At 37.1% G+C, this 72,089-nt stretch overlaps 2 protein-coding genes across 2 annotated transcripts; one reads left to right on the forward strand and one right to left on the reverse strand.

The window, feature by feature from the left end:
* Positions 1-15,799: 15,799 nt before the first annotated feature.
* On the reverse strand, positions 15,800-47,381 carry LOC145669111 (gustatory and odorant receptor 24-like). The gene is made up of 3 exons (XM_081737452.1): positions 47,313-47,381; positions 45,777-45,866; positions 15,800-16,233 (listed from the first exon to the last, which is right to left on the reverse strand). Exons 1-3 carry the CDS (start codon positions 47,334-47,336, stop codon positions 16,105-16,107), a joined length of 243 nt encoding a protein of 80 aa, XP_081593578.1. The 5' UTR covers positions 47,337-47,381; the 3' UTR covers positions 15,800-16,104.
* Positions 47,382-65,020: 17,639 nt separating this feature from the next.
* On the forward strand, positions 65,021-65,551 carry LOC145667486 (52 kDa repressor of the inhibitor of the protein kinase-like). Its single transcript, XM_081734963.1, has one exon. The coding sequence runs from the start codon at positions 65,021-65,023 to the stop codon at positions 65,549-65,551; it is 531 nt and encodes a 176-aa protein (XP_081591089.1).
* The last annotated feature ends 6,538 nt before the right edge of the window (positions 65,552-72,089 follow it).

Genomic DNA, 72,089 nt, shown 5'->3' on the forward strand with positions numbered 1-72,089 from the left:
TCGGTATCATGATCGTCTTCAGGAAGTCTTTTGGTCACTCATCTGTCTCATGTATTTCATTGCATAGTCGGAAAAATTCTTTATTTCCCTTGTCTCCTATATTTTTGATGAATTTGAATGGTATATTATCTATCCCGGTTGCCTTTCCATTCCTAATCTCGGATATAGCCTTTCATCCCGAAGAATAGTAAATCCAGCGCAGTAACTTAGATTTCATTCTGGGGATGCAAACATTAATACGCGTATTTGGGCCCTCTAGAAAAAGTTGTTTTTCTAATTCTTGAGCCCCCTCTTTATCTTTCTCTTACTCTTTATGGGCCCCCGTAGCCTGTAAACCCTCCCGCATGGCAAGATCTGAAGGGCCATTAGTTACGTCCCTAGATCCGTTCCATACATGACAAATTAATTAAGGGGACAATATTGACAAATCTCAAAGCCATACGAATAAATATTATTTCTAGGGCTCCTAATAGTAGACATTTTTTTTTACTGAAATGGCCCCATGACCCATTTTTGTTTTATTAACCTTTTGTGTGTTGTTTTGTTTATGTAATGTTGTGAACCTGTTTGATGCTTCATTTATAATTTCATGTTCGTATCGTATATGAAGTAAGAAAATTTTGTCTTAAAGTGGGCCCCCTCGAACGGCGGGAAACTTCCCTGGGGGTGAAGTTGTCCCTCACAAGTTACTAAATCCTTTATTATCTTTGCATACTTCATTTTCTACTTCAACATTTAGGCTACACGGTTTATCCCTACTCTCATATAAGTCTTCAACGTATTCTTTCCATCTTCCTATAACCTCATTTCTCTCGCTGACTACCTTCCCATTCTTATTTTCTACTGCCATCGTAATACACCCTTGTTTCCTCCGAAATTCCATAGATTTCACCTCCTTATACATTTCCTCATATTTCCCAACTCTTTCTAATTCTTCTATGTCCTCGCATTTTCTTTTGTAAAACTCTTCCCTCGCTCTGTCTGTTTCTCTCCGTAACTCATTATTTAATTTCCTGTACATCTTTCTGCCCTCTTCTGTATCAACCTATCTCTACGTCTTCTTCGCTCTCATTTTCTGCAACATCTGCACTGTAACCCATGGTTTCTTAATCGTTTTGTGTACGCGGTAACCTACTGCTTCTTCTGCAGCCTGCTGTAAGCGAAGTTTAATGTGTTACCACCGTGCTTTACTATCTGCGTCTATTCTTTCCTCGTTTGAATATTTTTCTTCGAATTTTTCAAAAAAAAAAAAAGATTTCTTATTTCCTCGTTTTTAAACTTTTCAGTATTCGATATTTCTTACTTACTTTTCTTCTGTCTACATTTTTTTTTTAATATCTACTTCAGCCAGCACAAGATTATGATCAAAGAAAATATTAGCCCCGGGAAGGGTCTTCGTTCTTTAAGCTATTCCGGTACCTGTCCTGAATGATAACATAGTCTATTTGATATATCCCACCGTCTATTGGTGATTTCCATGTATATCTTCTTCTCTTGTGCTGGTTGAACCAAATGTTTACAATTATTAGTGAATTCTGTTTACAGAAATTTACTAGTCCCTCTCCTCTTTCTTTTCTTTCGCCTAAACCACATTTTCCTACGATACAACCTTCCTGTTTTTCTCCCACAACTGCATTGAAATCTCCCATTACAATTACGCATGCACACCTCTTCTCCCTATCTATAATTTCTTCTATTTTCTCACAATTTTCCTCTACTTCTTCTGTTAAATGCGAAGTCGTTGGTGTATATGTCTGTATCACCACTAGATCCTTCGTTTTCCCTTTAAGAGTGGACTGGAGCTTTGCGAGGATGCCGTGAAAAATGGGATAAATTTAACATAGGATTTTTTCAATTTTGCATGATATCACGACCTACACTGCTCATTTGGAGAAAATCGTAAAGCAGGTTTACACATTTAACAATATTATTCAAATTCACGAAGTATTCATAAACTATGTGTGTGTAATTTGCTCAAAATTATTAATATCATTTTTTAATTCCCCATAAGGAAATCAAGATTTACCACTAAACCCGATACCGCTTTTTAGAGAAAGTAATTAGAATTAGCAATTGAGGTGCATACCTTCATAATCTTTGATTCGTCTTTATTGAACCTATAATTTTCTTATTTCTTATTAATTATTATCTACAGAGAAAATGCTAATTAAATTAAAGAGTGCACATTCTCGTAGTAATTAATGTTTAAAAAGTTCAGCATTTTCCCGTTAGATGACTCTGTTCAAAAATGCAGCCGGAGAAAGCAGGCTTGTTTCGTCTTCCGTGACCGGGTTTCTGTCCCATGCCGACACACCGCGGGTGGTGTAGGATGTCACCAAACCCAGTATGAGCGCTTATTTATTGCTAGTCGAAGGAAAATGGGTGAGAGTGACAGATCTGTAGTTGCCACATTTTTCTTTTTGTGTTATTTCTAAAGTTCTTTTTTTTAAAAAAAAAAAAAAGCACTGTATTAAAACATAATACCTAAGAATTTTGTATACGAGGAAACGATTGCAAAATTCCTAATATATAAAAAAGTGATCAGTAAGGGATAATAATTATCATTATTTACGTATTACGTTTGTCCTACAGACTTCCTAAGTAGGTTTTAAATGAACACATTTGATTTTTTAAAAAATTAACTACTGAATCCGTAATGACTGAAAGAAACAACCAATTGGAATTGTGCAGCCCAAAAAATCATGATTATGACAAAAACACAATAACAAATTCACGCAGATGTTCATTTCTAATTTATACTTGAGCAAATTAAGCGTAATTTATTGTTAGTATATATAGTATTATATTAGTGTTGCCTCCGAGATGGTAAGTATTTTGTAAATTTAAGATGAGATTAGAAAAATGACAATTCTCGTCTCATTTTCGAGACTAGAATCGAGACAAGACGATAAATTTCACGAGTCTGGCGAGCAACTCTAGTTTATCCCAGTCTTAGTTCTCAAACTTTGTTTTATTGATACATGAATCATAGCATAAAAATCATAAATTGATAAATTAATTGTACGAACACAGTGAAGAACATTTATCAGTTTTTTTTTTTTTTTTTTTTTTTTAAGAATACGCATGTCGTTATTCCATATGGTTTGAATGTTATATCATTCCCTTCGTGAACCTCTCGTTACGCTGAAGGATTCTGATAACTTGTAGATGAAATTAAGACAAGTGAATTTTAAAACTACGGAAGACTCCCAAACCATCTGAATACAATGCTCAAACTTCGAAGTAGTCGGTTACATCTAAAACTGGTTGTAGTAGAGGAATATTATCAATGAAAGAACCTGTTCCTGAGTTCATATTAGATCTATATATATATTTATCTATCTATCTATCTATCTATCTATCTATCTATATATATATATATATATAGCTGTTTCTTACTGGTTTTGTTCAGTGGCGATAAGTGTTAAAACCAAAAGCGTTAATTTGAACCATTTCAGCTTGAATAGAGGGTTAAGGGAGGGTATAGAACCTATTCTTGGGACGCTGAATCGATTGCAAAAAAGGTATATCCTTTTCCTAAAAAGGTATGCCCTTCTCAATATTTTTTACAGTTCTTGCTCGGAAAATGAATATTAAAACCAGAAGTACTGTACATTGAACTACTTCCGGTTTCGATAGTGTGTTGAAGGTAATAATATATACACTTTTGAGACCATGAATCGATTGCAGAAAAATGTTTTTCGCTATCTATTACCATTCCGAAATGATTAATTTTAATTACCTCTCGTTTGAATAGAGGGTTAATAGAGAAGACAAAACCTGTTTGTGGGATGTTGAATCAATTGCAAGATCCGCATCTCGATATCTCCTATTGATTTGGCTGTGATACCCTACAACAGGCAGACAAACTCGTTCTGTAAGACTTCCGACACTTATTCATAGCATAGTTTGGAAATCTAAAAAATCGGTTCATATTAATTTTGTATGTGAATTTACAAAATGAAACGAGACGAGGACATCTTTTTCGATAATCGAAGTTAGAGAAACAAAATTTTCGAAAGCCAAACAAGATGTGACTTACAAAATTTACGAGGTGAGACAAGGAAACCTTATTTCTCGTCTCTTCTCGTGAACAGCACTCGATCAGACACATTTATTATTATATTGATAATAGTATTCGATCTGTGTTACAGAATAGACTTCAATGTTTATCAAAATTGGAGAGTGCGTCTATTACAGTACATTTCTTTGGTTTTGCTGTAGTCAATAGGTACTATTTACATAGCGCTTCGCTTATTATTCTATAGCTGTTTATGCTTGCTGTGTTACATTGCTCTAGTTTCGCAGCAAAATGTTTACTTTATCTGAGTTCCGGGAAAATAAAAGTGTGTTGCGAAAATGATTTTTAAAAATTGAAAAAAAAAAAGAGGAAAAATAGTCTGACCATTTCTTGACAATTTGGAAAGACATAAGGCAACGTCGTACCAGCATTGATGGGTCGGTTTTGAAAGCGGGAGGGTTGTCCGCTGGCGTTATTTGAGTACTGTTTTTTTTTCTTTGGAGGGGGGGGGGGGGGAGGATCTTTCCTTTGAGTTTTCAACCCTTTGTTGTTATATATAGTCTGGAGGAAATTCATCTAAACAAAAAAATTCAGTATGTCAGATCGCTGGCGCAAATCCCGGGGGCATGTCCCCTCCAATCTTGGAACTGGGGGGGGACTGTCCCCTCAATAATCCGATTTGAAATGTGGTTTTTGGGGAGAAATGTTATGATTTGTGTCCGATCGTCACAAAGGAAAGTGATATGAAACAGATGTCCCCCCACAATAAGCCTCAAAATCGCTTAAAAAAAACAAACAAACAAGAAAGGTTATGGGAACGGTCTTACCCCCGCCCCCTTTGAATGTTGAAGACCGATTTGCGCTGCTGTGTCAGATGTTTCTTGAGTGTTTCTACCTAAATTGTGGGTCTTGAATCGGAATTTACCTGGTATACAAATGTACATTTTGAGCATTTTCAGTAATTCAAGATGGCGCCTGTAAAAGTGATAAGAATTTTTCTGGAACATTTTATCAATATGGCGACCGAAATATATTTTTTTTGGGGGGAGGAGATTCCAACAAGAATGTAAAAACGTATGTGAAATTGATGAAAAACAAGATGTCCAAAATGGAAAATTCAGATTCAGGACCCTCAAGCTAGGTACACTCATGTCTAAAATGATTGTCGCATATCTATAACTGTCTTCTTGTAAGAATAAAATTTGATAATTTTGGAGGCTACTTTTAATGCTGATACTATGTGTATAAGGGAAATGTATATTTGTGGTAAATTTCATAGGAAAATAATTACAAATACGATAATTAGAATGAGTAAAACAAAACGTTGCTAAATGGACAAGAAAGTTTTATTTTCGTTTTATTGTTCTTATTTACTTCTTTTTTGACATGAAATTTGCCACATACATGTCTTTACCGGTTATATACATACTAACATTATAAGAAATACCGGGCGAATTCGTTATCAAATTCTATTCCTTCAACAATCAACAACAAATTTATAGATATGCGCCAATAATTTTGAACATGAGTGTACATACTTAGATATAGTGTAATTTTGGGTTAGGTCTTCATGGTTTTTCCTGACACAACAGCTTAGTAGAACAGGCTTTCCGTGACGATTTGCAAGTATCAGAATCCCGGCTGTTTGTGCTTATAGGTCTCCTGATCCGAGGCTATACAGAGACGAGACCTACAGTTTGAAGTGGAACCCGAACCACTACTTGGGTATTCATCCGAAGCGTTGGACTTCCAGCAGGGTTTAAACCTGCAACCACACACGTCGAAAGCAGGCGAGAGTTTCCGGACTCAATCCGTGGATATAACGTCGAGGTAATGATCAAACATAGTGCTGAGACGCTGTTTATTTTCTCGTGTGGCTTGTGTTTGGAAGTCCTTGGTTTGATCTTACAGAGTAGCTCGTTGCGAGAATCATACAGCCTGGTTTTAGTTACATTTCGTTAGTACAAGTGAAGAAAAAATATTAAAATACTAAGTATTTATTTTTCACTGAGTATAGCGAAATAGTCGACTCGATAACTGCCAAACATGAAAACCGATTCGAATTAAACTTTCACACATTGCTTATTATGGTTCAAAGTACAAGTCAAGTTTTTTGGGGAAGAGAATCGTACAAGGGTAGGAGGTGAAAACGCCTCTAGAAGTGCAAAGATGTAGAAAAATGAAGGTAACTCATATTAAAACCGAATTTAATGACTATTTTCTGTTATAAGAGCTTCATAAATGTGCAAACATACTATATATGGTTTCGGAAAATGGATTCCAGAACTATATATGGTTTCGGAAAAGAAACAATCATGTCTTTCAATTGCTGTTCAATCTCAAACGAGAAGCAACATTTGTTGAAAGAAAAATAGTTGCACCAACATGAACGAGGAAAAAAAATATTTTTCTGGCGACGAGAATGTATTCAATCTTAAAATATGTAGAAATAATACGGATCGCCATTCTTTTGAGTTGATTTTGAACTTAACGTCCCGTTTAGCAGCGAGGCTATATGAGATGTGGACCTACTGATTAACGTGGAATCCGAACCACATGAGCTCCCATCGGGAATCGAACCCGAGTCTCACACGCCAAATGCGCGTATGCTAACCTCTTAGCCACGAAGGAGCTCTCGCTACTCTTTTGTACATGAGTGAAAAAAAAAGGAGAAATGCACGTAGTTTATTCTTTGGTTTGGATATGACTTACTGAACATAACAAATATGAATTACTGACGCAGAACTATTTGAAATTGATGATTTATCACTTTTGTTTTCCACGACCTATCAACTAATTGGCCAGTGAGGCATATAATTGACATGCGACATTTCTTTCCAATCAGTGGCGTATGGAAGGGAGGAGGCAGAGGGGCCGTTCCCCCCAAAAGAGGTCTGACAATGTACTTTGGTACTTTGACGTTTGTAATTTTTTTTATATATTTTTATGTTTATATATTTTTTGTTTATGATGTTTCTATATGTACCTATAACAAAACTTGCCCCTCCCCCCCCAAACACACATCCTCTCTATGCTACTGTTCCAAATGTAATGTAATGTGTTTTAACATGCTTGGAAATAACGAGATAAATTGATTGCGAAATCCATTCTACTAACGAGATATTGGATTTCAAAATTATTATTATTTTCATTTTCTAACATGAAATTGGCAAAACGAAACAAATACGTATTCTCTTCTGTATTCAAATCGTAAACAGGAAAGAAAAAAAAAACATGCCATCTTTCCAAAGCGAGCTCAAGTAAGTTTTTTTTTTTTTCCGCCTCATCACAGTGTAAGAAGCTTCCTTCTCACCCACGGCCTTCTCTCTCTTTCGAGGGTCAGGGCTCACTCCCGAAACAAAGGTTAGCAGATATCCTAGTAAATACTCCTCCTCCTGCAAGGGCACCCCTGCTGCGTTCAAGAAGGGGCGGGGAGAGGCAGCCAAGCGATATTCCATATACCTGGAGCTTCTGCCTTCCGCCACAGGGCGCTGTTTGACAGTTCCAAAAGAACAAGAAAGCTAGAATGTAGAAACTGAATCATGCTCCAGTCCACTCTTCACTATCTTCTCCTTTAAGCGCTTTCGAAGAATTATTCCTACGCCATTATGACCGCCCTTTTCATTGCCTTAGTAAAACATTCTATATCCATCGCTGTTCAATACCCCATTATCTTCCCATCTAAGACTGGTTTTAGACGGAAGCACACTCTTAAACCAAATAGGGTTATGAGAACCATAAAAATATAGTTAAACATTGAATGGCCTTTGGAAACATATTTCTTGTTGTATAAACAATATTAACATGTTACTAGAATCATAATCATGTGAGGAAATTCTTGTATGGTACATAAAACATACTATATTGTTGTTGCTTTTATAGTTGCACGCATAATATACATAGTTGCGTGAACAATATACATGGTTGTGAACAGGTCTTCTCGGGCTAGCAGCCAGGTAAATACTGTTATATCTTGCGACAAAATGCTCAAGAGTTTGGGACAGGAGGATAAAAGAAGCCGTTGCAATCACACAAGAAAAAACGAACCTTAACAGACACACAGGATTCCAACTGAGCAAAACATGAACACCAATCATATCCCGCCATTTCAAGCTCCAATCAGAAGCCGCCATTTCAACCACCAATCAGAAGAGTCCAATCATACATACATAAGTATATATATATTCCATACACTCCATTGCACCATCATATTCGCCTGAAGATGAGGACGATGTCAGCCCTCGAAACGTCGCAAGATATAACAGTATTCACCTGCCTGCTAGCACGAGAAGACCTGTTCACAATACGTCGCCAGGAAAGCTTCAATAGATAATATACATGGTTGTATGTGCCATTCCGTGTCGCGCATGGGCTGACAACTTAAAGCACGAACAAAGACTCCATTTGCAATTTCAAGAACGAAGAGTCTTACCAATTGTGTATATATCCAAAGGAATAGCAAGCATTTATTAAGAACACGAACTCTACATGAACTAATAGAGAAATGTGAAGGAAAGTTTTTATTTACGGAAATTTATGCATTTTCTGGCACGTAAATGACTATAACATAACGAGCCATGTTTCTAGTACCAATAAGCGCATTAGATGGCAGCACTGTTACTCTTGTAAATGCTGCCCAAAAGTTCACTTCATAACATTTCTTTTAAAATGATTACAAGAAATATAACACGTTTTATCTTCTGTTATATATATATATATATATATATATATATATATATATATATATATATATATATATATATATATATATATATATATATATATATATCATAAAGCTTTGCTTATAACAAAAAGGTACGACCAACTACTTAGATTATCACTGTTACTTATGAGATATTTCTGGTATGAATACAATGAGTATTGCAAATTTATAAATAATTGTATCCCGAAGAAAGGGCGTAACCCTTTGATCGGCTTAACCTTTAAAAAAAAATAATAATAATTGTAACCTTAGAAGTGTTGTCGAACTATCTTTTTTGCTTGCTCTTGCAGGATTATGGTGTGTTTTAAAGAGACAATATCACCCTCAAGATACTTTTTGAGTTCGAAGCTTATGATAAGCGCAACACCAAATAGATTGTTACAATAGCAAGTGCATACGTTACACCAGCCATTTTGACATTTTAAGTATGGTTAAAGCAACATATCTTATATTGTTGGGACAGCCATAATAAATCTTGTGAAGGTCTCGACAACCATTCTATATGGTATTTCCAACTATATAGCAGCTGTATAGTAGCAAGTACAATAACTGGCATAGTTGTTAATATCATAAATATGTCTAGGACAACCATAATTTTTGTTGACCCAGCTAGAGATTTTTAACAATATAATATTGTACTCCGAGTCATAATTCTTGCTGGCGCTTTGTTAACAATAGTGTATAGTTACATTCAACCATAATTATGATTGAGCCAACGCTACATAGCGTCACGAATCCAATTGGCACATCCCATTGTCCATGAGCTGTTAGACCAAGTTCCTGCTGTACCACGCTATGCCTACCCACCACTGGATCATCTGTTAGCAATATACGAATACACCGAAGCCATAGATCAGTATAATCCTGACCGCCGTATCTACCACCGAAATCCACATATATATTGCTCATAACCTCCGCACATGTACCCAAGAAACATTTTAACACAATAGCCACCTCTTTCACATCCTCGTCAACTTGATTTGCTATTAGTTCCTTACTTCAATCCACATTACTCTATAGCCTGAAATCATTCTCCATGTCATCAAATTCAAAAAAGTTGAAAATATCTCTGGCCACAGAGAAGGTGTTGCCTTCTACGGCCCGCCCATCCATTGGATGGGAATGAAACTCTTGTTAAAAAAAAAAATTATGATTGAGCTCAAAAACCAATTCAAGCTGGTGTACCTCAAGGCGCGGTTCTTTCACCTCTGCTTTACACCTTATACACCACAGACTTGCCCATTGTGCCACACTGTTTTCCTCCAGCATACGCCGATGAAACTGCTTTCTTCACGAACAGCAGCAATCTTCGTCTTTCGTACCACTACATGTAGCGCCAACTCAATGTGCTTCAACGTTTGACTACCATCTGGCGCCTAAAAATCAACGCGGATAAGAACGTTGCAGTCTGTTATAGCAAAAGACGCAGCAGAGCCATCTATCGTTTATACTATGACAACATTGAACTTCCACACCGTCTGCATGCAAAATACTTGGGAGTTATCTTAGATCGAGGCCTTAATTTTGGTCTTCATATCAGGGACATTAAACGCCGAGCCCTCCGAAAATTGTCTGCCCTCTATACTATTCTGCGTTGCAATGCCTTAAGTCATGAAACAAGACTCCACGTCTTTAAAATTATATTTTTGTCCACAATCACGTACGCATGTCCAGCATGGCAACATGCGGCACTCAGTCACTTGCGCACGGTTGAGAGTGTGCAAACCAGGGCAGCTCGTATCATAACAGGCCATGACCGATATACGCGTAAAGCCTGTCTCAGACGGGACTGAAGTAAGGCTGCAATTCACGATCTAAAACTCACGACCTTACTTAACGATCGTGTGAGAGGTAACTTGCCCTTAGGTTAGGTTGAAATTTTCTGCTGTCTTTATTTGGATCGTGACTTGGAAGAAATAGAAGCAGTTTCTCTTTTCTTCTGGACTTCCATACAACACCATCAGAAAAGAGTAGCGCCTGACGACATTCAACTTTATTTCTCGCTGTAATTCCAAAACAATGCTGCCTGGACAAGAGAAACAATAATAATATTAATAGAATCATATGAAAAATATGAATTTTTAGATAATGTGAAGCACGATTTATATTTTAAAAAACTGCAAAAATAAAGACATTAGAAAAGGTATGCAGTGAAGTAAGTAGTATCCGCCCGAACACAACAGGTGTGAACAAATGTAATTACATCCTTTAAAAGAATTAAAATAGGTTATTTAAGTATGTTGTGCAACTTGTATACCGATAAATGTAAGATGTTTTAAAAAAGCGTGCAGGTTTATTTTTGCGCACCACTCGAAATAACTGTTCAAAAGTTAGAATTCCTTTACTAATTTCCTTCTTATTGTTTTCTAAATGATTTGTGATGGGCGACATGAAAATATCCACAATGAATAGTTAAAATTCAAAGGGTATCATAAGCAATTGTTGAAAAATTATAATTCTTTTACTATTTGCCTATAAATACAGCGTCCGGTTGCATGTATAAAAACTACAGCCCAAAAAACACAACCTGAGCTAGGTCGCCACTAAAAAGCACGAATGCTATCTAACCGAAGGTGGAGAGCCCGAGTGTTAGCTAGGGTGTGCGTCAGTGAAGGTGGGTATCCGCATAAGCGAGGGTAGTGGCAATGATACGAGTTTCAATAGCATTTGTCATGGTTTCATACTAGTAGCGTTTCACTTGTAAACAAAATACAACTTCTGTACACTTGTGCAGAAATTCACCGCCGGTGGAAAATAGTTTCTATACAGGCATCTTTCATATGAACCCACTTATTTTATCCGTCGTAAAGCATCTTATCCGTTTGTAATAACTTTACACTATTAATTCTACACATATAAACATAAAATTCACGTGTGGTACGCGAAAAGTAAACTAGCACTAGAAACAGAAACAATGAGAGTTAATTGTCATCAATGTTGTGTGGCCTTTTTGCAATTTTTGGGAATAGTTCTACAATGCTGGCACAATACAGAAAGTCCGGGTGTAGTGCATGAGAGGAGCTCCCGGCGCGGTATAAGTTTACTTTATGGGTTATGTGGGCATTTTTGTGGGTAGTGAGCTGAGCGGATACACTCAGTACCTATACTAGAAAATTGCTCTTTCTTTATTTTAGCTTTCTGCGCCTGATAACTGTCCTCATTTACATATGTGGACAAGTCATTTGATTTTCAGTTCTACAATCTGGTGGATACAAGGATCTACAGACCTTTTTTCAGCTGATACAGACTCCCTCTTGTTCGTATCTCGCTGCCGAATTTTCGGAGTTACTAATTTCAATAGCGTATGGAATTCTGAATAGTCCACTCTGTAGATTTTTTTTTTTTTTTTTTGGTAGGAACGAGGATCTTCTGTATGTAGTTCATTATTCACCATTGAAAATACTATGCTTTACTGTGCATTATTGGGGCGAAGAATTCACTCCCTGACCAGCAGCTCCTCTTTACTCTTTCTCTCTCGTTTTTTGGGGGAGGGGAGGGCCGATTTTGTGTCAATAATGGAGCAGATATCACTGCTACGGCTATTTCATCTTCGGATGAACTCATATTCTGAAATAGATAAACAATAATATTTACAATTACGACAGCTGATTGCCCTGTGCGTAACATATTCTTCAAGTGTTTCTGTCTGTTTAATACACCGACCACGAGAGGCTCTGCTGGTAAAACCTACCTAGTTTTAAGGATCGTCTGAGACCCCTACATCACCTTAGGATAAAAGAAATTGTATGGAAGTTTGAGTTAAGCAACACTGTTAAGTTGTAGCCTGGATTGAGGAATTAGTTCAGATCCGTGTGAGACGGGCTTAATCGTCAACTTTTAGAGGATTTAAACATATATCCTATCCGGGACGTGTTCTGCCGTGTCGTGACAAAACGCTGTAACTTTGGCGGAGCAGTTTTGCGAAAATGAGCCGTAAAGTTTTCTTCCAAAAATGTGATCTGTATCGTGTAGAACCAGTGTAACTAGGCAATAATGGTCAACCAATCAATTTTCACCAAATTTAATCACACAACATGCATTTACGTAACATTACATGTAACCACGTGTTTCCAAAGTCAAGATACACTGGTTCTACACGATACAGATCACATTTTCGGATGAAAACTTTACGGCTCATTTTCGCAAAACTGCTCCGCCAAAGTTACAGCGTTTTGTCACGACACGGCAGTGTTACATCAACACCATACTCTTTTTTGGTCCAACCTCCCCATTGGCACAGCGCACCACGTCAACCCCGCTATTGCAGCCATTGGCACAGCGCATACACAGCGACGAACTTACAGGACGCCAAGGTTGTAGCATAACTCTTTACCCACACTCTACCCCCTCACTGTGACAGTTGCAGCTGAAGGCCACATGACGTCGTCGTATCTCATATTCTAACTCCCCCCTCCCCCCAAAGGTCTAACCATCTTCTTTTCTATAGCTGTCATCGAGTCAGGGACTTTTGTCCGATACTCGACACAAAACCTCACTTTCAAGCTGAGCTGAGCTGAGCTATGGTTGAAGCCATCTAATAGACGTTCCAAAGTCTACCATAACCCGAAACTGTTACGAATAACTGTTGATGGATACCAAATACACACTACCACCACTGCTACGTACTTGGGCGTTATTTTGATTCCAAACTAACTTGGAGTGCACACCTGCAAAAACTCAAAACTAAGGCGACTCCTCGTTTAAATCTTTTACATCGTCTCACAGGCACTATGTGGAGCCTCCAACCCGATGTTTTACTCCATACTTACAAGATGTTTCTCCGTCTTATCCTCACCTTTGGACATACTGTCTGGTGCAATGCCTCTGCTTCCTTCTAAGAAAAACTTTGTATATTGGAGCGTCACGCTATTCGACTAGGTCATCGCCTTAAACTTCCGTATCCTACGTGGCTCACGTATGAATACATCAACTTTCCGAAGATCACAGACCATATTGCGCAACTTCGTAATCGGTACATTACATCTCGCATTGAAACGGGTCATCCACTTTTCTTCGAACTGATGCTGTCACTGATGCCGCATATCGTTACAAGCATACCCCTTTGAATATACTCATTCCCTTACATGTCCACCATGCAAACTTAACAGTAGCAGAACGCGACATCTATGCCATTTATATCATTCATGCTCATATTCCTCATGTTTTTTCCATCTTAGCACAGATATCGTCACAACTAACAAGGGCCCCTTGTGATCATTAGTCCCGAGTCGCCCCGGGACAGAAGATTTAACCTACATCTGTCTGACTAACTTCTTTGTGTTTGTGATGTGATGGCACTTCATCTCATATTACATCATCATTATCTATTGTTTTTGCTCACCGCCACACTTATCTCACAGTTTTTGTCTTATAGCACATTTGCACATATTCTTCAATTTATATTTCACTCTTCACATGATAAGTTATCATATAATACAGTATTTATCCTTTTCTTACCTTATATTTATAATTCATTATATTTCACTTTTCGCACCTCCATTGCACTGACTGTTCTTGTGTACCTTATAATAAAGAGATGTTTAATTAACATAAATTAAGGAAAACAAAATGATGATATAACCTCCTTTCTCAACTGATGACAATACCCAAACTTCCCTTAGCCCAACAAATTATTTTCCAAATTGTATTTTTGTTTAGAGAACCGCATGCCAAAGAGAGGGCGTAACCCTCTGAGAGGCTGGAGAAGTAATAATTTTTTAGAGAAACATCATCCATATAAGAAGCCATTTCTCTCTTCTCCTTTCACAAAAAAAATCATGGATGAAGCTTATAAACTTCGACAATGGGTGAAAACTTGCAACTATTTCTCATCCGACACCATACTGGAAGCGATTTAATGCACTCTGTGGTAAGCACACCCAGACATCTTATCCATTAATCCTCAACAATGCACCTTTGCACTCCGACGTGGACAAAGCAAATGCATTTGCTGATTATCTTCAGACTATCTTTACATCTCAAGCACCAGAGCCCCCAGGTTTCAATCATCCTGTCAACAGAGTCAATCTAGAATCTCGGACGCTTCAACCGAATACTAATCACACGCTTCCGGAACACGTTTTTACCAGTCCAATTACAATCTCTGAAATCATTGCTGTCCTTCAGCGGAAAAGGAATACAACACCTGGTTTTGATAACATTAGCTACAGGCATGTTAAAGAACGGCCCATAGTACTTCATCTTCTTCTGGCATTACTATATACATTCATATTGCGTACTGGCTTTTTCCCTGTCGAATGGAAGGTATCGAAAACTGTAATGTTTTTAAGGGAGGCACAGTGGCTCAGTGGTAGAGCGTTCAGCTCCGACCGGGGTCCGGGGTTCGATCCCAGATCGCGCCGTGTGGACTTCGTGTTGGACAAACACCGTGCTCGTGGGTTTTCTCGGGGTTCTCCCGTTTCCTCCCACTTTCTTCATTCCACCATTTCATTCATTTCTCATTATCACTGTCTCCTTTAGCCTAACCGGCATAACCGTGGAACATAAAACTTAAAGATTTCATTTCATTTTTTCTAATGTTTTAAAACCCAATAAACCACCATCGGCTGTATCCTCTTACCGACCCATCCAATTAACCAGCACATTGAGCAAAATTTTCAAGAGAATTCTAGTGGAACGTCTACATCCATATTTGCAGGACCGACAGTCACTTCCCACTCACCAAGCAGGCTTTCGTTCAGCTTTCTCCATCAACGATCAATTGTTGCGACTCACCACTCTTATCACCAACCATTATAATACAATTCCTGTAGTGACTGCGACCTAAATTTTGACCGCGGGGCACCTTCGGCATGTCTTCACCCTTAAGATTATTTCAAGCTAAAGAAACGCATATTTGTGTGTAACACGATGAGCCTGTATCTCTCGTTAAACGTCAAATGCTAAACAACAATAACGATTATGAAACAGGTTTAATTTCGCATAAGTTCATTTTATTTCCACTAAATATAAGTTCTCTTAGGAAATTGAAATAATATACTGCAAGGCTTGCGCAAAAGGATATATTCATATACCTAAATAGACATGAAATTACATAAGAGCAACCATACTAGCAGCGGCGTGCCCAGCAAGTTTGTCTTAATGGGCCGGGCTTTTACATATTACAATATTATCCTGTATTACTATATCTTCCTCTACTTCATATCATTCAATACTATATTTTACATAGCATGAATATTTATATCTGTAAACATTATACTGTATAGTGATCTTTATGTGTGTGTGTGTGTGTGTATCATTATACATTATATCCTTCTTCCAATTCTTTATTCTCATATATGAAGGAAAAAGTACATTGAAATTATTTTCACATTTCATTGAAAGCAAAATAAAAACACATTTAGTAACATGTACAGTTTTCATACGGAGGAGCCAAAGTTGAAAGTTTCGAACAATTAGTATCATTTTGAGGCATTGAAATTTTAAATTGAACTAACACCACTAAATAGGTGACCACAGTGCTGAAAATCTGAAAATAAAAAAAGAAAAAAAGAACTGAAATTAAAATTTATTTAAAAAAAATACAGTACGAGTATAAGATATTCATTTTCTGCAGCGGCTAATTACATACTGAAAAGACATAAAATTTGAGAAACAGATGGTAGAGTAAAGTATTTCTTAGAATGCCTTTCTCTTTCAGAGGGCATAAAGTAAGATAATATAGATTAGTTTTCTTCTAGCTACTACATGTCAACTGAATGAAAAGCCATTTCAATATCGTGCTGCGAAATACGAGTAGAATGTTTAACTTGGTTTGTTCTGTATTGACCTTATAGCGTCATCTACTGTTATGCTAAGGATAAGGAAATGACACTAACTTAGGAAACTAATTGTGTACGATATGTCCAATGGTTTTATTCAGCCGGTTCGCACCGATTCGCTAGAGCCGGTTGTTAAAATATTTCGAGTTCGCACAACCGTTTGTTATACCGAGTCATAAACTCAGACATACACACAGGCAGCTGGAACGGAGAGGTCCTTGGGTACAAATTGTTCACAGGCAAAAACAAATTACCTATTTAAAGAACCTTCTTTTGCCTCATACGTATCAGAAGATTACTGGCGAGGTGGGGGAATTGAAAATTTTATTTTATCTTTGTTGTTACAAGTTCTTATAGCTATAGGGTTAAACATATGATGTCTCAGAACAAGCTATAAATGTTTATTTCTAATATATCAAGAATGAGAGCTGGGGTTATATGAGTGATGTAAAAGGGCAGATGTAAAAGTGGATCTGAAAAACCAGGGGAACGGTAGGTAGCGTGCCTATCTTTGCCCATCGTATTTTTTTTAGAAACTGGGGGAAGCTGTACATATTTTGAGGAGACAGTTGAGGATGCAAAATGTTATCAAAATGCTTCCTTGGTGAAACATGTATGAATTACTAAAAATGTATTTTTACAGTACTTTTCAATTTGTTTCTAGAGAAAGTGTCCGTAATACGGAGGTAAATAATACCCTTTAACGACAGAAAAGATTGTCCGTGTCCATACTAGAGAGTGTCCACTTTAGAGAGGATTGCCAATATCTTTTTTTTTTTTTTTTTTCCTATTATAGAGTTTGGGGATTATAAAATATGTTCGTTAAGGGAGGTGCCCGCTTTATAGAGGTGTCCGTTAGTAGAGGCTTCACTGTATTTTGGGGGGCGGGAGGGACATTTTCTTACAAGGAATGCTTTCTATCATCTTCATTTACTAATCACTCAACTTTAGCCAAAGACGAAAAAAAGTAACAAACGCGAAAAATTGTGTATTGCAATATACGCGCAAGATTTAGTGTGCATGGGTGTATGTCATTGAAAAAGATTCTTATCTTTCAGTGGGTGTATAAAGATTCTCCAATGAACATAGTACGAGCCAATCACTTGAGGGAGCCCCTGAAAATGTTCTCCTCTCTATCCTCGCGCCACGTTAGGTCTGTGGATCAATTATCGCCGCCACTGCCCTACCTTCTATTAGATTTATGTGTATGGCAAGAAAACTGCATTATTTTAGTGTGCAGTCTTCCAGGCTACTTCCGTAATAAGCTTTCTCGGATTGAGCGCCTCGTTTCTACAGCTAACCCAACTAACGCTTAAGTTGTTTGAAAATTTCTTATAAAAATTTCGCCTCATAACCAGAGATGGAGTGGATCAGTGGATCGTAGGTCAAGATTTGTGAGTGGGTCATGGGTCAACAGAACGTGACCCACTGCGATCCACCATGACTCACTGACCAACTCTAACCTACTACGACACACGGACCCACTCTGCTCAGTGCATTGTTGACAGCATTTTCTGAAACTGGTCAATTTGTTTACGTTTTACTTTGAAGGCCCTCATTTCTCTTCCCTTTTCATTTGTTTCTATTTACTTACCTGAGAAGATATATATCTAAGTGAAGAGGCACTTTTGGATATTGATATTTTTAATTGTAATAATAGTAATAGGAATTACTACTTGGCTTTCCAGAAGCAGCCTATGCGTTTTTAGAGGAGCTGACTACTGGAAACAATATACAGTATTTTTGAATGACCTGTAATATATGAATTATTATACAGAGTGTGCGTGATCATCACGGCCAAAGCCAAATGAAATGACTTTTGGTATGTAGCTACACCCTAATCCCAACTGGAATCCCTTATCATATCGCTTTCATTATAATACATATCCTAAGAGAGTGGGAGTCCGAATTTTTCCGAAAAATTGAGCATCTCAAGAGCCGTTCAACTTAAGGAGTTGCAGGTTCAGTATATTTCGCAGCTTTGTTTTATTGCAAGTGTGAACTCCTTCATCAGTGGACAGAAGGGTGTGGATCATGGGCCAAAGTTGGTGATTATGAGTTTTGGTGGGTGGTCAGAGAGAGTGGGTCATGCTGCGTCGTGGGTTACGGTGGGTGGTGGGTCAGTAGGACAAGTTTTATTTAACCCACGCCATCTCTGATCACAATATACGCGAATGATGAGCCAGTTAAAAAATTGTTGCATGAATAATACAAGACTTTACTTTTTTAATTAATAATATAAAGCTTATTAATACCTTAGTTCTACCAAGTAATTATATTTTGCCCTAGAATTAGGAGTGGTTTAAGCAGTTGCTAAATGTCTAAAAATGCCTAGAGTGAAGAATATTTAAGTTTCTTCATTTCATATGCAAACTCTTGTTGGTTGTCATCAATACTTTCGTGACTTATATTGTTTTTATACTGACTTGAGCGTTTGGCTTCTTGCTACAAGACTCCGTCTGTTGCAGGAATAGGAATTAATATGCTCAAATGAACGGCCAGTTACATGGTCTTGTAATCCAGCTGCCTTAGAGGAAATATAGTGCAATGGAGAATGGTCTTTATACAAAGCGTTGATCTTAGATAACGGACCGGATTCAATCCCAAGTCGTTGTTCTGAATTCATGGCAATAGTGGGTTCTGTCCTTCATAATCCCGGTGTTGCATAACGATGCATACACAGAAACTCGAATGGAGTTAAATGAGCATTCCAGTTTCGTATCCCACGTTTATGACCTTTAGGCTAAAGGAGATTGGTGATTAAGGGAAGTGAATTAAGGTATAACTGATGGAATTCCAATGTCGGGGAAACGGGAGAACCCGGAAATCTCGTTTCACCAAGAATCGAACCAGGGACCCCTTGCACTAGATATTCCCCTTCTATCACTGTACCAACATGGTTCCCTCTCCTCCTCACACATATTTTTTTTTTTATTTATAAAACGGTAAAATACTCATTTCTCAGTTTCCATATACGTGGAATCCCTGATCCTAATTTCTAAGCTATCGCTTGACTTCGAAGTCACTAACTTGTACTTTCTCGTAGAATCAAATTACTGAGGAACAAACTGACAACGTTAGCTATTTTGTATTTCTCTAATACTCCGCCTGACCCCTCTCGGCAGTAGTTATAAAATTTTCCCTCGAGCAGAACACTCATACACAAATGTTGTATTGATCTGGCTTCAATATGTAAATATTGTTAGTTTATTCTTTATGTTATGTCTAATATAGGATATTGTAAAGCATTGTTGATAGAATTAGAGTTTCAATTCTTGTGCTCAGTGTTATCGTTACCATCGGCGCAAATCTGTCTTCAACATTGGGGGGGACGGGTAAGACCGCTCCCATATTATATAATATATATATATATATATATATATATATATATATATATATATATATATATATGTGTGTGTGTGTGTGTGTGTGTGTAAGCGATGTTCAAAATATATATGAAGTTGAAAAACAATGCTGTGAAGAATCAGGGGACAGAATTGTCTTCAATTTCGTATTTAGGAGGCTATCGGGCTCAAGCTCCCCCTGAAATAAATTTGTTAGTTTTTCGCACTCCACGTACAACAATAATCCTTCTAACCATTTCTAAGAATGTCATTGACTTTCCATTTTCTTATGCTATTTGTTCAGAAGTAATACTGTATTTGCCAAATTTCATTCCATGTAAGAACTGCGTCCTTTTGTTCTTTCTTTCGTCCTTTCTACTTTTCTGTTTCTTTTTCTTGACGTTACTTTCTTTCATTTCGCCTATCATACTTTATCGACCATTGTCAGTTCTGATTCAAGTCGGCCGTCATCAGTAACACCAAAACTAAGAGGAGTTGATAAGCGAAACTGGTGTTCCACACCAAGGAAAATTATATCGTTTAGTTATTTTTAAAAGAAGGAAATGTTTGAATTAAAAAAAAATCAAAACGGGAAATAATTAGCCCGGGAATTTGGAAGGCCAAGAGGATGCTTCCTTTTTCTTGTATGAATAGAATAAAGGGTTAGATTCACTCCTAAATTTTTGTATCATACCACATAGGATTTATCGGTCTGCAATTCTTGCCATTATAAGTTCAATTTATGCATAAATTAAAATATATTTAATTCTCAAACTCAGGTGGGCAATTGCCCACTTCCTTCCTTGTGTTGGGCATAGCACCTCGAAACAAAATCCTAAATACGCCATTGGTTGTCTTCAACATTGGGAGGTGGGCACATTTGAGGCTTATTCTAGAGAAGGGAGATGAAACTCATATTACGGTAGATGAATCTGATAAACTGTTGTAAAGTATATTATATATTAGGCGATGTAGATGAAGTAGTAGTACATATCAGTATTACAAATCACTGCCGTGAACACATTCTGAAATATGAATACATGCATATTTATAATTTGTATGTTTCTAATTAGGCATCCACAACGATCCACGTTAAAATTGTTTTATAATAATATAAATAATGGTTTCCCCAAAACTATGAAGAAAGAATATCAATTATGTATGACGCAACAATACTCTTTGAGCAAAATGATAATCTCTATCAAGGACGCCGATTTCTCTGTAACTTTGGGAAGGGGGGGGGGCATTCATAAAAATGCATAAAACAATACATATAACAAGAGAAAATACATATAAAAATGCATATTCATAAAAATACAGGGAATCCACGTGAGCTTTTGGGAGGGCCTCCGACTTCCCAGGATCGGCCCCCTTGATCTCAATAACATTAAAGGAATCGTTACAGAAATCTAACGCATGTCATATACTCTTTAGTTAACAGATATAACCTTAAGATTCTGGAGAAAAATATTCCAGTAATTGAATTCTTTTCTTTGCTTGCGAAGCATCCTCTCTCAAAAGAAAAATTGGGACACGCGGAAATACGTAGCAACAAACCATGGTTCGAACGAGCAGAAAAGAGAAAACAAGCAAAATTACGTTGGCCACAAAATCCGAATGAAATAACCACACAAAATTTCGTAGACATCAGGCGGGAAACTTCCAAAACTTTTAGAACAAAGAAACGCAATTTTTTGAAAGCTAAAATTTAGGAACTTGAAGATAATAGTAAAAATAAAAACATTCTGGACATGTATAAAGGGATCAACGAATTTAAGAAAGGCTATCAACCTCGTGCTTATATATTAAAGAAATCTGACGGTACAGTTCTCACTGACACGGATAGCATCTTAAATAGATGGAAAGATTTCTTTAACGATTTGCTTAACACGCAGCAAAAACTAATGTGCGTGGAGAAAGGGAGATACACATCACAGAACCGTATATTCCAGAATCCAACCGAATAGAAGTAGAAATCGCTATAAAGAAATTAAAGAAACACAAATATCCGGGTGTAAACGAAATTCCGGCTGAGTTAATTTTAGCTGGAGGCGAAAAATTGTGGTACAAGATACACAAACTCATTCTCCTTATCTACAACAAGGAAGAATTGCCACAAGAGTGGAAAGAATCAATCATTGTTCCAATCCACAAGAAAGGCGACAAAACTGACTTATCGAGGTATCTCTCTTCTGTCAACATCCTATAAAATCCTTTCAAACATTCTATTAGCAAGATTGACCCCATACGCAGATGAAATGATTGGAGATTATCAGTGTGGATTTAGACGAAATCGATCAACTATCGACCAAATATTTACCATTCGCCAAATACTTGAAAAGAAGTGGGAATATAATACCCCGGTTCATCAACTATTTATTGATTTTAGAAAGGCTTACGACTCGGTTAGGAGAGAAACCCTGTACAACGTTCTTACAGAATTTGGAATACCGAAAAAGCTAATTAGATCTATTAAGGCATGTTTAAATGAATCCCAAAGTAAAGTCCGGATAGGAAAAGTTTTGGCCACGAGCTTTCCCGTCGAGAATGGCCTTAAACAAGGAGATGCGTTGTCACAATTATTATTTAATTTTGTGCTAGAATACTCTATAAGGAAAATCAAAGATAGCAACCAGGGCCTAGAATTGAACGGTATTCACCAGGTTATGGCATATGCTGATGTAAATTTAATAGAGGATGACAGGAGAATAATAGAAAGAAATGCACAGATCTTATTACACGCTTGCAGGGGCATGGGTTTAGAAGCAAATGCAGAGAAAACTAAATACATGGAAGTGCGTCGGGACCGTAATACGATAAATTATGGATGCGTTAAAATATTAAATAATTCTTTTGATAAAGTGGATACTTTCAAATATATAGGATCAATATTAACAGACGAAAATCATATTCACGAAGAAATTAAATATCGACTAAAAACAGGGAATTCGTGTTACTATTCGGTTCAAATCTCATGTCGTCGCAAATTCTGTCGAGGAATTTGAAGCTTAAAATATATAAAACGATAATCATACCTGTTGTTCTGTATGGTTCCGAAACATGGTCGCTTACTCTAAAGGAAGAACATAGACTGAAAGTATTTGAGAACAAGATCATGAGACGAATATTCGGACCCAAGAGGAACGGGAATGGAGAATGGCGGAACTTTATAACGAGGAACTACAAAATTTATACGGTTTACCGAACATTGTTAGGGTCATCAAGTCTAGGAGGCTTAGGTGGGCAGGTCATGTAGCCAGTATGGAAGAAAGTAGGATCGCTTTCAAAGTGTTAGCGGTAAGACCAATCGGAAAACGACCATTAGGCAGACCTAGGCGCAGATGGAAAGACAATATTAAGATGGATCTCGCAAAAATAGGAATACAAAGTAAAAACTGGATCCAGTTGGCTAAGGATAGAAGTCAGTGAAGAGCTTTTGTGAACGCGGCATTGAACGTCCGGGTTCCATAGGCTATAGAGTTAGTTAGCTTACGAAGCATGAGTAGATGCCTAGGCTGATACTACAAATAGATTAAATTCCCATTTACTGAAAAGATGGGTAGTCTTACATTGGATAGTCTATATATTCTTCGTGTGCTAGGGCCTAGGGGAGAAAAGGAGAGAAGATTTCATATCAGGTTACGTCACGCACAATCGCACGCCTTAATTTTTATTAAAAATGAAAAAGCCAAGAGAAACAAATTTCATCTCACTTTCCTTTGTGGTACTCGGACACAAATCATTCTGCAAAAAGCACTTTTCAAATCGGATTATTGGGAGAGCCTTCAATTCCAATGTTGGGTGGGGGGACATATATATATCCCCATTTCCCTGGAATTTGTGCCCGTACCTACAGCTGAGACAACTTTTCAGCATGAGGAGAGGGGTATATCCTCCTCTGGCATTACAGGCGTGCGCAACGTGCCTTGGCACCCCCATTAGACAAACTTTTTTTAAATGTAGAATTATTACAAACTGAGAAGAGATTACGTGTTAATTATTTCCCGTCTGCACGTGTGCTGTGCGTCGCCGACGCAGCGTCGGATGCAATGATGCTATCTTTTCTTAGGGGAAAGGGGGGGGAGGACGATATTCCATATGGTGGTACTTTAGATCTGGCACCCATATTCCCAATGTCCTGCGCACGCTAGTGTCTGGCATTTATTGCAATTTGTGCCCAAGTAGTGGAAGTGGAATTAATACATATTGATGAGACTACTAAACGCACTACAGCACGAAGTTCAGTTTGAAATACTACAGATTACGATTCTTTTTTAAAAAATGGAAAAGCCAAGAGAAATCAATTTCATCTTATATTCCTTTGTGGCAGTCGGACACAAACCATCAAGCTATCCCAAAAAGCACTTTTTAAGTCAGATTATTGGGGGGGACTGTCCCCCCCATGTCCAACATTGGGAGGGACATGTCCCCCTCGTCTCCCCCGGGATTTGCGCCAGTGATCGTTACTAAGAACCTGAAAATTCAGTGCAGTGATATTGATCTTTGTAGCAGACGTACGTTGACACTTGTCTCTAAAAAGAAAGCGATGACTAATTGGAAGAAAACTTCTTTTCTTGCAAAATTCGAGCAATCATTTCCTTATATTGATGACGCACCCTTAACAATCAGCTGCGAGCGAAGATGTAGAGAATACCAAAGTTACGACAGCAACGGCAACTTAATATATACCTATCGCTTTGATGAAGAAGTTGTAAGACCATCGTTCATATATACTGTGACTGGTTTTGCTGTTTTCTGGTTCTCGCTTCAAGAGATGAAGTTTAAAGGAATCCTTCCGTACGTTAGTGTGAGAACCGATTTTCGTACATTTCGTGAGCTACATAAAGATCCCTCAATGCAGAGAATAGATTCCGATCTGTCTTCCTCTTCATTGAGCGACACACAGAGTGACTCCTCTTGGTATTTAAAGATAAAAAATAATGAAGGAGAAGAACAGAAATTTGACATTTTTCAGTTTTCGAAGCTTGTGTTTGCAGGGATTCATACACACAATTCCCTTACTACCATTGGATCAGATGATCACATTAACGAACTATCGGAAGATGATTTGAGCGACATCCCGGAATCTGAATTTGACGAAATAATCTTCAACTCCAGTACAGACAGCTTAAGTTCACACCAGAAGGGACCATGGTGGAAAAGACTGTTGTGTTGCTGTATTGGTGGTTGTCGTTAAGGAAACGCTTGTTATACGATGAGAGCCGTCCAGAAGAACTAGGGACGCCTCCAATAGGGGAGAATCTTTGGCAATTGTTAACTACGCCGACAGCAGTAATAATAGAATCCCCTATATCAAAGATCAGATTGCACTATTAATCATTTTGGAAGATGAAAAAAGAAGAAAATTATGAACATAGCTGCTGTGCCTTTTCTCACATAATGGACTTTAGGAGAAATGGAAAATATTTACAAAACTTTTCGGCTACTTGTACAACAATAATACAGCTCAGCATGTATAAGAATTTGACTGGGAAGTTAACTTGATGAGAATGGATTCAACAGTTCTCTTAGAAATTATGGAACCAACCGAATATCCGGTGCTTAATATGAAATACTATTTTCTTTACTAGTGAGGCTACCACAAGTGGACCATAATATGTGTTGTGTTAAGTTTTAATTGTATAGCACCTTTCTTGTATAATATTGTTGTGTAAAGAAGTGTTACAACTTCTGTCATTGTTTGATGTTTTTTAAGGATTTTCAAATGAATTGTAAACACATGTGGATGCCCAGAAAATGAAGAAAGTTCTTTAGTTTTGGAAAAGAAAGCGTCATTTCGAAGAAGAATCTGAAAGAGGGTCAAGAATAGGATGAGAACTGGTTGAAAATACGAGAATCGTAAAAGCGTTGAAAAGAATGAAGCTGGAAAAGCATGCTGAGAAACAGTTTAAAACATTTATTGAAGTACCATATATTTTTTTTCGTATGTTTAGATAAATACTCAAACGAAAAACGAAGACAACAAATCAATAATTGTTATCCGTAATTGCAACCATATTAGATGGAATAATCTGCGATAAATTTGTCATTTTTTTGGATTTTAAAAAGTATTAAAAAACCATACGTTGCATTAACCTGACTTATTATTCATAATGCTTTTGAAATTATGAAATACTTTACCAATTCATTGTATAACAGTAGTTCCCAACCGAGGGTTCTCAATCTTTCTTTAGGGGCCGCGGTGGCTCAGTGGTATAGCGTTCACCTCTGGTGCATGGGGTTCTTGATTCGATCCCAGTTCACTCCAAGTGGACTTTGAGGTGCACAAACACCGTGTGCATGGGTTTCCTCCGGATTCTCCCGTTTCCTCCCACTTCCTTTATTCCACCATTTCATTCATTTCTCATCATCACCGTCTCCTTTAGCCTAGCCGGCATGCCCGTGGAACGTAATATTCAAAGATTTCATTTCAATCTGTGTTTACAATGTTAACAAGATGTCAGTAAAATTTGATAAAAATTTTAATGACGAATGGCGGACAAAGGCTTTGATATTCAGCCAGCCCTCACTTAAATAGATCGTTCAAGGGCTTTGCGCAATTCGAAATTTACGTAAATCTAATTTCATTTACCATAACCATTTTCGTAAACAAGTATGAAAAATCGACAAATTACGCCAAGTTATCAGTTGCTCCTGTCTCACTCACTAGATTGCTCACAAGATAGAATTTAGAAATTTAATTCTATTTCTCATTTCAGATGTAAACTGAATTTGCATATATCGAATTGACAACTCGTGGACTGACTGTACATGTCGGTGAGTGGTATACACAAGAATAGGTATCTTCTTTACAAAGATTTATTGGCTACAGTATGGTGCACAATCGACAGATACAGTGCGTCGCAAGTGCTCACAGTGTGAGCTTCACACAGACTCCTAAACACGTACTCCAGCTATTAATGGCAGCAGTTACGCTTCTAAAGGAAACGCTGCTCCTGTTTGCACAAGGGAGCGTTTCAGGGACGGAATATCATGTGTTACCTCGAGCACATCTTGGCCTCCAATTTTGATCACGGATCATAGTCCAAGAGACTGAGACATGGATCGACTTAGGAAACGGAGATGAATCCTGTTGTAAGACTCAGTGGATTTGGCAAAGGAGGTGTGACTGAGGGGTTAAACAACAGGTATCAGAACATGAGACTGATGGTTCACAGCATGCATTTTCACTCCAGTTTTGCAGAAGTTGAGGTTCATGATTCCATGATATGGTATCTTCAAGAACACCATGCCGGGATGCACTTTGGGAACTACCATAGCGGCTTCTTTAAATGATATCGTATGTACACTGGGTCATTTTGGACGTTCAAGAATTCCTCAATGATAAATATATTTCCGTCCGTGGTATGAATCACCTGTGAATTAAAATATGCTTTCATAACCCTGTTCCGGCGTAGCTACAGAGTTGGGAAGTGCCCTTCATGCGTTTGCACTTGGAGATCACGCAGTGTCTGACAATGCACCATGAATGCAATCTCGTTTCTTTCGCCATGATACTTTTGATTCCGTACCGGATATTATTGCAGTCCAATGTGCATATATATTGGCCAGTGGAGTCCTTTCAGCACGTGTACGTAATTTGGATGATTTATGACTGTGGATGTCGTCAGTTTCAACTCTATAGTAAAGGTGACAAACACATTGATAAACTTGATTCGTTGCAGGAGGTTGAATATCTCAATTGTAGTCTTAAGCGCCATATGCAAAACTACAACAGTTAATCTATTTTCATTTGTACCCCACCACATCTAAAATAAACAAACAAAAGGATCTGAAATATTCTGATTAGAAACCATCATATGCTATATTACCTCCACCTAGCATGCGTCCTAACAGCTTTTACTTGGCTATTTATGATCCCGTTAAGTTTGTATCAATACCAGCGCATGCTGAAAAGTAATGTGAAAACAGTTACAAGTATCCGTATAAAACAATGCATATACACTAGTAGCACATCTACTTTAATGTACAGAGCTCAATCATTATTTTTCTACATCACCACCCTGGCAATCAACATACATCTGCTAACTTCCGACCAGTTTCATTAACTCATTGTAAAATTATTAATTTTGATTATAAAAGCATAGCCTGACTTCTTGCTTCACTGTATCGTCAACATCAAAATGAAGTCTTCTTAGGTGTCCTTAAGCTTCAGACAAAGATGAAAATCTGATGGATCCACTTCTGAACTCTATGCAGGATGAGGTATGACAATACAACCTAAGTGCTGTAAGTTTTTATTGTCATTGTACTAGTGTGAGGGAGGGCATTCTTGTGGTGAATTAAAGGCACCATTTGTGGACGAACTCATGATCCGTTCTTTCAGTTTGTAATGCTCCACTTATAGTGTAGCATCAATTTTCAGTACTATGTAGGAACAAGTGAAATAATTTTTCATGAATTGAAAAATTGTCTGTCCTGTACAGTGATGAAAATTTTCCGGAAAATTTTGAAACGGATAATTTTCCGATTCATAAAAACATACTCCACTTATTCTTACATCGTTGTTTAGCAGTAATGTGAGGTGGAAAATGTTCTATATTTTTCCGGAAAATTTTCCGTTCTTAACAAATATCAGCAATCAAATAACAGTTCCTCAGTATTCATAAAATTGATTTAAATAATGTATAGAAATGTTAAGATGTGAAAGATCGCTTAAAGAATCTGAAAATTTTCATGGCTCACAATTTTCAGTACTATGTAGGAACAAGTGAAATAATTTTTCTTGAATCGAAATATTTTCTGTCTTGTATTGAAAAATTGAAGAACTTTTTATGAGTCGGAAAATTTTCATCATTTTGAAACAAAAAGTAAAACAACATTTTGTGAATCGTGTAGTGGAAAATTCGCGACCCCTATCGTGTAGAAGAAAGAGGAAATTCGTGTAGAGGAAAGTTAGACAGCAAAAAATTATCATTTTCCAATTAGCTTTTGGAAACCAGAAAATTTTCTATATATTTCAAGTTGGGAAGTTAAAATATACAGTGTTTCTCTCTCTCTCTCTCTCTTTCTCTCTCTGTGTGTGTGTGTGTAAGTTGCAGGGAATATACATCGAATTCGTACAGAAATATATTTTTTATTTTGTAAATTAAGATGAAATTACTTGTTGCTTTTAGAACGCAGCGCTAATAGTGCAGCTTTTTATGTTTCTTTTATTATTTTATTGGAAGAACAACTACACAAATCAGCTTCCTTATTAGTTATATTTCACTCTCTTATGAATGACTATATGAATAAATAAATGTTTATTTCCAGAAAATGATCAGTATTTGCTTTCATGAGTTACTTAAACTCGAATTTTGGGTAGTCAAAATTTACAGTAGGCACTTTATATTATATCTACTTATTTATAAATGTTGCAGTATGTAAACCTACAAATGTAGTAAAGCTATGAGAAAACTTCGTCTTATGTGTATTAAACTGACAAAATATAATTTTGTGATATCAAACGTGGATTCTGAAGAAAGAACGCATTGAAGTTTTTGAAACATTTTTGAAATGAAGAATCGTTAGATTTTCACTTCATGACATTTTGAAGACAATATTTATTACTAATAAATTTTAGGCTAAACAAGGATGTAGGAATAAGTAGAATATGTTTTTATGAATCGAAAAATATTCATGACTTTTAATAAATTGAAATTTTAAACAATAGAATCCGGTTCCCGAAAACTAATTGGAAAATTATGATTTGTTGTTGACTAACTTTCCTCTACAGAAATTCAATTTTGTTGCTCTATGTGCAGTTAAAGATAGTGCAAAATTTTCCACCAAACATCACTATACATAATATCCAAAATTGTCCGGATTACGAAAAGATTTTTCCACTTGTTTCTACATCGTGATGAAAATTTTCCGATCTATGAAAATTCATTTCACTTGTTTCTACAGAGCAATAAAACTTTCCGATTCACAAAAAGTTGTTTTACTTTTTGCTTCAAAATGATGAAAATTTTCCGACTCATAAAAAGCTCTTCAATTTTTCCATATAAGACAGAAAATATTTCGATTCATGAAAAATTTTTTAACTTGTTCCTACACAGTACTGAAAATTGTGAGAGCCATGAAGATTTTCACATTCTTTAAACGATCTTTCACTTTTTAACATTTCTATACATGAATTCAACCAATTTTATGATTGCTGAGGAATTGTTACTTGATTACTGATATTTTTTAGAACGGAAAATTTTCCGGAAAAATATAGCGGAAAATTTTCCAAAACGAAAAATTTTCCTCTTCACATCACTACATAGTGGATTTGTATGCATTATTGAGAAGCAAAGAGGTAGCTAAAAAAAAGTCGAGTTTTTAAAGGGGAATTTATCACAGCTATTTGAGGTTAAAAGAGAACATTCTATCATCAAGGAAGGGGTCCACGGACAACAGAATTCTATTCTTCAAGTCAAAATAAAACGAAAATGCTTTATGATGGTATACCCTCCGGAACCTCCTTCAGCCCCTATCGGGAATCAAAATTTCACTATGTACACTCATGTTCAAAATTATTGTCGCATGTCTATAAATATGTCATTCTAGGAATATAATTTGATAATGAATTCGCCCTGTATTTCTTATGTTAGTGTGTGTATTATCGGGAAAGACATGTATGTGGCAAATTTCATGTCAGAAGAGCAGTAAATAAGAACAATTAAAAACGAAAATAAACCTTTCTTGTCCATTTAGCAACATTTTGTTTTACTTATTCTAATTTTCGTATTTATAATTCTTTTCCTATGAAATTTACCACACATATACATTTCCCTATTATACACATAGTATCAGTATTAAAAGTACCCTGCAAAATCATTATCAAATTATATTCTTACAAGAAGACAGTTATAGATATACGATAATCGTTTTGGACATGAATGTATCTACGTTGGAGATTAACTTGTAACCATTACATTACCCTACGAATCCGTCAAGGAATTATATCGATTGTAATGCTAATAAGTGGTGCTAGTGTCAACGTATATCGACTTTAACTTCTGTCTGAAAATAATCGATGCAACTATTTGGTAGACTGGTAGATTTTCTCTGTAGTTCTTTACCTGCGACGTTGCCACATAGTGTAATTCGCATCTCCAGACGAGGACCTAAAAGGTATGTAATTTACAGGGTGGACAAATTATCTGGAACATCCGTGATAACAGAGACACCAAAAGAGGAAGAAAAGCGAAACTTGGCACGAAGCAACTAGGAGGAGGGAGACATCGTTTCACGTATTAAATAATACCACCTAGTGAACAGTGTTGCCATCCCAGTATAAAGTTATTTTTTTTTCAAATGGCACTACGCCAAATTATTACGTATTTCAAATCAGCATGGGAAACGGAAACTTAAAATACCATTTTTGTTAATGAGTATTGCAAACTAAGGATGTTGTAGTATCACAAACATCCAAAGTTTGCAAGCTTCTATCACGCATACAGCACAACGGAGATAGACAAGATAATGCACATCGGAAGTATCTTAGCGTTGGATGCTATGGTCATGGACAGTGATGTAAGTTTTCCGACTGGTAAAAACATACTCCACTTATTCCAACATCGTTCTTTAATCTTAAAATTTATTTGTAATAAATAGTGTCTGAGAAAAGTTTGATGAAGTGAAAATTTAGCGATTCTTTATTTCTGCAAAAATATTTCAAAACTTCAATGTATTCTTCAGTCAGAATTCACATTTGATCTCACAAAATCATATTTCGTCAGTTTAATACACGAAGTCGAAGTTTTCTCATAGCTTTAAACACAATAAAAATAAATAATTTCTTCTTATTTTCTGTTACAAAAATAATCTTCATAAGGAACTGGAAGTTTTACTCAAAAGTTATTTTATTACATAGGCAGGCGTGTATGTAAAGAAATTGTGGGATTTTCTGTTTTTGAAACAACTGATAAATTCATAAAGGTTTATTTTCGCTTTCTCGTTACATTTTAAACAATGGAATGGGATATTTGTACTCTATGAACTCGATTTATGTTTCCTGTACTTTACACACACACACACACACACACACACACGCGCGCGCGCGCACACACACACATACACACACACACACAGAGAGAGAGAGAGAATATGTAAGTTTTAACTCGCCAACTTCAAATATTAGAAAATTTTAAGGTTCTCGAAAGCTAATTGGAAAATTCTAATTTGTTGCTGTCTAAATTTCACTATAGGAATTCAATTTTATACCTCAATTTGCAGTTAAATATAGTGGAAAATTTTCCACCTAATATCATTACATTATATTCAAAATTGCCCGACTTATGAAAAGTTTTTCCACTTGTTTCTACATCATAATGAAAATTTTCCGATCCATGAAAACTCCTTTCACTTGTTTCTACAGAGAAATAAAACATTCCGATTAATTTTGCTTCAAAATGATGAAACTGTTCCTACTTATAAAAAGTTTTTTCAAGTTTTCCATAAACGACAGAATTTTTTTTTTTCGATTCTTGAAAAATTGTTCCACTTGTTCCTACATAGTACTGGACATTTTCTGAGCCTTGACAATTGTCAGATTCTTTAAACAATCTTCCATTTTTAACATTTCTATTCATGAAGTTAATCAATTTTATGGTTAGTGAGGAATTGTTACCTGATCACTGATATTTGTTTAGAAAGAAAAATTTTCCGAAAAAATATAGAGGGAAAATTTTCCACCTCACATCACTAGTCATGGTGTGACTTGTCTTGAATGAATAGCAACGAAGTTACAAGGCTTTGAAAATTTAATTTTTTTCGAAAGGTTTTATTTCGAAAGCATGCTTAGGTAAGTATATTACCTAATTATTTGTGTGATTAGCAATTCTCAAACAAATCATTTTACCGTTTATAGCACTTCGATATCTGAAACCGTTCCGGAGATATGATAAACATTGATAAAGTTCGCAACACTGCTGAAAATGACGTATTTCTGGAAAATATTTAAAATGATTGTTGTTTTCCTGTTGTTTTATAGCATTGCAGGAATAACCTTTAGTAGCTGTGATTACAGTTAGTTCTCGCAATTATATGGTTTAAGCAGTGTTGGGAACTTCAGCAATGTCTATCATATCTCCGAAACGGTTTCAGATATCGAAGTGCTGTAAACGGCAAATTAATTTACATATCCGTTGCAAACCACACAAGTAACTAGATATCATACTTATTGAATCATTTTTTCGAAATGAAGCCTTCCAAAAAAAAAAAAAAAAAAAAAAAGAAATCAAATTATCAAGCTCTTGTAACTCCATTGCTATTCATTCAAAACAAGTTATACCATGACTATAGTATCCAACACTAAGATACTTCCGATGTGCATTGTCTTGTCCATCTTCATGGTGCTGTATGTGTGATAGAGGCTTCCAAACTTAGGATGTTTGTGATGGTATAACATTCTTAGTTTGCAACACTGAATAACAAATGTGTTTTTAAGATTTTGCTTCACATGATTTTGAAGCACACACACACACACACACACACACACACACACACATATATATATATATATATATATATATATATATATATATATATATATATATATATACTAGCATCAATCATCAATTATTATACTAGCGTCACTTTTTACTATTACTAAAGCGCTCCTTGATATTGGTCATTTTCGATGATTTTTATATATCCTCTCTCCTCCCCATGTTGCGGGCCACGGCATCGGAATTGTTATTGTTCATCCCACCGATCCCGAAAAGTATGAATTCGACACTTTATATATATCCCTCCCCTCCCACAACTTTTAGATTCGACAGTAATATCGTTCATTTTTGACCATTTGTAAATGCCTTTCTCATCTTCATCTCATGATCGAACTTCCAGTTATTAAGTTTTATTTATTTTTACATATCAGGCACCATTCCGGCATTTGCCTGATAGGACTGACTTGTGAGGAAAGCCCCAGTCAGGATGATCGGCAGCGGGAATCGAACCCGTAATCTCCCGAATTCGAAGCCAACGATCTACCACTTGGGCCACTTCGCTCGGTAAATATATATGCCGCTTTATTTTTGACTTGTAAAATAGTGCACTATAGTTCACGTGTGCCAGTTTTAGAACACTCGCTATATATATAGAACACCCTTTAGGCCTTTATTTGTTAAATGAAAGCTTTCGAATTGCTGTTGCCTTACGTTTGGGTTTAAATGTTTGTGAGCCTCATCGCTGTCCAGCTTGTGGAGATGAAGTTAACCAACGTGACCTGCATGGCCTTTCATGCACTCCTCCGTTAATGATGTAATACTACGAGCCCTTAACACGGCTGGAATTCCTTCAATATGGGAACCTTCTGGTTGTTGTCGTTCGAATGAGATGACACTGGTTCCATGGATGAGAGGTAAATGTGTGTGGTGGGACTTCACATGCGCTGATACATACGCTCATTCAAGTCTCCCTCTGTCAGTAATGAACTCTGTAGCTGTTGCTAATCGCAGGGAAGCTGAAAAACAAAGAAAATACAACAACCTTCTCGAAAGTTTTGTTTTCACTCCAATCGCTATTGAAACCAGTGGTGCTTGGGATGCAAGAAATCTTGAATTCATTAAGGAGGTAGGAAGACACATTTCTTGTGTTTCCGGCGAAGTTCGCTTCACATCTTATCTAATACAGCGCATATCTGTTTCTATCCAACGTGGTAACGTCTCATCGGTCCTTGGCACTTTACCTCCTGGAAAGGAACTGGATGAGGTGTTTATACTCTGATAAAAATAGTTTTATATATATTAGTCCCTGGACAATAGTTTTTCTTTGATCTTATAATTACACTGATCTGCATCAAAAATGATGTTTTCGAATGAATGGGTGTTTCTAAACGAATTTTTTGCGCTGAGTACAACAGTGCAATCCGTTTAGTTCTAGCACGTCAGCTTTCTAAGTAATTGAGAGACTTGTGTATAATAAAAGCCCCGTTTGTATGCTATAGAACGTCAAGGAATGTTTCCGATCATCTTTATTTCTATTCATAAATCTAAAGTGAAATTGTGAATACCGCAGAGTATGTGGTCTGGCAACACTATTTACGCTGCTCTTTACTTCACAGATAGTCTGCTAACACGGACTGGAGTGAGCTGGACGGTGTCGTAAAACGTGGATTTGTGTATTAAGAAAACAATGTCTTCACGTGGCTGCAGAAACGACTCGGACACTTTCTGTTATATATGTGGAAAGTACATGTTGTGTAAACAAAGACTAACCATAACACCATTTGTGAAAGAAGCCTATTTTGCCTATTTCGGACTTGTACTTGGTGACGAAAATAAACCATTGGTATCCCAGAAGGTATGTAAGATGTGTGTGGAAGGATTGCGGTTGTGGATGAAAGAACAAAGAGAGAAATTTTATTTTGCTCTTCCAATGGTTTTATGCAAATAATGACTAAACTATAGAGAAAAAACCTTGTTTAGGTTCATTTCCAAGAGAAAAAGGAAATTATATATATATATTGTTATATTGTTATGATAACTGGGGGTTGTTGCGGTAAAGCTGCACCGTTTGTATCCGGCGTAACGCCACCAATTGTTACGGTATATGGGGGCTTTCACGAAACAATCCAACCATTGGCTCATGTACCTGCATTTTGGCTTTTGGGTTATAGCGTTTGCACAATTAGGAGTTTTAGGCAATTATTCTCAGGCAGCCGACGGACGTACACCCCTCATATAGACAAGGGGGGCCCTGCTGAACCAGGAGGATAATATACCTGTGACTCCTAAGCTTGAATGGGAAAGGGATTTTAAACACTTATCGCCGGACAAACGTGTCGAACTTTCATCCCGTGTAACGGGCGGTTCTGTTGTCCAGAGATAAACTCCCTATGATCCTCCCTCAAGAGTGAACGATAGGGATTTTAGCCACTTATCCCCGGACAGAACGTGACGAACTTTCATCCCTTGTAGCGGGAGGTTCTGCTGTCCAGAGATAAACTGACTGTGATCCCTCCGAGGCTAGCAAAGCATAAGCAGGTTTAGGGATTGCAAGTACATGGGACAAAAGCTGAATTATATCTTAACAGCTCGCGTCCCGATTTTACATTTTTATCGTTACAGGGTGAGTGGTTGGCGCGGGCCTCCGATTGGGAACCGGTGGCCAAATACTAACATTTCGGGGGCTCCACCATAACTAAGACGTGTGATAGAAACCACACAGTGTGTGTTCGTGACGAGCGTGAGCACACACTATTCCGCTTAAGACAAGAATTATTAGGAACCCTGCCTTATACGGAGTTAAGAATAGCTTCTCTCTCTCTCTCTTCGCCCAGCCAGACGGGGCTGTGAATAAGTAACATCCCGTATTTAATCTCAGATAATCCTATCCTCATAGATTCGCTGGTATGAAGTAAGGCTGAAAGAGGAAACGCATCGAAGTCGTAGCTCAGTTAATTCATTGTCGGTACCTGAATCTACCCAGGTTCTATTCTACTCTAGGAGAAGTTCAGTGAAGAGAGAAATTTCAGAAAAGTAGAGTTTATTACAATGATAGGATAGTATACAGAACGAGTACAAGTGAGAAAACCGAATGAAACAAATATTAAGTTCTCAGTTTATATTAAATTCTCAATAAACACTAAGTTCACAATCGCTTAGTTGAACCATATTTAAGTTAACGTTGTTTATTGGCTATCCCAAACGACTAAGTTCTCATGTACGTCTATGATTCCATAATTCTCTTAACTTTTGTTTAAAGTCGCGAAATAGAATAAAAATCATAAAAGGAAAAGAAAACGAAGAAACGAGTAAAGTCACGCTAAAGTAATTCAAGTTATTCCGAAGAGACATAGAAGTCTGCTTGATTCATGCTATGTGCAAGGCGAGGCCGGTCGCCAAATTTTAAGTCCGAAAATTACATCTTATAGAAAAACTCAGCGCAGCGGCTAAGTCCACACATACCTGATTGGTATTGGAGACTAACCGGAGCACGTGTGATCGTCTTGGAAGCTGGAGCAGAAATAAAGACCGGAACTGATCAAGGCCGTTTTCGCCTCCTTATATAATACCTGCCCAAGGTCGACCTTGGACAGAAAACGGTGGGAGGAGATGGAGTGGGGAGCTACAGAAGAGAGGGGAAGGAGGGAGGGGGTATGCTTCGAGAGAGAGCTACACTAGCGCCATGGTATAACCTGGTGGAGAAATAGCTAATCCAACCGGCTGCATTTGCAACAGAAATGCTTCGCTAAGGATTCTTTAGATATTACACATTTATTTTATTTTATTTTATTTTCTTAATTATTTTTTTACTCCCTTGTTTGTAACCGCTGTGTTACACAAGGTATAGTACGATTTATATTAATTATTTATGCATAATTTCCTCAGCCCTGAAGCCCCTTCTGTCGGCTTCAGCCGGCTGGAGGCCTATGCAACCAGGTTAACAGAAGTGAATAACGCGTTTCCCGATACAGCCATCCCGAACCTCCTCGTCCGTTCAATGCCTCTACGTTCCCCACAAGGAGCGCAGAGTTCACAATCCAGGAGTCGAAAGCCGGCCTTCAGGCTTACGCGCCTTATGTAACAATATATATATATATATATATATATATATATATATATATATATATATATATATATATATATATATATATACATATATATATATATTTGTGTATACTATGTATAATGTTTTTGTAAGAAATGTACTGTTGTGTATTTTTACAGTTCTGCGGGTACAGAATCATGTGGATCCACTATGTTTGTGTATTCGTCGGAGAAACCTGATTATCCTGAGTCGTCTACAAGGTCGCGGAAAGGCAATATTGGCAACACTGAAACGAATTAAGTTCTCCGCTCCTATCATTTTATTGGTTCTTCGAGTCATACTGTTGTGGATAAGGAAGAAGATATCATCTTGTTTTGATCATCTGGTTGTGGAACTTGAAATAGGACATCCGGAAAATGGTAATCATAGTAATATCTCGAAGTTTTGGACTATGCTTGGTGAGTCGATCTATCCTTATTTCTGCATGCAGTGATTTGACTTCTTCAGTGATTTTTTTTTTTTTCATTTCGTATAACCATTGTTAAGAAGTAAAACTTCCCAGAGGGGAGGAACTTAATATGAAGCATAATAATAAAAAAAGGTAGAACGAAATTGTGAATCCGATTAGAGATGGAAACATTGATGAGCATTGTGGCTAAAGGTTATAGTGCTGCCACCTACGAACTGACGTGTGATATTTTGACCTATTGAATCTTGTAGTGATACAAGGTAATTTGCCTAGTTAACATCTCATATGGTTAGGCAGTGAAATTGTTTCGAAATTGTGTCGTGAAGATGATTGATATCAAGTGTATTAGTGGTTTGTATAAGGAACCGGGAGCATTGTCAGTGAGTGATTAGTATTCACTAATTTCTAAATTAGAACCTTTTATTATTTTGTGTATTTTTTGGATAAGTGTTCCGTTAGTATTGGTCGCTCACTTGGGAATGGTCCTGATTCCTATTAGATTTAAAGTGCATGTAATTTATAGTATTAGATTTGGTAATATAATTCGGAGTAATGTTTTGAAAATAAACGTAATCTCTAAATTTAATCAAGATTATTGAATTTGTTATGATTTGTTATATAAATGCTAATTTTCGCCTTCCGACATTCAACTGTGATTGCGGTGCAATTTCACAAAGGAATCGGTTTGTTAGTTGTTATATAATTATAAGTTTTTCGTTAAATTATTTGTTAAAATAAATTGTCTGTCAGTTGAAACTGATTCCTTCTAATTTGAAACAATCTAATAACCCTTTCACCAAGTCGAGCAACCGTAACCACTCGGAAATGCAGTGTACTTGTCGTTTCTTTGACATGATTGCTGCACATCAGATGACTAGTCAAAAACAAACACAACTCAAGGTTATGTTGCACGACCAGTGCATACGTGACCTAGTTTGCAACAAACAAGATATTGTCTCGTTAAGAATCAAATGATGCCACAATCCAGGAAATTTCAGTACGACGATGTCAGAAATATTCAGCTATGAGCGATGTGATGCTTCCTGACCAAATCCAAATTCTCCTTCTCCTTCCTTAGACAATCTTTTTTTTTTTTTTAAATTGATGAAGTATACAATTTCCGGTTAAGCAATTGCGTATGACTCTGGTACTATCTTTCTTCCTTATTCACATTGACACGTAAAGAAGACACCCATACTGAATTCTGGAAAAATTCAGATCACACCACCACATACGTCAGCAATGACGGAGTCGGGTGTGATAAAATGACCGAATCCGTCAGACGTTGTAATAGTCGAGTGCGATCGACAGTGTAATGTACACCTGTCAACACCTGCAGCAAGCCCAACATCAATTTTTCAGGTAAATGTGTTTCTGTTTTAACTAATTTCTTGTTGGCAGGCAGCCTCGGAAAAAAAATCAATATTTCAACATCTTAATGGAGAGCTTTCAATAACAAATCCACTATCTTTCATATTCTTCTAAAATTACTTAAATGTAAAGCCTAATGTAAACGTTATATCAGCAACTTGATTGGAAATATTATCGTAACTATTAATTGTCATTGTAATTTGTAATTCGGATTTTTACATCGAACTGAAATTACTTTAATTTGTAATTTGAAACAGTTACGATAACTAACTAACTCTATGGCCTATGGAACCCGGAGATTCAATGCCGCGTGAACAAAAGCTCTACACTGATTTCTATCCTTAGCTAACTGCATCCAGTTTCTACCTTGTATTCCAATCTCTGCGAGATCCATTTTCATATTGTACTCCCATCTGCGCCTAGGTCTTCCTAATGGTCGTTTTCCGATTGGTCTTTCAGTCAAGACTTTGAAAGCGTTGCTACTTTCTTCCATTCTAGCTACATGACACGCCCACCTAAGCCTCCTAGACTTGACGACCCCAACAATGTTGGGTAAACCATATAAATTGTGTAGTTCCTCGTTATGAAGTTTCCGCCATTCCCCATTCCCGTTCCTCTTGGATTCGAATATTCGTCTCAGGATCTTGTTCTCAAATACTCTCAGCCTATGTTCTTCCCTCAGAGTAAGCGACCATGTTTCGCAACCATACAGAACAACATGCATGTTATAGTTTTGTATATTTTAAGCTTCAAATTCCTCTACAGAATTCGCGACGACAAGAGATTTTGAACCGAATAGTAACACGAATTCCCTGCTTTTAGTCGAAATTTAATTTCTTCCTGAATATGATTTTCCTCTGTTAATATTGATCCTAGATATTTGAAACTATCCACTTTATCAAAAGTATTATTTAATATCTTAACGCATCCATAATTTGCCGTATTACGGTCCCGACGCACTTCCATGTATTTAGTTTTCTCTGCATTTACTTCTAATCCCATGTCCCTGCAAGCGTTTAATAAGATCTCTGCATTTCTTTCTATTGTTCTCCTGTCATCCCCTATTAAATTTACATCATCAGCATATGAAATAACCTGGTGAATACCGTTCAACTCTAGAGCCTGGTTGCTATCTTTGATTTTCCTTATAACGTATTCCAGAACAAAGTTAAATAATAATGGCGACAATGCATCTCCCTGTTTCAGGCCATTTTCGACGTGAAAGCTCGTGGACAAAAATTTTTCTACCCGGACTTTACTTTGGGATTTATTTAAACATATCTTAATTAATCTAATTAGCTTTCTCGGTATTCCAAGTTCTGTAAGAACGTTGTATAATGTTTTTCTCCTAACCGAGTCGTATGCCTTTCTAAAATCAATAAATAGTTGATGTACCGGAGTATTGTATTCCCACTTTTTTCGAGTATTTGGCGAATGATAAATATTTGGTCGATAGTTGATCGATTTCGTCTTAATCCGCACTGATAATCGCCAATAATTTCATCTGCGTATGGGGTCAATCTTGCTAATAGAATATTTGAAAGGATTTTATAGGATGTTGACAGAAGAGAAATGCCTCGACAATTATTACAATCAGTTTTGTCGCCTTTCTTGTGAATTGGAACAATGATTGATTCTTTCCATTCTTGTGGCAATTCTTCCTCGTTTCAGATAAGGAGAATGAGTTTGTGTATCTTGTACCACAATTTTTTGCCTCCAGCTAAACTTAGCCGGAATTTCATCTACACCCGGAGTTACTTTACGATAAGATGTTATAATTAGCCAAAGCCTATTAATGTCTTGTGTCAGCATTCCACTGTTACACATATATTCAAACTTTTGTAAGTTGATTAGTTTTCTTTCCTTGTTGTTTTATTTTAATAAATTGTATATTGTTAAATGAAAAAGGAGAGTTCTTTGTTTATACTAGTCCTGAACTCATCCTTTCAATGACAGAAAGGTAAGGTATAACTAGATGAGCGTATCTTGAACCCCTTATCCCTAGACAATATTTAACTTATGAAATCTCATATTTCTTTGCCTTCTGGCTGGGGAAACAGAGGCGTACAAATGGTTATACTTAAAAGCTGCCCTCTCACTACTAGGAAGGAAGTATTAGGTCACGAAGAGAAAATACCAAGGGAAGAATGTATCACTAAGGATATTCAGGAATTAATGGATAAGAGAAAGATCATTCGTTGGGTTTCAGGAAGTATATTGTAAGACGGGAAGCGGCACTTACATTAAGAGGATTGACATAAGAAATAATTTGAGACACAGAAACGACTTACGTAGTATTTGTGAACTTTGTTGAAACATTCGATAATCCAGAATGAAACAAAATATTTAGGATTCTGAAGGAATGAAGAATAAACTATAAGGAGAAAAGAAAATATATAACCTGTTCAAAGAAACATAAAGCATTAACTGAAGTAGAAAGAAGAGAGAAACAAATATCCAGAAAGAAATTAGGTGAGAATGCTTATTGTCACAAATTTTGTTTAATATCTACGTTGAAGATGCAATAAGGAATCATAAATATGCATAGTGTAGAGATAAAATAAACACGCTTGTATGTGTATGATATCACGCTCTTCACAGAGAATGAGAAAAAATGTAACAGGTCTAAGCGGAATGCAGCAGATGTTCAGTGGCAAATTCAATATAAGGTGAGCAATAGCAAAACAAAATATGAGATGCGCAAGAACAAGAGAAAGTAAAATTATCGAAGTAAGAGACAATTTGGTGTAAGAGGTGAAGAAATTCCTACCTAGTGATTAAAATGGCAAACGGTAATAGATGTAAACAAGATGTAAAATTGAAGAAAGCTCATCGAAGAATGAATTAGAACAAAAAAAAAACAAACAAAAGAAAAGCGAGTGCTTCTAGCAGAAAGCATCGACAGAAAACTGAAGGAAACGCTTGTGAAAGCATATGTATAGAGTGTGCATATGTATAGGGTGTGAGGCATAAACCAAAGAGTATGCCAAGAAGAGCAAAGAAACCGCAGCGAGGTGCGCAAACGGCCCGCATCATGCGAACTACAAGGGATGCGGCTACCTAAAGCAGGAAAGGGCCAAAAGAACTCAGAAGAAGATCTTCCCACCCTCTGACACGGAAGAAAAGAAGATAACGACCCAGGAGCACACCCAGCCGCCCAAACCCCGCCAAGATCCACCCCCTCCAACAACAGAGGGAGAAGCTAACACCAGCACCACTGCCACCCCAACAGCAAACCCCATCTCAGAGCCCAAGTCTACCACTTCACAACGCAGCAACCAATCAACCAGAGGCAAACTCACCCCAGGCCTCAAAAACAAATCCGCCCGGAAAACCAGTGAAACCAAGGACAAAGAAGAGCCAGCAGAAGCGTCCCTAGCCACAACCCTCAAGGACCTCCTAAACCTCCTAAAAGGTCTCAACGTCCGTACCTTCTTCGCCAAGCTGAAGACGGAACTCCAGAATCATGACAGCCAAAGATCCACTATCCAAGTTCACGACAGCAATGCAAGTCGCCGCCAAAATTCTCGATGATTGTACGGACTAATCATGCAGTGGTCCGCTACATCAGAGTGGCGAGCTGGAACGCCAATGGAAAACTAGCCCAGAAAATCGAACTCGCGGATTTTCTCACCTTGAGAACATTGATGTGGCCTTGATCAATGAAACACATCTAAAACCGAAATGCCATCGCAGCATAAGGAATTACACACTCCATCGCACCGACCGCAACTCAGTAAGGATGGGAGGAACGGCGATACTGATTAAAAACAAATATTCCCCGCTCTCACCTCCCTAGAAGCAACGGGAGTGATCATCCACCCTCCAGACGGACCTCTGCATGTGATTGCGGCCTACCGTCCCCATGCCAACAACCTCCACCCTCCGACCTGGACACACTGCAACAGTTGGACACCGCATTCTCATCGCTGGTGACCTCAACTGTAAACACCCAGCGTGAAACGGAAGGGTGGCGAACCACAACGGACGTCTGCTACATCAGGCACTCACAATCAGGAACTTCATCCCGACCATATCCTGGATATTACCCTGTCAAAGATCATTGCCATATTAGAAGGCCCAGATGTCATGTCCGATCTGCACTCCGACCATATCCCTATAGTATTCACAGTCGCACTCAACCTTCACTTACCCATCAGAAGAATCCCAAAATACCACAAACAGACTGGGACATGTACACGGATGCCAGTAAATGACTCAGTCGCAATTGACGTAGCAGTAACTCCCTCACCGCATCCATACAATCAGCATACAGGATAGCTACAACCAGTCACGTCATCCAACACCAGCTGGAGCCCAAGGATCTGCGTACAGAAGCACTGGTCCACCTCAAGCCCTGGGCTTGTCGATAATGGCAAAGAACCCGCCAACCTCTCTGGAAAACGCTGTGGAACTCCCTCACCACACGAGTTAAGAAGAGGTTACTCAGACAACGACTTCAGCAGTGGAATGACAAACTCCAATCCCTGGACACTCCCTCCCGTGATTTCTGGCGTCTGGTCAAAGCCTTCACAAAACCCACCACTACACGCCGCACCCAACCCATCAGAGGCCCCAATGGCTTGCTCTACACTCCCGAAGAACAAGCCACACAATTTGCAGAGCACCTCAGTACTGTGTTCCAGAACCATAGCGACCCACTTGACACACATCCAGGAAGAAGTGCAACAGACCTTACAAACTCTCCAACAAGCGACCCCCTTACCACCCACAACATTAACGACCCCAAGAGAAATTCAAAAAAACATACAGCGAATCTCCACCCACCGAGGTGCAGGACCGGACAAGATCACCCCAGCAGCCCTCAAGCATGCACCCCGGAAGGTCATTGTGCTCATCTGCAGAATAGCCAACGCAATGTTTGCAACAGGACATTTCCCCTCAGCGTGGAAGGAAGCCAGTCTCATCCCCATCGCAAAACCAGGAACAGCCAGCACTGAACCCAAAATTTATCGATCAATCAGCTTGCTCTCACACATGAGCAAAATTGTGGAAAGACTGGTCCAACGCAGGATGAACGATCATATCTCTGAAGAGAAGATCTTCCCGCCACACCAGTTTGGACTTCCCCCTGGCCACAGCACTGCCCTTCAACTTGTTCGAGTAGTAGACAGGATCACATATCAATACAATGTCGGAGACCAGACGATCGGACTATTCTTGGTCATCGAAATGGCCTTCGACAAAGTTTGGCACCACGGACTCCTCCACAAATTGCATGTGACGGGCTTTCCTCTCTACATAATCAAACTAGTGCAGAATTTCCTCGAGAACAGAACTTTTCGAGTCCACCACGCCGGTCATCTAGCTGAACCAAAAACCATCAAAGCCGAGTGCCCCAAGGTTCCTGCTTGTCACCAATATTGTATAACGTCTACACGTACGACCTGCCGACCACAATGAACACTATAGTCGCAACGTTCACAGATGACACGGCAATCTTCGCAAGCAACACAAATTACAGATACGCACAAGTCCATCTGCGGAGACACATTAACCTTCTTCAGGACTGGATCCACAAATAGAGAATCAAGATAAACCCAACCAAAACAACGCTGGTGGACTTCACGAAGAACACCAACGGAGGCCCATCACCATCACACTCCAAGGAACAATCCTCCCACTCCAACCCCACGTCAAATATCTGGGTGTGCTCCTGGACAGGAAACTCACCTTCGAAGAACATATCCATAACACTGCCAAGAAAGGCACCGCAAGGCTACGAGCACTCGTACCACTCTTCCTCAGTAACCAACTGTCAATGGAGACAAGACAACAAACCTACTACATGAGCCTTCAACCCATACCCATGTACGCTCACGAAGCATGGCAGCATGCAGCACCATCACATCTCAAGCACCTCCAGATAGTACAAAATAAATCTTTCAAGCAATCTCAGGCCATCCACGAGACACCAGCACGCTTCAACTCTATAAAGACCTGAACCTTCAACTGCTTCAAGACCTTCGCCGCCAAAGATCAACCAACCTTTTGCACCTTATCCACACATCCGACGAACCTCATCTAAGGGAAATCGGCACACGACAGCCACACCGGCAACTCTACCGTATGCCTCGACCACCGTAAGCAAACACACTCCAGGACTGCAAGGGTAGAACATGCGACAGTGGCGGTTCTAAAGAACAAATACGTAACAAACACGACATGACACATCACCTCAAATAGAAGGCAAGGGCACTAGCTCGAAACTTAAAGACCTCAATCGTTATGAGAAAACTCGCTCGCAGGAGATACTTAAGAGGAATTTCGCGATTGAAATATATGGGCCAAATAATACAAAATGTAGAGAAGAAATAGAACACGGAAATAAAAAATCTGGCCTAGGATAGGAAAAAGTGAGAAGCTGCATAAAATGAATCAAAGATTGTTAACCTATGAAGAAGAAAAATAGCTTACTATGAAATTAAATATTTGATTATACTTCATTGAGAAGTTTGAGAAATTTCATACTTAGCCTACCTTTGACTGTAAATCATGTGTTGTAATAAATACTACTGAGGAGTCTACTTAATCGAAAGTTGAAAAAAGAAATTCTTACCGAAGTGAGGAGTGCTCTATTTACTTGAACAAAACCTCCGAAGTTGATAACTGCTTTTCTTGTTGATAGAAGCTGGACGAGGAATTGAAGCTGCAGAGACAGGAATAAATACATTACATGTCATATTTCATATACGAAAACTCGTGAAGGTAATGAAAAGTATTCAAATAACTAGTCTCTAGAAATTCAAGAACTATAATATCTTAGTGTGAGAAATATTACTATAGAAGGTTCCTTCTTAAATTAATGTATTTATTAACAACCAAAGCAATTTAGTTACCAGTTTTATGAAGTGATTCTCACAACTCAGAAACCTTTTCTGTAGGAAATATTCCTATATCCTGCAGTTTCTTATTCTTCAATTTAAAGTAGCTTGATATATTACGTAATCATTCGAATAAAACTATTTCTTTTAAGATTAATAATAATCGTTATTTACTTTACCGAGCTTGTGTAAGGGTTCGGTAGATGAACTTGTTGACCTATTCTAAGTTCTAAACAAGTTTTTTTCCTATCACTGTTTTAACTATTTTTCTCTTCTTAACCAATATAATATTTTAGAGTTTGTTTAATAGCTATCATAGAGTTATATTAACCGAATGTTATATTTTATATAAAACATCTTGCGTTAACGTATATAAATTCTAGTATCATTACATTTGCTAAGATCAAGTCCAATTAAAATTTACTTTTATTAGTCATGTTATTCGCAAGTACATTGTTTAGTTTATATGCTACCAGAATCTTAACTTACACCTTCCGACACTTAATTAATGAGACTGATTTTATAGTGACGAAGTAGTGAATGTAATCCGTAGACCAATATGTGCATTCGAAATAGTCGTCTTCTACAATCTGGCAATACCGCATTCTCACACGCGAGGCATGACGGGAAATACGACACCATTAACGGCAGACACCAAGAGGCTGTAGTCACGCAAGCAGCATGGAGCAGAGAGCGAATATCAAATTCTGTGTTAATCTGGGTAGTGTCACAGAGACTGTAGGTTTGATGCGGAGAGTGTATGGGGATGTGGTGATACGGAGAAACTTTGGCTTCAGAAGTCAAAAGTGAAACCAATGGTTCTGTGTTTCTATATTGTGTTTCTACGACAATAAGAGTATAATTCATCATGAATTTGTACAAGAAGGTAACAGTGAAAACCCAGTTTTATTTAAGTGTTTTGAAAGGTTTCGGGAAGAGAATTCGTCGTGTTCGGCCTCTTATACTCAGCCCCAGGTAGCTGGTTCCTTCTCCATGACAAGGCACCCGCTCACCGCGTAGTACTTGTTATCCATTGGATTATTTCATTTCTAAAGCAGATATAAGTTTTGATTGGTTTATATTTTGTTTTGTTCTCTTTTCACTAACTATGATATAGAATGTGCAACCTAATACACCTCGTTAAATATAATTCAACTAGTAGTTGAAGCTAAGACCACATATGCAAAGAACACGCACTCCTACTTAACTACTAATATGTTAGAATTGTATATTAAGTTTGCGAAAAACGTTTAACATTTCTGTTACGGTACCTCGTATTTAGTGTCAGGATCCATTCGTGTGGTGTCAATTGATCCAACATCTTCTTCTAAAAACTTCTGAGCCTGCAGAAGAAAAATATTATAAAGGCTTTTCTTCTTGTTTATACAAGACCTCATTATTGTTTTTTTTTTTTTCACTTTAGTTACTTTAAATTATTTTAACAGTACCACAAATAAACACAGAAATAAAATGAATGTTAAACATATGTAAAGAAACTGGTATATTTCTAAAGTATACTTTACTTTCATGTTCTAAATTAAGACAAAACTCTTTCTCGTGAAGTCATTATAATTATTAGTTTAACAATAAGTACATATTCAATAGATAAATAGTTGAGTTGAGTTGATTTTTAGTTTAACGTCCCGTTCAGCAGCGAGGCTATATGAGACGTGGACCTAAAGATTAACGTGGAATCCGAACCACATGAGCTCCCGCCGGGAATCGAACCCGGGTCTCCCACACCAAAGGCGCGTACGCTAACCGCTTAAACACAAAGGAGCTCCGATAGATAAATATCGATTAAATAGATCAACAGGTCAATTCAATATAACGATTTTATTTTATGTATTCTCGGTTTCTTACTCTGTTTGATGAAACAATTTAGATGAGTTATTTGTTTTTGATGAATTCTGTGTACCTTGCCTTCCAGCGATAATAGAATAAAGTTTTAAGATTTGTTGATCATTCACTCAAGGGAAAATGCTTCAAAGATTACCCTTGAAAAAGATCTAATCAAAAATGTCTTTAGTAACTAAGAAAATACATAATATTTAACGAGGATCTCTGGTATCTCCATCCGCTTGCTTAAGTTATTAAATATGACGCGCCTACTTAAGGGTTAAAAGGGGGAAGATATGGATGTCTTTTCCCGTGAGATTCTGATACCATTTCGATTGGTAAACCTTAACATTTGTAATTCGTTCCGTGAGACCACAAACTGAAGGCAATTGTTTGAAATGTCCAAGATAAACATATTTAAGATAAGTTTGAATGTCTATGTATATAATTTTTTCCAGGTTCCTGTATTATTCATAAATTGAAACTATTCATTTTTTGAACATATTGAATAAATTTAAATTATATCAAAATATACCGAGCAGAGAAGTTTCTGACTTTAATTTCACGAATTTCTTTGGAAAAATTAGATAAATAGATAGATAAATGATTCCTTCCTGCTTTACGTACTTACACAATATTGTGAAGGATGGGACGTAGTATTCATGTGACTACGAATCAAGGGCTCCCATCAGGGGGTCAAAGTGGGACGCCTGCCCCCCTAAGAGGAAATTGTACTTGGGAATATCGAAAACCCAATAGAATTTTTACATTAGTTACAGCAAAATTTGAGACTATATTTGAAACGTTGCTTATACTTGCCCCCCTTGGAAACCACAACATGGGCGCCCTTGGATCGAAACTTTAGTCAAGATCACTATATTATTTCTCTATATGATGTATTTTCTGTTTAAATACATACAATGGCAATATACTTAAATGCTCTCGGTAAAACATACTATTGCTGTTAATATTGCTAAACAGAATAGTAATGATAGAAGTTAATAGTCATGAAATTAAATTCTTAATGATCATAAACACGATAAGGGCGATAATTAGGAGCTCAATGAAAAGAAAAATCTATACCAAAAGCTAATACTTAAACATGAACATTGATATTATATCTCGTCAGTTCTTAAGGTTTTGTTTTACCCATTGCAAGCTAATGTTGCTATGTCTATTCGATAATCTAGAGAGACAGATATTTTAGAGTAATATTTCAATACTAACATTAACTACATTTCCTTTCATACATCTCTAAGGGTCTTTTCTATGTTTAAATAAATCCTAATTGTTGTCAATGCTGTGCTCCTTCAAAAAAACTTAGAAGAACAATGTACAATGTTCGGGTCTCTACCTTCATTTCTCCGCTTCTGTTATTAATGTCCAAAATGAGTCCTATTATCATTGAATGTGATCGGAATTATTCATATCTTGAAATAGAATTTCAATATGAGCAGAAAGTCGCTTTGAAGTGCTTTCCATTGACACAATAGTGCAATACTGAAATAGATGTTGACATAAGGGTAGGCAATACCGTAAAATACCATCAGTATCTGTTTAATAGAACAAATGGATAATAGTGCCAGGCACAGTAAAACTTTATGACAATTTCTTGCCAGGCAATTTCGAGTATATTTTTGCCTTGGCAAACTAGTCACTTAGGAGAAACATAACCCAGAGTTTCATCCTTTATTCAAAGCAATAGGTAACGCTAACTAAGTCACTGGGAGAGCCAGGTATTTGCCAGAGGAAAAGAGGAAATTGACAAAAATTTACAATAATTAATACATAAAATAAAAATAAATAAGTATAATATTTTTACGTAAGCAATTGATAACAAAATAAAATAAAGTATGGCATTAATAGTAAGACATGAAGATTTATACTAACTGCATGTTCTACTCTTGTATCTATTAGAGACCTGCACGGGCCGGGCCCGGCCCGACCCGCGGGCCGGGCTTGGACGGGCCGACTCTGCTATTTCTTTGGGACATGCCAGGCTTGAGCGGGCCGAAATTATTATTTCTTTGTGCCAGGCCGGGCTTGGGCTGGCCGACACTAATTTCTCTTCAGGTCGGGCCAGGCTGGGGCCGATCAATTACAATTCTTTAATAATTATTGACTTTCGTTAAACGATAATTGGAATAAAGCCAAAAGTTGAAGAAGTGTGTGTGTCCGTGAAAAATGCTACAAAGAATGCAATAGCTATTTACAGTTTGTGTTGCTTAGCGGCTCCACTTTCACTATAGAGGATTGCAGGCATTATGCGGTAAATTGAGCTCTACCTTGACCTTCACTGAACTCAAAATATAAAAAGAAGGGGTGGGAATGTTTTGCCTGTCGTTAAACAATATTGCCATCTTCACTTAATGCTAAAAATCAATTAAGTTAGATTTTTGTACAGGGAATGGAGTTTTTGTTCTCTCGATGACAGGCAAAGTTCTAGGAGGTAATGGTACCATTCGGGAGGCAAGCGTCAGGTTGTGAACCAGAGTTTAGAAAATGTTTCTGAGGGTTAGGTCAAATTTAATACTAAATTTTGAGAAAGATTCAGGCTCGAGCTATTGTTTTTAAAAAAATTATCGGGCCGGGGTCGGGCCAAAAACTTTTAAAATTTATCTTGCCCTGGCCGGGCTTGGGCCAAGAATTTTGAAAAACTTATCGGGCCGGGCCGGTCTCGGGCCGAAAATCTCCAAAACTTTTCGGGCCCGGGCTGGGCCGGGCCTAGGTACGTTCGGGCTGAATTGGGCTCGGGCCGAAAAATTCGGCCCGTGCATCCAGGTCTCTAGTATCTATGACTAATAACAACAATTTCCACTGCTAACTCTAGCTTCAACCCATACCAGAGTTTAGAACCTAGACATTCTTGTTCTTTGCAGATCCAAAACATGACTGCACCGACAGCAGGGCAATTGGATTTCTACCTTTCGTTTTCCAACTCACGCTGACGTTCAAAGTTTTTTCAATTGCTAGAATCTACACATGAGATTCTTTTCATTGCTTTCATTGTTTTAACCATATTAATCCTTCATTCCCTTAAGGCTACTAGAAATAGTTTCATCATCTTTTCTAATTCGATCCCGTACTAACTAGTAATTAACAATTTTAATCTCTTATGTAATCCTGTAGCATTTTGGCATGAGGATGGGCAGGAGCCTAGAATAAGTACTTCGAGTTCACCGTAAAACAGTGCTCATTCTATTTTATTTTGTAGACGGAAAGTTGTTTGTTGTTTCCACCTCGCACATATAAGGAAGATGGGGCCGAAAGGAGGAGATCTGAGTTTGATTGAAAAGATAGGATAAGATAGAAAAAAAAGTAAATCGGAGAATAGTATTCAACGTCACTCACCATTAATTATGGGAGGGCTCATTCTTTGCATTGACCACAGATTGGACAAAAATGGAATAATTACTTTCTACAAAAAGCAAGACAAATTGGTAAATGGAGGAGTAGTGATGAGTGATTCTTTATTGTACTGAAACATATTGTTCAATTTTGATAGTGGTCCAAGTTTGAAAAGAAAAAGATAGGAGTTTGCCCAAAAACTTAGTCTTAACAATGTACCGTGAATTTACTTGTAGCATGGAGTAAAGGATTAGCTACTCTTCGTACGTTAAAAAAAAATCATGATAAAACCAAACGCATATTTGCATCAAAATTCTCGTCTAAACATTACTGCCTAAAGCAGAATGCACTACATATAAAAATCTCTAACAGAAATAGTTTTGACAGGTATTTTGTCAGCACAGCTGGAAAGAAAATATCTACTTTTATGTTGTACTTTATAGTGTACTCTCTGAACGTCATTCTCTATATATGTCTCTACTGTTGTTTACATTCCTCCTCGCCTCAAAAAACCGTTTCAACCACTCTTGGATACAAAAATTTTAACTTATGCAATGGTATACAGTACAAATTTATGACGAAGAAGACCTAACATCACCAGCATTTACGGAATACTCTGATAAACTGTAGATTCACTGCTTCAGAATATTTCACGGCTGTTCTACTTATTTTTCCTTCTTTACGTTTTATGTTTAATCATTTTTCCCTTTAATACAGCTCTACTCGCATTTTCTGTTAGCATTAATAATATGTATACAGTAATGTTACATGATAACATACTACTGTACAGTATATTAATATTCACCCTTTCGTTTTACTATTTGTAAGCCATATTCATTCCAAGAAATGAAATGAAATGAAATCTTTGTTTTACGTCCCACGGTTATGCCGGTTAGGCTAAAGGAGACGGTGATGCTGAGTAATGAATGAAATGGTGGAATGAATAAAGTGGGAGGAAACGGGAGAACCCCGAGAAAACCCACGCACACGGTGTTTGTCCACCACAAAGTTCACTTGGCAGGGGCTGGGATCGAACCCAAGACCCCAAGCACCAGAGATGAACGCTCTACCACTGAGCCATCGCGGCCCCACCATTCCAAGAAATATCACATAAAAGTCACATAGAATATACAAACTAAAATTAATAAGTAAAGTATAGAATATTAGAAATTTCGCTATCGAAGTAACAAATAACAATCTGTGGAAAATTAGAGGAAGAAAGAACACCAAAGTTTCCTTCAATACTTGAATAAACACCATTTCTTTTGCTTTTCTTCGCCTATCCATTTATCAAAACTCGAAGTGATTAAATTAAGAATAAGAGGACACTCTTAATAATTCTTGGAGACTTACAGGAGACGAAATTGCAAATTTGTAAGCTGAAAAATAGAAACTATCTGTAAAGACATATTACAATTAATGAAAATAAGTCATAATTTTGTAGCTGTATTGAATGTCTTTAACTACTTGTTGCTAGCATCGAGAAGTATGTGTTGTAAAAGATCAATAGATTAAAAAAATGTAACTCTGTGAATACTGAAATTCATTTTCACACATCGGTTCTTTCACATACGAGTACAAACGGGGTCTGATTTAGGCATGGGTCTACAGTGCCTGGGCTCAAGGCCTCAGAATTTAAGAACTACTTGAACTATGTCCGTATGAATTTTCAAAAGAAAAAGAAAACATAATTCATTTTCTTAAAATGGGAGTACCTTCACTCCTGAATAATCACATGTGTTGTTTTCTTTATCATTTCTTTATCAACACTAACTAATTCTATGGTCTATGGAACCCGGAGGTTCAATGCCGCGTTCACAAAAGCTCTCCACTGACTTCTATCCTTAGCAAATTGCATCCAGTTTCTACTTTGTATTCCAACCTCTGCGAGATCCATCTTAATATTGTCCTCCCATCTGCGCCTAGGTCTTCCTAATGGTCGTTTTCCGATGGGTCTTCCAGTTAAGATCTTGAAAGCCTTTCTACCTTCTTCCGTTCTAGCTACATGACCTGCCCACCTAAGCCTCCTAGACTTGACGACCCTAACAATGTTGGGTAAACCGTATAAATTATGTAGTTCCTCGTTATGAAGTTTCCGCCTTTCCCCATTCCCGTTCCTCTTCGGTCCGAATATTCTTCTCAGGATCCTGTTTTCAAATGTGTGTTCTTTATCAACACAGCATTGCTTATCTAATTTGCATGCTGTAAATTATTTTGGAATCGTTCCGAAACTTTATGCGTTTCTCTGATCTTCAATTCATAAATGGGAACTAATAACAAATGAACTAAAGTGAAATAAATTAAAATTGACTCCAAAATCTTTATTATAAAGTGAGCAGCACTGAGCGAAGCCACTAAAGCATTGGAAAGGGGAAATTTGTGCCATTCTTCTTAGTATATCTGAGGACTTTCAAGAAAAGTTATGCGCCAAACCAGAAGCAAAGTCTCTTCTTACAAAGCTGGGAAGAATGAAAATAGCTGTCATGACAGTTGTATGTGGCTCTACTCTTGAACAAATTCACAAATTTAGCCAAACTTTGCAGGCAAGTTCAATAAATTTTACTCAATAGTCTGCCATTATTGGATAGTCTAACTGCTTTTATTCAATCCTTGATAGACAATTTTGACATATGTGAGAGAGAAGCAATTTCATCAGTATTAAATATTAAGTATAAAGAAACACGAAAGTAATCCGCGCCCAAGGGTCGTTGTTTAGATGAGGTTGATTTAGAAAATGTTGTGTGATTTATATTCTATGCATTCTTTCATTGTGGAGTTTCACTATGTAATTCTCTTCTAACAGAATTAAGAAGACGAAGGAATTCATATGCTACTGTAGAAAATAAATTTATATTTCTTTATAAGAAAGATATTCCACCAGAAACATTGCGTAAAATTAGAGACCCCCTGTGCGTTAGCTAAAAGGGAGAACTGGAAGACAATTTTGGGAATGAACTAGTTCAGTTTAAAAGTTGTGTATATGTTGCGTCAAACCCAAACCTACCAAATGATCCACTACTTCAGCTGCAGTATTTGAGAAAAACCGGACTAGCATATACACTTCCAAAGTATTGCAAATATATCTTACTTTACTGTGTACTAACTATTCAAGTGAAAGGTCATTTTCTGTCCTTAAGAGGATAAAAAATCGACTTCGAAGTATCATCTCACTGGAAAAGCTGGATTCTCTTAGCCTTCTTTGCATTGAAAATTACGTAACAACAGCTTTGGACTTCGAGGATGTAATTGATGAATTTTCAAACGCCAAAGCTAGAAAAATTCATTTTAGGTGAGTTTATGTAATTTTTATTATTGCTTTTGCTACTATTATTGATGTTAATTACAGCACTAAATTAGATATTGGTAGATATACGAGGTACTTATACCTACTATAAGTTTCTGTTGGTTTTCATTTTAGCTCAAAATATAATGTCAATTATGCATAGATTATATTGATAATAATGCTACACTATGATTATCAAATACAAGAAGGAGTCTCATGCAGGAAGTCATACTCCGGGCCTTAGAAAAGGTAAATCAGGCCCTGAATACGAACAATTTTTTGGCTTTAACAATAAACTCTAACAAAATTTTATATTTACATAAAAGATAAAGATTTAATATAAGTTAGGCTATTTAGTTGTATCTTCTGTTCATAAATTGAAGTAAAGTAATTAATTCATTAAAGTAACCCATACTCAAAATAAGTTTGCAAATATCGGCAAATATTTCTAATTAAAAATAAAACCATGTAATACTTAAATCGTTTACCTCTTGTGGTACTTTATCAGCGAATATGCAAAGTGATGCAATTCCAGAAAACGACAGAAACATCAATCCAATAAATGATATATATATCCCATCAAAATTTTCCCATATTCCCACTACACAAGCAAAAGATCCCACAATAAATGTAGTTATGAAAAAGCACAACAAAGTAATCATCGGAGGAGCATATTGAGTTCCTGTCAACAGAACTATATGGTACAAAGAATTATACAATTTCCTATATTTGTTCAGAATGTGAGCTGATGAATGATATGGATTGCCATTAATAGCTGCATCTACATTCTTTCGTAGGTTCTGGAAGGTTGTTATTAATCCAAAACAGGATGCTAAAAAATGGCACACACACAAACTAATTAAAGTACATGAGTAGAAAAAACAAATGGTGTAAATTATATCACGATTCTCAAAAAAACAAGACTGAAAGAGAACGACTGAAGTAACACAAATTAGAAATCCAAATCCTAATTTGTAATATTTAGGTCTTAAATTTAATAAAAGTGGTTTACCAACTCTTAATTTAAAGGCAAACTGTAATTGACACCATTTCTGTAAATATTTAGTATTCGAAAACCCTGTGTACCAGTATGTGGGTATCATGGAAAATAAAAATATTTGGTAACAAATAAGTAAGGCTCTTAGCACATAATCCTGAAATTCATTTGTGTTGTAGATAATCAAACGATCCCTCATACAGTTAACATTGAAATAACAAACTGCAACATATATAAGAATTGAATAAATAGTTAAAAATGGACTGAATTTTGTATCGTGAGGATACTGCTTTTGGATTTGATATGGAGAGTAGCCTAAAATTTGACTGAGGGTTACCAGAGGATAAAAATCATAAACTATACAATGACATGGTGTTGATGAAATGATTGCATTAACTGTTAGCTTTCCAATGTATTTAGGAACGAAACGCAACATGATTTGTCAGTACATCAGAAACTTCTATTACCATACAAGTCTCTTTCGAAAATCTGTTTCACCGAGTACAGGTCTATTCTGATATACAGTAGAGAAACCAACACAAATATTAGGTTATTTTCCATTTAGAAACATCTTGCGTACCAGTAATACGAATGTTTAAATCACCTTTCATTTACAATCATAAAAGATAATTGTTTGTGAGTTACAGGTGATTGTAAAATAGTTTGCAAACGCCTCCTTAAATATTTACATAATCAACAAAATTATAGTTTTATTGGTATTTTATGCTTTCAAATTGAGTAATATAAAATTAACAATAAGTAGTACAAATAACGTTTGCATGTCATTGATTAAATCAATTGTATTATACATACTAGAGTAAAGGATAAAGAGGAACTTCAAAGTAACTTTCATCTTTCGTTAATAAACTTAAGTCAATACTTGCAAATTGATGTTTAACTTTTTAAATAATAACATAATACACTTCAAATTGTAAGGAACATTTATGTTATGGTATATTTTAGATTACTGCTCCTACAGCAGTAATTACTGTCTTCACTGGTTTTAGTTTAGCGTACCTTTTTCAACATCACGGTTATATGAGACCTGTATCTTCAGTTACGGTGGAATCTGAATAACTGTAATTCGTTCATATCTCAAGGCTTTCTTATCGGAAATAGAATGAAATGTGCATAGCAGTATTTTATTTCGATTTCGAGGGCAATCTAAAGTTCTAAGGGAGGGTTCACATTCATCACTTTCGAAGGGGGACCCAAGAAAACCGGACTGAAAGCGCGCGGCCATTCCTAGGCGTAGTAGACAGTTCTTCTGCAAAGTAGGTCTAGTAGACACCTACTAAAATCAATTGCGCAAGCGGCGTGTGCGTAGGAGATTGATGTTTGATTGTAGTGTTGTTTTTGTCAACTGTTCTTGTTTGCTGTCTGTGAAATCGTTATAAGAGATTTAAAGGAACAAAAGCTATGAATTATACGTCGCTTCTTCCGAAAACATCTATAAACAACAGTTTATTCTTACACTGACAAGGAAAGTACTTGGGCTCGAACGGGTGAATACGCATAGCATAGCATGTGTAATGTTAGCATCCCGGAACCAAACAGTGATATCCGTTTTTCTGCAAGATTGTGTAAACGTCCGCAAGAGCAGGGCAAAGTACAGCATGTGGCATAATTACAGGGCGTTAGCTCCCACAGATCGCGCTTCATCCAACTTTGCTATGGTGCCCTGCTTGATTGCCTTTAACTGTAGTGTACGATTTCCTTTGAACGCAGCCACGTTTTGCCGTTTCTTTGCTACATATTGTAATACGTACTTAATATTGTTTTTTGTCTTCAGTTTCATCTATCGTTGCAGGAGTTTTTTTTATATATATATATATGAGCTGAATCTGCGCATGTAATAATCCTCGAATATGTTCTCTAGTGTGATACCAGTAAACTGTGTCATCACATTGTCGAGACCTTTTCGGCGACGGTTCGTATTCACTTTGGCTACTTTCATTATCCCTTGCAGGACTTGCAGTGTCATTATACGTTCTCACTTCTTCCTCTTCATTCTCTACAAAAATCTTCACCACTGAGTTCTAATGCGGAGACTTTTGGTTTCTAACTGATTTCCATATTTTTGCATAATTAATTCTTCTAGGAAACATGCAAATGTCTCATCTTCCAGATCAATTCCTTCCTAATGACGTACATTGCATCGCACTTTCACTTCAATCAATCCCACTACATTCATTGGATTGATCACCACTCTCCGAGCCACTTGACGTCTCACTACACATTCAACCTTTTCTCATGCAAAGAAGTAGCGTTTGCAGCTTCACTGTTGGAAATAGTGTAGCGGTTGACATGAGGTGGGCTCTCTCTTCCCCTGTATAGCGCCATCTATTCGTGCAAATTTGCACCATCTTGCAGACAAACTGACATCACCTATCGCTTTAGGGGCACTAACACTATTCATACTCTTATTTCTACGCGTATTTTTGCGGTCGAGCTCACGTACTGTCCTTGACGGTCAAATTCGCACAAATATGAAAGCATGTGTAATAGGGTGTATCGAAAAAAACTTTTTTTCGAAATCCGTTTACGGCTAGTGCGGATTTTTGGCCAAATGGCATCAATAAAACGTATAAAAAATCTCAACTCGATCAGACAACTCCTTCTGCTGCCGAGTAGAGCTCAAATATTAGAAAAATCAACGAAAGATTCACTTTTCAACTGATTTTCTAAAAAAATATTTTTTAAATATTTCCTATATTTTTCGATCTTTTAAATTATTGAAATAGCATTGGAAAGGAGAATTAAATACATAAAACAAATTTATTACGGTTATTTCTGTACACCATAAGCATAAAAACCTAGTTAATTATTTGTAAAAATGCACTGATTTTCTGGCGTATTGTACAATTAAATTTTAATATAAAATTATTGAAGTCTCTTGAATAACAAAGAAAACACTTTAGTGCTAAATTCTAAGAGCAGTAATAGTATAAATAATTTGCTCCCAATGCCGTATGCATCTGTTTATCACACTAGATCACCTGCCGCCCACCTCTCCCCGAACGCCTCTTCTCTTGTACTTGCCCAGCTGAAAGGATCGGTCTTATCAGTCGCCTCGCCAGTAGTCAACCAGCTGTTTCGAACATGATTGTCGCTGCTTGAGTTATTTATTAGTGCTGTAGGAAATTTTAACTAAATAATTTGTTTTCGTGTGAAGTGCAGTATGTAGAAGTGAGAACAGTGTTTCAGTTGTGTTAAGTACTTTTTTTATAGGAAGAGAGTGACAGATACGCTGACATTATGGCATCGACAAGTTTGTTACGGTCTGACGTTAGGAATAGCATTATTGGGACACCCAAGGAATTGGGTAGAACACAGCTACCAACCGTTGAAATGTATTGAGATAATACCTATGGGAGCGAGAAGAAAAAATGAGAATTTTGGGATCCCGTAAAGAGCCTTCAACAAAGGATTTATCTTCTATCGTCGCCAGGAAGATTGTAGAAAATTGAGATTACGCCTCAATCTTGTGGTTCTTTGATCTAGAAGAAAAGGCGCCTCTAGCACTGGCACTTTTCTTCCTTTTTCGCAGTTGCAGGCAAGAGGATCGGAACACTTACAAAAGGCTATATCAAATGAAATATTTTTGGCAGACTATTGAAAATCAGCAATTCGTTTCGCAGAAGTTTGGAAACCGGACTTTGCTGAGTTTTGCAAGTCACGGACAATATTATGGTACTTCAATATCATTGCAACAATCCTTCTGACACTGAAAATTGCTTCGCCGCTGATTGAGGCGTAATCTCAATTTTCTACAATCTTCCTGGCGACGATAGAAGATAAATCCTTTGTTGAAGGCTCTTGCCGGGATCCCGAAATTCTCATTTTTTTCTTCTCGCTCCCATAGGTATTGTCTCAATACATTTCAACGGTTGGTAGTTGTGTTCTACCCAATTCCTTGGGTGTCCCAATAATGCTATTCCTAACGTCAGACCGTAACAAACTTGTCGATGCCATAACGTCAGCGTATCTGTCACTCTCTTCCTATAAAAAAAGTACTTAACACAACTGAAACACTGTTCTCACTTCTACATACTGCACTTCACACGAAAACAAATTATTTAGTTAAAATTTCCTACAGCACTAATAAATAACTCAAGCAGCGACAATCACGTTCGACACAGCTGGTTGACTACTGGCGAGGCGACTGATAAGACCGATCCTTTCAGCTGGGCAAGTACAAGAAAAGAGGCGTTCGGGGAGAGGTGGGCGGCAGGTGATTTAGTGTGATAAGCAGATGCATACGGCATTGGGAGCAAATTATTTATACTATTACTGCTCTTAGAATTTAGCACTAAAGTGTTTTCTTCGTTATTCAAGAGACTTCAATAATTTTATGTTAAAATTTAATTGTACGATACGCCAGAAAATCAGTGCATTTTTACAAATAATTTACTAGGTTTTTATGCTTGTGGTGTACAGAAATAACCGTAATAAATTTGTTTTTTGTATTTAATTCTCCTTTCCAATGCTATTTCAATAATTTAATAGATCGAAAAATATAGGAAATATTTAAAAAATATTTTTTTGGAAAATCAGTTGAAAAGTGAATCTTTTGTTGATTTTTCTAATATTTGAGCTCTACTCGGCAGCAGAAGGAGTTGTCTGATCGAGTTGAGATTTTTTATACGTTTTATTGATGTCATTTGGCCAAAAATCCGCACTAGCCGTAACCGGATTTCGAAAAAAAGTTTTTTTCGATACACCCTAATGTGTAATGTTAGCATCCCTGAAGCAAATAGTAATGTCCGTTTTTCTGCAATCTGGTGTAAACGTCCGCAAGAGCATACCATGCTGACAGGGCGTCTATAAATTCTGACTCCGGGCCATTTTTGCGGAAACGTTTGAATGGATGGAAACATCGGCGTACAAGTATCCCATTATTTTGGGGGGAAACATGTTGAATGAAAACGTATTACCCCAGGGGTCCCCGTGAGGTCCCAGATAAGGTCCACCTCACAATTTTCAAATGGAAAGGTGGGTGAAGAAATATATCGTTTGAAAGGTATTGTGAAAAGAAACAATCTGCAAGAAGTCCCAAGTCCATTCAAAATATGTGCCTCTAAAGATAATGGGATACGTGTTCGCCTATTTTTTCATTCACCCAACCGTTTTCTGCAGAAAATGGCTCAGAGTCAGACAGTATAGACGCGCTGTAATTATGGCACGTGCTCTACTTTGCCCTACTCTTGCGGACGTTTACAGCATCTTGCAGAAAAAACGGGCATCGCTGTTTGCTTCCGGGCTGCTAACATTACACATGCTCTCCTTTTTGTGGGTATTCACCCGTTCGAGCCCAAGTACTTTCCTTGTGAGTATTTTTAGACGAGTTTTTTTTTTTTTTTTTTTTTTTAGAAATTACTCAGGCGCTTTCGCTCATAGTTTATAAATAAACATTATAACAACCCTACAAAATAGAAGTGTGTCTAGCTGCACTCATTCTGGTCACCATTAAGGGCGACCTTCTTAATGGACCAGCCTTATAGGTATGGTCGGTATGTGGAATGCTTACAACAGACTTCTGATTAAATTCTCAATATTCTTGTTTTAACTCAGCTCTTAAGGCGTATGTCGGTCCTCCTAATGAGTGACAGCCTACCACCATTTCCACTGACGGCACCCTAGCGTTATAAGGCAAGCTCACCTTCGCCTTGGAGACAGAGCCCCAACTTACCGAATTCCACGGTATGACCACGGCCCGGAGGAGTGCAACCCTAACCAGGAACCTCAGGATGACTCAGAGGACTTGAATCCTGGATCTGCCTACCTACCTGCTTTAATAGATACTTCGGATATTATTATTTAAACAGTAAAAAGTATTAACCTAACTTAATCTAATCTAATCTTTTTTCCATTTTACAATCAATAAATTAATAACAGTAGCACTTACCTTGCCCAGGTTAAAGATAAAACAGTTTAATGATATTTGTTGCTAAAGGAATTGTGACAAGAGAAAAGTTTGAAAGATAAAATAATTGTGCTAGTAAAATGCTGAACTAGTTACAACAAACTTCTATAAATAAAATTCAGTTATTGGAAACCTCTCAAGCATCCAATACGAGTGTTACTCATTGCACATTTTATATGTATAATGGCTTACTGAACTATTTTCAAATCTCCATTATTATTATTATTATTATTATTATTATTATTATTATTATTATTATTATTATTATTATTATTATTATTATTATCATGGTGGAAAAGTAGAATGAAAGAATATAATGAGAATAACATTTATCTTACTAATGATTGATATTATTTCTGATATGTTCGTAAAAAAATATAATTATTACTTTTGAGCGAGTAAAGAATGTAAAATGATTTTAATTTTTTAACGACTTTTGCCACCCCTAACATATTTGTGGCCCCCTAAACTTCTGTGGCTGGTTGCGGGCCTGGTGCCTCCGACAAAATGACGGCCAGGCAAATTCACGAGTTGAAGTAGGTCGTACACAGAGACCGTGCAGTGTACCGTTCGTAACGTAGTCCCACGAAGACGAGAAATGCACGGATGGTCGGTGATGAATTACACATAAGCTGCATATTTTGGAAGAAATCTATCACGAAGAAAAGTTACTGGTAGTTCTGTAGCTGCAACATACACGTTAGCAACAGTACTAAGCGGTATGCATTATCAGCTTGTCGAATGCCAAGGGATATGAATAGTGTATAGTTACTTCAATATTGAAGAGTGAGCAGGCCATTAAACAATATAAATATAGCTTAACTTAAACTGGATTCGGCTACAGCGTAAGCGGAATAGAAAAATACGATTAGGAACCCCTTTTTATCGCAGAATAACTACTACTGAAAAACGAAAGGACAGTAAAAGAAATTACAGAAAAGAGGAGCGAAAAAGTCCTGGAAGCCTCCATGTGTCAGAATTCTAGTTCCACCATTGTATTTTTGTATTTTTTTTTTTCGTGAAGTCATCCCATAAATAAAGAAAAGAAGAGGAAGATTTATATATTTATGTGAACTTTGTGTGCTACTGTTTTTGTAAGAATTTGTATCATCAATTTACCAATTTTAAAGTTTCAGGTGCAACTGACACGTAAGCTCTACTGTAATTGAAGGCAGGCCCGTGCTGGCCCACCGGGACACCGGGACGCGTCCCGGTGCGCCCTCCGAAACATCACAAAAGTTACAAGTTTTTAGTAATAAATTCTTACAGTTTTATTGCTAAAGAACCCGTGAAAGGTGCAGTGCGCCCTTTACCTTAGGCGCCCTTGCGAGTCCACATCAAAGATGAACGATTTTATTTACTCGTCTGTATACTACAGTTCTGTACAATAAATACATATAGTTAATATTGGTAAAGAACCCGTGGAAGGTACAGTGCGCCTTTTACATAAGGCGCCCTGCGAAACATCACGTTATAGATAAGTGGTCTTACTTATCCTGTGTACCAGCTTTATATAATAAATTCAAATAATGATTGTTAATAAAGAAGCTGTGAAGAATACAAGGCGCCCTTTACAATTCATACAGTTGTTATTGGCAGAGAAAAGGTAAAGTGTATTATCACTTATAAAACTATTATATGTTATGTAGCTATAAAACGAAACAACGTGATACATCAAGAATAGTTCGGATAGTCAAACATACGATGCATTCATGAAATACTACATTGACACTAGTCTCTAATTTACCATTTTCACGGCATCGAAGCTTTCACAGTCTTAATATGCGTCCATATATCCGAGCATATTGATTGTTCCTGTGTGCTTAAATCAGTGTTTGAATAATCAGTGCCTATTGTAATTCTAAAATATAGCTATATTAATTTCCGTAAAATGTGGTCTTCCTGTCACCACCATGGGCGTCGACAGGGGGGTTCGAAGGGGTCGGTCGACTTCCCTGGAAATCTAGTTAATATTACCTTGATCTTGAAGTAGTCAAGTATATATATTGAACTTAGAAGGAGTTTCCGGAGACAGGATCGTATGTTCTCTCCGTAGCACTTCACGATAATTCCTGTTTTCAAAATCTCAAACGTCGAAAGAATCAAGCAAGTTATCCTCAATCGTTCCCATAGAAAATGAAGAGCCACATCTTTTAATTCTTCTGCAGTGGTTTCCTTTGTAAAACAGGATAAAAGTATTTCTCTGACTCATTTGTCTGACCTTTACAACAATCTTAAAAGTATGAGCATTTAACACATATTGATGTTAAAAATCGGTTCTGTTTGTGAAGGCAATAAAGTCACCGACTCCTCTGCACCTGTTTGACCCTCTGGCTGTAGCAAGGTGATCCTGAATGACCCCGCCTCCTTTTAAACCAAGAATCTTGATGGATTACAGAGAGGGGAAGGAAAAAAATGAAATGAAATCTTTAGTTTTACGTCCCACGGTTATGCCGGTTAGGCTAAAGGAGACGGTGATGATGAGAGATGAGTGAAATGGTGGAATGAAGAAAGTGGGAGGAAACGGGAGTACCCCGAGAAAACCCACGAGCAGAGAGGGGAAGGAGTCGAGAAGACAAAACTGCAAATGGAGCAGCAGGGACAATGATTCTAATGCTGTCAAATATTGTCTTCCTTGTTCTTAGTAGCGTTTTGAGCAGAAAGAAATTTGCCTTTTTTTCCTGTGAGACCCCGTGGTTTAAAAGTACAATGTTATTTTTAGCGGGGAGGATGGAGATTGGCCCTTTTCAAGAAGAGAAAGATTTAGTTTTGCATAGTTGGTTGTGTGCAGTTATTGGAAATCCGTGTTTCTGGTGTGGCATATTGGCGGTTTTCGTTTTCAAAACTTCAAATTTGCTCAGGAGTGTCTGAAAGTGATAAATGTGTGTGGGTTTTCGATCTCTGGTCTTTTTCAGAGTTTAGTGGGTGTTTAACCCTTAGTTTATAATTTATTTAATATCTCATGTGTAGGTGAGTGAATTAGAAAGAATTGCTTTTTAAAAATTAATCATGCATAAGCATAAGCAAATGAAACTCGATGTTTTTCTAAAACAGCAAGTGTCCTCAAAATTGGAAAACACCAAACGTGATATTCTGTGTGTTGAAAATCTGAGCGAAGAAAAAGAGTTACCGGAGGGCAATATCGTTAGCGTACCTTCTCCCCAAATGTCCCCTTGTGCAACTTTATTAGGTGAGGAGCCGTCCTGTGACCCAAAAGACATTGGCAATTATGTAGACTTAAATTTGCAGTCACGTTTGTCGGACAGTGGTCGATATAAAATATTGATGTCGCCGTGGCACCCGACCGAAACATATGATTTAAAACAAGATGTTATGCCAGGAAAACGCCCCTTTTTGTATAAGTGGTTTGTTGAATTTCCGTGTCTAGCATATTCTAGAAGGTTGCGAGGGGGATTGTGCAAGCAGTGTGTTCTTTTTCGATCTCCGGTAAAAAGAGGATTGCAAGGGTCTTTTATACTAACACCGTTTATACTAATACAATGATTTTTTTGCATCTGCTCGACAACACGAACAATCTGATTGGCATCGGGCGTCCACAGAACGTGCTCAGTTATTTTCGAATGTTATGTCTACGAAAAGTTTGCCCGTTGATTTGAAAATTGATGAAGCGGCTCGGAAGCAAGTTGAGGAAAACCGAAAAAAACTGTCATTAATCATTGAGACAATTTTCTTTTGTGTGACACATGATTTGTCTTTACGAGGAAAGAATGCTAAATCTGACAATTTCTACGATCTTCTCCAATTTGAAGTAGATTCAGGAGATATAACATTAAAGCAACACTTTGGAACTCCTGCTCAAAATGCAAAATACTTATCTGTGCAAAATCAAAATGAATTGATATCAGTTGCAGGCAACACTTTATATGAACAGTATATAAAGTCTAAAATTGTTTCTTCCCACTATTATAGTGGGCTTGCAGAAGAGACAGCTGATATTGGGGGTGTAGAACAATTGTCTCTAGTGATTCGGTTTTATGACACTGTTGAAAATCAGATGCGAGAAGATTTCGTACGTTTGATTCCATTAGAGGAGTTAAACGCCGCATATATTGCCAGAATAATTCTAAAAGCATTGAAAGAACGTGGATTATCTTAGTGTGAACTTGTAGGGCAGGGTTTCGATGGTTGTTCCACCATGGCTGGATGTAGTAACGGTGTACAAAGCATTATCAGACGACAATTCCCAAAAGCGTTTTTTTTTTTTTTTACCATTGTGCATCACACAACCTTAATCTTGTCGTTAATAAGCTATGTTCCGTTTCTTACATACGAAACACAGTGAATAGTATCAAAGAAATCACAATTTTTTTTCGCGAGAGCACATTTAATAGAAAAAATATTCCAAATATCCCACTTCTTTCTGAAACCCGCTGGACTTCCAAATACAGCAGCATCAGAAATTTTCTGAACATTTCATAGAAATAATGTGTGCTTTAGAAGAACTGTCAATAAATTCTACAGTTTCTGAAACTAGAAGCAATGCTTATCGTCTTTTTTGTGCAGGAACAACAGGAGCCTTTATTGTTTCTTTGTCAGTTATCAGTCAATATTCCTCGTACCTTGAGCCAGTAGCACAAATTTTGTTATTAGTTCAATTGAACTTGATGGCGGCAAAATCACACATTTCGGAGTTGATTTGTATGTTCAAAGAACAGAGATACAGCTGAAGTTACATTTTATTCGATATTCGAAAAGTGTATTCGTGTTGCTGATGAACTGAATATTCAGCTGTCAGTTCCCAGACTTGCATCTCGATAAGTTCATTGTGCTAATGCTCCATACACAAATGCGAAAGAATATTACCGGCGAACCATATTTATACCGTACATAGATTCTTTGTTACAGTCGCTAAATAATAGAGTTTCGGAAGAACATAGTCCAGGCTTTTCACACTGCATCCCCGTGAAATAAAAAACTCCTCTAAACTACAATTCATGAAGATGATGGATGAAATAAATGAAATTTACGAATTTGACAATTTCCTTCCTCAAGCTGAATGCTGGTGCGATTTATGGAAACACAGAAATTTAGATGCAGACAGTTTAGAGAAACTCTCTTTTTTTGATTTGATTAATCACGTCACATTTTATCCGGCAATAAAGCAAGGAATACAAGTAATGGTTACTCTCCCCGTTACAACACGTGATGTTGAGAGAAGTTTTAGCACCCTAAGACGTGTGGAAACGTGGTTAAGGTCAACTATCTCTGAAGAAAGATTGACAGGATTGTGTATGATGAGTCTCCATCGGGAACTTATAAATATAAATAAAACACAATTCATATCAGACGTGTTGGATGCTTTTGGGAAAGAACCAAGGCGTATGCAATTCTTGTTCAAGAAGTAGACCTATATGACACGTAATAATGCTTGACTATATATAGAGATTTTTATGTGCACTTTCCTTTATATTGTGTGTTCACTTTTTTTTATAAATATAATTTGATTGTTCTGCGTTTTGTAAAGTGGTTACGGAAGAAAGAAAGATTTTGTGTATCTTGTGTGAACTTTATGAAACAAGACAAGGAATTATTTCTACCTGGTGGCTTAGTTATTTACAAACACGAAGATTACGACGATTTTATCTTATAAAATCTGCTCTTTTCCTGTTTGGTAAGTAAAACCGTAATATTTTCGTAAATATATTTTGCATGTGTTATTTTTTAATTTCTATTTATGTGAAATGATTAGGTTCTGATTTTCATGCACAAAAAATATTTTCTTGTATTTATCGAGATCACGAGGGCAGTCTCGTTGTTGCATGACTTCGCAAAGGACTGATAAATAAACACCAAGAAACACAGTACTGTTATAAAGTTTTCTCTTTTTGGGTTGGTTTATTCTGAGTTTAGTGTCCCTTACAGCCCCGAGGGTGAGATGTGGACCTAAAGCTTCATATGGAATGCAAACTTTATGAGCTCAACTTCTACCGGGAATCTAACTCGAATCTTCCACACCAAAGGCACGTACGGTAGCAACATAGTCACGAACATGTATTCTTTCTCTCTCTCCCTCTCTCCCTCTCTCTCTCTCTCTCCCTTTTTCCTTGATTCTTTCAACGTTTGAGATGTTGAAAACAGGAATTATTATGAAGTATTAAGGAGGAACCATTGGCGTCATTTCAGACTTCGCTTGAGGGGGTAAGAACACCACCGTTGTAAGACTTCCACGTTTCGTGCTAGTATATTAGTAGACAATCAATTAAGGTATATATATTCCTCAAACTCTTGGGGGGGCAATTGCCACCTTTTTCCCTCCCTAAATGACGCCCCTGGAGGGAACATACGATTCTGTCTTCGGAAAGTTCTTCTAAAGTCAACATAGTATATGTACTTGCATGACTTCCTAATTATAATATTGTAGTTTTGTTTTATATATATATATATATATATATATATATATATATATATATATATATATATATATGTGTGTGTGTGTGTGTGTGTGTGTGTGTGTATTATTAGCGTTTGTTCTTGACCCCTTGCGCAAGTTTCTGGAGACGCCCATGATCACCACGGCACGGCGCACAGTGGGGCGAAACGGCAAAAAGCTGGCCAAAAGTAAAAAAAACGAAAGTTAGTAATATAGGAAATTTTATGGAGTTGGCTACAGTGATGTTAGAAGGGCTCAAATCCATAAATAGAATAGGGTTTGTACTTTATTCCGACTACCTGAGCCACTCTTAAGTGGACCCTTCAACAGGTCAAATGCGTAGAGAACAATAGAAGAATTGTGACGCGTCCGTTGAAACGGTTGTAACTTTCGAACGCGTTCATAGTTTTTAAATCGGTAATTTTTCCTATATCGTACTGGTAAGTAGAATAAGTGTATGAAGTGAAAAATTAATAATAATTATGTAATAATTTAAAATTTGAATCGCAAGTTAGGCAAAATTTTCACATTGTTTATATATTTTATTAACTTAAAGCGTTGAAAACATTATGTGCACCCTCGTCCACCACATTCATATTTTGTAGAATGGTAGTCTGAATACTAATTAATACTATCGACAAAAACGTAGCTGCCAAAACGTGCCAATTATGAAGCTGTTGATGTTAATTATTGTTCATTTAATGTTACAGTGACAAGCCGTTGCAGTTATCATAACCGAATCAAATACCAATAATTTGTGTCATTTAAGTAATAATACATTTCTAATAAATAAGAACGTAAGTAACAAGTAATTGTTCATCAAAATATGTGAAAAAAGTGAACGTTGTTAAAGATACATTGTGAAAATTACGAAGTAGGTTGACATTCTTTTTATTCCTCCATTTTGGATCCGCCATTTTGTTTTTCTTTCAACTTTAGTTGCAGAATCGTAATCAGCAACCTCAATAACCCCTTAATACTAAATTTCATTCAATTTGAATATAGTTATCATATTTTGGCCAGCTTTTTGCGTTTTCGCCCCACTGTGCGGCGCGTTCTCAGGTTGTGGATCGAGGAGAAGGCCTCTGGGATATAGAGATTAGCTGCAAATATACTGAATAAGGAGTCGCGGACAGACAAGGGGTTATCCTCCAGCTTGGGAATTTGGTGTGGGGCTAACAACTCATCCTGTGAAAAAAGGCTTGTTCATATATTCGCAGATTCCTCGGATCAGAACTCATAACTTGGCACGAACTCAGCAAAGTAAAATCGACATGAGAATTGGAACATGGAAGATAAGAAGTCTCTATAAGGCAGGCGCGTGTAAGTGTGTAACAAATGAGTTTAGAAAAGAAGATGGAACTAGTGGGATATCAGGAAGTTAGATGAGAAGGAAATGGAGGAGTCAAGTCGGGAAATTTTACGTTCTTTTATGAGGAACGAATTAAAAATTACCAACTAGGATCAGGGCTTTTCGTTCACAAACGAATACGTAATATCAACAATTACGTGGGTTGAATTTGTTAATGTTGGTTTTTGTTTTACTTCTCTTAAGGGTCGGTGGTGTAATATTATTGTTTTAAATGTACATGCCTCAACAGAAAAAAAGGATGACAATAAAAAAAAGTTTTTACGAAAGAATAGAACGGGTATTTGATCATCTCCGGCAATACCATATGAAAATTCTGTTAGGCGGTTTCAATGCGAAGGTAGGACGATAGGGTATTTTCAAACCGATTATAGGGAATAAATGTCTGCGTAATGAAGGTTGTGACAACGGCGTTAGACTCGTGAACTTTGCAACATTAAGAAACCTTATCGTGATTATTACAAAATTCCCACATCGCGACGTTCATAAATATACTTGGACCTCACCAGACGGAAAAACATAATCTAATCGATCACGTTTTAGTAGACAGAAGAAAACAATCTAGCGCAACTGATGTTCGCTCGTTCAAAGGAGTTGATTATGATAATAAGAGAGAGACTATCGTTGAATAAAGTAAATATTCAATATCTGAAAACGGAGCGATTTAATTTAAATAAATTAGAGGAGAGTCAGGTGAGAGGGGAGCGAGATTGAAGTTTCGAATAGATTCTCTGTTTTAGAACGTTTGGAGTGCACTAGTGTTCAGGATACTTGGTTGAAATTAGAGAAAACATTTCAGCAAAAGAAATATTGGGACAGACAGAAATACGTAGGAACAAAGCATAGTTCAACCAGGAATGCACTAAAGTAGTAGAGAAGAGAAAACAGAAGAAACAGCGTTGGCTACAAAATCCGAACGAAATAACTACATAAAATTTCACTGTCATCTGGCGGTAAACTTCCAAAACTTTTAGAACAAAGAAAGTCGATTTTTGAAAGCTAAAATTATTTAACTCGAAGGTAATAGTAAAAAATAAAAACATTCCGGACATGTATAAATGCATTAACGGACTTTAAAAAGGCTATCAATTTCGTGCTTATATATTAAAGAAAGGTAAAGGAACAGTCCTCACTGATCAGGATAGCATCTTAAATACATGGAAAGATTTCTTTGACGATTTGCTTAGCACATAGCCAAAAACTAATGTGCGTGGCGAAAGTGAAATGCATACAGCATAACCGTATATTCCAGAACCTAACCAGACAGAAATAGAAATCACTATTAAAAAATTAAAGAAACACACCTCTCCGGGTGTAGACGAAATTCTGGTTGACTTAATTTTAGCTGGGGGGGGGGATTGCAGAGCAAGATACACAAACTCATTCTCCTTATCTGGAACAAGGAGGAATTATCACAAGATTGAAAAGAATCAATCATTGTTCCAATTCGGAAGAGAAGCAACAACACTGATTTAATAATTATCGAGGCATTTCTCTTCTTTCAACATTCAATAAATATTTTTAAACATTCTATTAGCAAGATTGACTCCATGCACAGATGAAATTATTGGAGATTATCAGAACGGATTTAGGTAAAATCGATCAACTATCGACCAGATATTTACCATTCGACTAATACTTGAAAAGAAATGAAAGAATACAACATCCTGGTACATCAATTATTGACTTTAAACTCTGGTAAGAGGGAAACATTGTACAACATGTTTACAGAATTTGCAATACCGAAAAAGGTAGATTAATTAAGACATGTTTAAATGAATACCGAAGTAAGGTTCGAGTAGCGAAATTCTTGTTCACGAGCTTTCACGTTGAGATGACAACAAGGAGATGCGTTGTCTTCATTATTATTTACTTTGTTCTGGAGAACATGATAAGGAAAATCAAAGACAGCAATCAGGTCCTAGAGCTGAATTGTATTTACCAGGTTATGGCGTATGTTGATGATGTAAAGTTAATAGGTAATGATAGAATAATAGAAAGGAATGCAGACATCTTAATTAACGCTTGCAGCGATATAAGCTTAAAAGTAAATGCAGAGAAAACTAAATAAATGGAAGTTAGTCCTGATCGTAATACTGCATTTTATGGATGCGTTAAAATTCCAAATATTTTCTTTCGACAAAGCGGATACTTTCAAATATCTAGAATCATTATTAACAGACCAAAACCATAATCACAAAAAAATTTATGTCAACTGAAAGCAGGGATTTCGTGTTATTATTCAGTTAAAAATCTTTTGTTGTCGCGAATTCTGTTGAGGAATTTGTAGCTTAAAATATAAAACGATAATCATGGCTCTTGTGCTGTATGGTTGCGAAACATTGTCACTGACTCTGAGGGAAAATCGCAGACTGATAGTATTTGAAAAAAAGTTTCTTAAACCAATATTCGAACTCCAAGAGGAACGGGAATGGGGAATGGCGGAAACTGCATAACGATGAACTGCATAATTTTATACCATTTACAAAAACATTGTTAGGGTCATCAAATTTAGGAAGGCACAAAATAGCTATTTACGTTAATACTAAAACAAATTTGGTGGTGATTTTGATATAGAAAGGCATCCATACTTTCTTTCAAGAAGCTAAATGTATCAACAACTTAATGTAGCGCTATGGCTTATGGACACAGGAGGTTCAGTGCTGCATTTACAAAAGCTGTCCATTGATTTCTGTCCTTAGCCAACTGGACCAAGTTTGTACTTTATACTTCAATCTCTGCGAGAACCATTTTAATATTATCTTCACATCTGCGCCTATGTCTTCCTAATTTTCGTTTTCCTATATGGATTTCCAGTTCGAACTTTGAAAGCGTTTCTAATTTTTTCCATTCTGGCTACATAACCTGCCCGTTTGAGCCTCCTAGACTTGATGT

This window comes from Thermobia domestica, chromosome 13, assembly GCF_964235325.1.
Source record: "Thermobia domestica chromosome 13, izTheDome1.hap1.1, whole genome shotgun sequence".
Classification (NCBI taxonomy): Eukaryota; Metazoa; Arthropoda; class Insecta; order Zygentoma; family Lepismatidae; genus Thermobia; species Thermobia domestica.

Excerpts from the sequence above, each read along its gene's own strand:
- LOC145669111 (XM_081737452.1), bottom strand. The coding sequence starts at position 47,336 with ATGGATCCTGACACTAAATACGAG. Across the intron at positions 45,867-47,312 it reads ATCCTGACACTAAATACGAG|CTTCAATTCCTCGTCCAGCT; the intron begins GTACCGTAACAG and ends CTGTCTCTGCAG. Across the intron at positions 16,234-45,776 it reads ATAGAGCACTCCTCACTTCG|ATTTTCAGCACTGTGGTCAC; the intron begins GTAAGAATTTCT and ends TTTTATTTTCAG.
- LOC145667486 (XM_081734963.1), top strand. The coding sequence starts at position 65,021 with ATGTCTACGAAAAGTTTGCCCGTTGATTTGAAAATTGATGAAGCGGCT.